Below are 72,089 nucleotides of genomic sequence, written 5' to 3'. Positions count from 1 at the left end.
CCACCATTCATTATTTTTGGAAGGTGATCTTTGGTATTTATTCTCTTAAATTATTAAAATCGTGTGGATCTCAAAGGTTTAAGGATCATATTGCAAATAAGTAAGGGTTTCTAAACAATATTCATATTTGAAAAATGATGTTTATTCCAGTCAGCGTTTTCCCTTCTGTTTTATTATATAGACTAGTATAGTCTGTCGAAACAAGCTAAGAACAGGAAATCTGGCCAAAATTTCCTAAAAATGGTAGATTCTTCGGGACACAAAGAAAATCTGAGGAGAATAAAAGACTTGGTAAGTCAAAGTTGACTTACGGAGCATCTTTAATTTTGATCCAAAAATAAACTTGATTGCATTTCAACCCCTTCTTTCTCTTTCCTCTCTAGAAAAACTAATCTTGAACTCAGATTTGATGGCCATTTCCCACCTCCCACCACTGTTACCACCTTTTGTAGTAATTTCAGTAAAGAGAGAAAGAGAGTAAAAATGTGCAACAACATGTGAGCTTTCTGCACCTTTACAATCCATCTAAATCGCAAAAAATATCATCTATGAGCCGTCACGTTGATCTCTTTTGGAAAATCAGAAAGATTAAAGCTACGAAAGAAGAGGAGAAAAAGATAAATATAGAAGAAGATAGAGAAGAAAGAGAAAATGAAACAAATGAGAAGTTGACGAAGAAGGAGAAAATGAAACAGATTAAAGCCAAAGAAGAAGAGGAAGAAAAAAAACCATTTTATCCCTCATCAAACCATCGTCTTCATCATAAACATCATAATTTTCATCTTCATCATCAACATCAACATCAACATCAACTTCATCTTCTTGTTTCTGCTCCTGAAAACGCTTAATTCTCTTTGGAATATAACATTCTTTCGATCAATCGTGCATTCTTATTTCGAGATAGCCAAAACACAAATCAAATAGTTGGAATTTGAGCTCGAATTGAAAAAAAAAATTAGAAAGAGAAAACTTAAAAAACACGGATCTACTGCCCTGCTTTTTTCCCCTTCGTCTTCACAACATGGAGAGTGTGAGCGAGTAAGAGAAAGAGATGGAGATCGTGACGGAGAGACCGTGAGGGAGAAAGAGACGATACAAGAGAGGGAACAGTGAGGGAGAGAAAGAGAGAGACAAAGAGAGAGCCAGAAAGAGAGAGAGAGAGATAGAGTATTAGAGAGAATAGAGAAATAAAAGAGCTGAGGAGATGAAGATTAGGGGCCAAAAAATAACAAAGTCACTCTTTGGTTTCAAAGTAATGATGTCCATAAGTCGAATGTTGTTGACTAAAGTCTTTATGCCCGGAGATTTTCTTTATTCCCCAAAGTCGCGACCTAAAAAATTTGTGTTTTTGTTAAAAAAGATTCATCAAAATTTTTTACGCTTCAGCTACCTGTGGTATTTTCGCAAATTATCTAGCATGGTGAAAAGACGAGATTGACCCTATTAGCCAAAGAAAGTTAATGCAAGAACGAAGTACTGATATTTTAACAAAATTTCCCTTTTTCGCTCTCTAACCATCTGTCTCTCTCACGATTTCCTTCATCTCTCTCTCTCAAAAGCCATACGAAGCCAATTTTTAATCGTTCTCTTTTCTCCTTCTGTGAGATTCTTTCCTGTTGTCCTTAATCTATTTTTCATCTTCTCAGAGAATTATAACTTCTTTCATTTTATAAGTTATAACTCTTTTTTACTATTCAAAAAGAAAAAAAAAATAGGACTCAACTTGAATGAACCGAGTCAACCGAGATACTTTGTTGACCCATTGAATAAAAAATTTGGCTAAGAATCGGCTCAGGCATTTTTCGAGTGAAAGTCAATTCTTGAGTAACTCACTCAGCTTGTTTGAGACATGCTTCATAGTTATGAACACTAGTTTCATTTGTTTAACCAAACATTAAGTGTAAGGAGAATGTAGAGGTATACAATTTTTTTATTGTGAAATGAATGTGGGCCACATTTTTCGATCTCCCTTTAGGCCTCCAAATTCTCAAGACTGACCCTATAATGACTTGATTTATGGTTGCATACTCAACTAGATATCTTCATACTGGATGCAATTATGAAGTGGTTTCCAATGAGTGCAAACAGTTTGCAGTGCTTTCAAACTAGTTTGCAGTGCTTTGCAACTTAGTTGTAAATTTTATTTGAAAAATAATCACAGCATACTCACATGTTTCTTTGAATCTTTTTCATCTAATTCTACATTATTTAAAACTAAGTATTCTCTTATATTTTAGATAAAAGTTGTGGACGACCTTCTTTATTTGGCTTACAATATCAATAATTCGCGTCTAAAACCTCCTGGAATAATAAAGAGAGTGCAAGTAGATTGCCCACAACAATTAGAAAGTCGTAAGTATAAATTAATCATGCTTATTAACCAATAAGTAAAATATTTTAGATTGTGTTATCAGCTAAATGACTTATTTTTGCAGAGTTGATTGTGTTTATACTTATGTCAATTCATTTCGAATGTCACAAAGAGTCGGGATATTGAAGAAATAGAGGGTGAGCCTAATGAGATGAGGAAACTTAGAGGACATATAGTTGTTGAAATTGTTTCAGATGATAAATACTGTTAGATTAAATAAAAAAAAACCGTTTAAATATAGTTTTTGTTCTGACTATTTTGATGGATGAGTTTGTGAATAGTTTGATGAATGGTTGTGATATGTAAGGTGATATTTTGAAACAATTAATAACATATTTGTTCTGTATATGTTGTTATGGAGACAGATGGTCTATTTCGTTCAATAATTGAAGCACAAACAAATGAGTCTTGTAATTTTCGAGGGGCGAAATGCAAATTAACTTCATTTTTCATTAAGGAAATTTTATAAGCGGGCCTTGCCAAATTTAATTATCACACTCAGCATTCACATTGACTTGGTCAATTTCCCCTGGTCAAACTTAGCTAACACTCATTGCTAAGTCAATGTTGGTAAGCTGATTAAACTAAAATCTTTCACCATTGCCAAAACCAAAGTATTCTTCTATAACAACAATAATTACCCCATCACTTAAAGTTGTTGTGACGGTCAAAACATTCCGAAATTAATAATTATCTTCCTCTAAGATTATATTTAAATTGTTGAAACTTTTTTTTTCGTGTTTCAATGGTGAAAATCATAGAAAAATGAATAACTTCACATTCTTATTTTGATCCAAATAAAACTATAAAGACTGAAGAAATATTTAGAAAATGTATAGAAACATCTAGTTAATCTTCGTTTTAAGTTTTGCTTTCAGTGAAAGTGGTCTTATCTTGAAAAGCAAAAAAAAGTTATGAAGTTAACCTATTGGAGTTACAAGTCCTACGGATTGCATTATTGGTCGACACAAAAGTTATCGATACCTTATGTTACACGTCAGTTTGAGTACAAAATCGATTTCATCATACCAATGGAAAACTTATAAAAATTCTCTTTAACTGTTGCTCTTTGTTATCTGTTAGTAGGGTTCTGCCGATGCCTTATGTTACACACCAGTTTCGTTTCGGACAGTTTGTGTATAACATCAGTTTCATCTTACCAGCGAATAAGCTATCAAAATTCTTTAAATGTCGCTCAGGAAGAGGGGCAGAGATGAAAATAAAACACCTAAACTTGAGAATGAGAGACAAGAAATAGAGATCGAGAGGGAAAGCTCACTTAACAGCGCCATCAAGCGTTCGTCGAGTTCTCATGAGTGCTCCTCTCTCTACCGATCTCTGTAGCAAGTACAACGTTAGATCAGTCCCTGTTCGCAAAGACGACGAAGTTCAAGTCGCTCGTGGAACTTTCAAATGAAGAGGAGGAAAAGTTGTTCAAGTTTACCGTCGCAAATAGGTAATCCACATTGAAAGAATAACTAGAGAGAAAGTTAATGGATCTACTGTCAATGTCGTCATTAATCCTTCCAAAGTCGTGGTTACCAAACTGAGACTTGACAAAGATCGTAAGGCATTACTTGAACGCAAAGCAAAGGGACGAGCAGCTGCTGATAAAGATAAGGGGACTAAGTTCACTGCTGAATATATCATGCAAAATGTTGATTAATCCATGAGTTTATCTCTTACCCTTTGAATAATTGAATCTTAGTAAGAGAAAGTTTAATTTTTGATGAAACTTAAACTTTAGTCAGCGAAAAGAGGTAAGAAAGAGCAATTAGGGAAGTTAAATGGTGCCTCTAAAGTTGCCACGCCATTTTTATACTCGTGGCTCTCATTCATTCTTTGCACTTCTCGTAGGATTCGGTCTGTTCAGTCCGATGGCACTTGAGCTTGCCTCAGTACGTGCTGCTCAAGTCCAGCACCGGATTAGGCCCATTTCGAGTGCCCTCGGTCTTGATTAGTCCGTGAGGTGTTAAGTGAGAAAGCGGACTTGAGTAAAAAGAGGGGTGCCGACGGACACTCCCAAAGACAAATAGGAGAGGAGGTAGTACGAAAGTACACGAAAAGGAAAAGGATGGAGTACAGTTTATTCTTTCTTTGGAAGTAACACCCAACGTTGGAGTCGCAGTCTTAATTCTTTACTTGAGCAGCCGTGTTATGACCAACCTTATACTATTCCTCTCTAAACCCCTCTCTCATTTCCTCTTATTTATAGAGAAAAAAGAATAGAGCTTGGAATAGAGAGAGAGGGATATGGCTATGGGGACGATGATCAATTGTTGCCTGAATCTAAACTCATCATCTACTTCTCCTCCTCCTCCTCCACCATCACTTAACTCATCCAAGAACAATCTCAATCTTGTTTCATGGAAGAGGATAGAAACAGATGGAATAAGTAAACCATGGATGAAGAATAATCATCATCAATGTATTATGATTGGAATTGCAAGCGTGATCATCGTAATAACGGGAAGTGGTGATACGAAACCATGGTTGATGGGTACAAATAATTACAGTACTAGAATTGGTAATCATGATGAATCAAGAATGTTGTTGGAACAAGGAGTATTATTAGTGGAAAGAAATGAAAAGAAAATAGGAGGAATGAAATGGAGTGAGAAAAGGGGTTGTCCATCATGGAAGATTAATTCATTTGAAACTATTGTCCCTGAGAATCTACCTAGACCTTCTTCTCGCAGGAAATCTGAATCAATCACTCTCCCCTCTACTACTACAAATATTTCTCCATCACGAAAAACGTCGACCCTTCATACGATTCAGTCTGATTGCTTTTACATGTAAATATGACAAATTAAAATAGTATGGATTAATTAGTTACTAATCTTCTTGATGTGTTTATAAATAAAATTCAATTTCTTTCTCTCATTCTAAGATATTTTTTTGGGAGTTTGTCTTTTTATTGGATATTTGTTGTAGTACATGGGAGTAAGAATGATGTACTACACATTCATTCAATGATAGTATAGATGAGACTAGACTTGGCTCAATTCATAGTATTTGGGGTGGGTTTATAGGCGCTCCCAAATTTGAATAGGATAGGACGGCCCCTCTCCTAGCGGTCCGTGGGCTGCAGACTCATATTAAGGTGTGTGTATTAGGTGAACCTATGGCAATTTTCCGCAACGTCTATATACCCTCTCCCTATACCCCATCAGTTCTAGCGTAATATAGCCACGGTTTTGTGGGACGCTTACTTTCTGTGAACAGTGGGACAACGGTGTAAATGGCGACGGTTTTGGGCACAGTTTAGTCGGAGTATGTATTATTATCAGACACTTGTGTGGCGTTTATTGGTAACCTTCTTGAGAGTTTGTTAGGGCTAGTTATGTCAATTAATTGGATATAATTTTGTGGCCAAGATTAATATAGGATTATAGCTGGCTTAGGACACCAGTTTTCCATAGGGGCAATGGTTTGGGGAGCATGATTGGTTTGAAATGTAGACCGTAATTGGTGACAGTGTTAGAACCTAATAGGCAACAATATTGGGACTACAATAGCGACGATCATCGGACCATAATTGGTGATGGTTTGTGGAAACAGTTTAGGACCATAATTAACTGGAGGCTATTTAGCCTAGTTGACAAGAATTTCGTTTTTTTTTGAGAAATCAACTATGGTCAACGTTAGTCGTTACAAGACATTGATACATCATGAAAATGTGATGAACACGATCTACGTTAGTCGTTACAAGACATTGATACATCATGAAAATGTGATGAACACGATAACCACCTATATTAAACCATGATGAAAGAGGTGTAAAGCCCGACAACATGAAAGAGGCGTAAAGCCCGATAACGTGAAAGAGGCGTAAAGGCCGACAACATGAAAGAGGCCTAACGCCAGACAAATTTATTACATTATTTACTTTATATATTGCCTAAATTACACGGGATAAGTCTTAATGGCAAACTGCTTCCACCGAAACTCGATCCCACGACCTCATGGGCTCAAGAGGGGTCACCAACCGTTGCACCAAAGGGTGGTAGACTGACAAGAATTTCGTTATGATCATTGGCACAGTATCCGAACCATCATTCAGGCCGGTTGTGGGGCCACAGTTTGCTACACTATTGGACCACAATCGACGGTTGACAACAGTTCGTCAACATAGTTAGAGTTCAGCAATACGAAAGCAAAACTTTTTCCGTGGATTAAAAGTCGCGAATACTGTTACTCCTACTGTTGTGAGTTCTTTAACCCCCGACGTCTTCAGTTTACCGTACTACTCTTTTTATGGCTTACTCAATAACCCGACCTAGATTTGCAGAGAGAAATGGGAATGAACGGATGGATACGTATAACGGTCTTCACAAAAGAAAGGCTTCAGACTGGTTTTGCAACGGAATGTCATATGTTTATTTTTTATTTAGAGCTTATGTTTGTCTTTTGCGATAAGGGTTTCATGGAATTGAACATATGAAGCTCGATGTAGGGCAACACTTAAGAAAGAACGAGAGTGAGACGACAACAGGAGCTATTCAAATATTTAGATCGTGCAAATTTTGGTTGGCAACATCATATAATTCAACTATTTTAAGATATAACTCAAATGAAAGAGTATAGTCTTTTTTAAGCATGCTTCTGACATGATATACTTGAGGTGATATATAAGTATTCTTCATTATCACCAAACCTAGTTTCAATGTGATGCTCATTCAAATATATGTTTTTAAAAATTCTTCCGAGATCTGATTGAGTATAAAGGGTAGTCAATTAGTACCACGAACTAATATTAAAGCAGTTGTGCCGGAACCTTCTATTAGGCTTCATGAGCCGACGATGGTATTCGCATTTCTTTCACATAATTTTAAGATCGAAAAATATTTTGTATTTTGAAGTATCGAATTTGTAGTTCCGATGTCTGCTAATCAAATGTCTTCATCACTTTTAGATATGTTTCTCTCATAAACATACCTTTCACAGATATTAACGTCGCAAAACGACAGTTTTACAACTTAGTTTATTAGATGTAGATAGGCGACCAAAAAAATAACGATCTCCTCTGCTAGTTATACATTCGTACTAATAAAGAGTCAAAATGAAATTACAGAGGTGAAGAGAAAAGATTGAAACACCATTACTGCTAATATAATCCTAATAATAATTCTCTCTCAAAGCTATGTAAAAAGGGTTTGATTAAAGTGTAATTACATTTGGAATGAAGATGTAGATAGAGTAATGGAGAACTAGAGGAGGTGGTGAAATGTGAGGAGGTGCCTTCAGCCGTCAATCCCCGTTCCCCCATACCGCGAATTTCAAGACTTGCCCGAAGTTTGGATCCCATCGGACCCTTAGAGCATCTCCAATGCAAAACTCAACCTTAGAAACTCGGAGTGCCACATAGGATTTTTTGAGTTTTTCTTAAAAAATCATCTCCAATGCAAAACTTAACAAAGATCTCAAAGATGATGTGTCGAGAGTGGAATAGAGATGTCTCAAGAGGACACTCTATTTTCCGAGTGTCCTCTTGAGATATCTCTAATTCTCCAACTCATCAATATTTAAATTTCAACCAATAGAAATCAAGTCTTCGTATATTTCCAAAATAACTAATTATTTTTTTACAAAAATAACCATGACACGTAAGTAAAATAAAAGAGTTTAGAGTGTTGCATTGGAGACATACAAGAATTGAGGATCTCTATTTTCGACACCTAGGAGTGAGAATCTCAATTGGAACTTGACAAATAGGACGAATAGAGATTTTTTTGAGTTTTGCATTGGAGATGCTCTTATCCTCCCATTCCAATTGGCTATAGATAAGGCTATGGTTGTTGGTTATTGCCAAGTAAGTAAATCTAACGGCACCTACACATAGATTAAGACCACCAAAAACATTTTTTGGGCAGCCACATATATAAAACCGTACTTAAAGTCTGATCTGAAACCAGGGTTGAAAGCTAAATAAACTCAGACTCAGATTTTGGTCTTTGTTTTGGTCCACGGCCCTACGCGATGGTGTCTGATTGACCTACACGGCAACTTGGATCGAATTTTGGGTCCATTTCGTTTTCTTTGTCCATCCCGTGATGTTTGATGTGTCCAAGTGAATACCTTAGGTTAATTACGGACGGATCCACAAGTGCACCACGTCATCCGAAAAAGAAACACGTGTTAGGTTAATCAAGCCACACGTGAGGGGGCGTTTGAGATTAGTCTCACATGAGAGAAGGAGTACCTAGCAACCGAGAATATAACGTCTAGATCATCTCCACTCATTGTCAATTAGTTTTGAGTTGGATGACCACGAACTTAAGATGGTATCAGAACTAAGACCACACGTGGTAGACTTAAAAGCCACACGTGTTCCGTGTCACTGGAGAAAAAAAAACAGGTGTTAAACTTACCACACCATCCAAGAGTATAATGTATAGATCTTCTCCCCGCCCATTAATTTTGAATTGAATGACCAAACTTTACACTTTTGAACCGGATGATTTGGATTCATTCAAACCAAATTCACACACTAAGAAGAAAAAACATCTAGCAAGCCATTAACAACAACTGACAGAATTATTACATATACTTCATTCACAAAATCACTAGTTAAAACACCAATTTTACAACGCTAGCTAGTATACAATTAGTTACAACCCATTAGAGAGAGAGAGAGAGAGAGAGAGAGAGAGAGAGAGAGAGAGAGAGAGAGAGAGAGAGAGAGAGAGAGAGAGAGAGAGAGAGAGAGAGAGAGAGAGAGAGAGAGAGAGAGAGAGAGTGATGATATATGATTGATTATTAATTGATCATTCCTTCTTTCCAACTCCATGAGACATGTTATAGATCCCTCGCACCTGGATATAATTAATTAATGAGAAATGGGTCAGAAAACCATTAGTATTAGAGTAGTAAATTAATCTATATAATACAAGACAGAGAGAAACTAACAATTAGAGAAGAGGAAGTAATGGCTAGGGCAAGAGGGATAGCAATAGAGGTGATTTTATCGTAGGGGCCTTTTAGGTAAGTTGGTTTATGAATACTTTGAAAGTATTTTTGCTTCTCTATTAGCTTCTCCCTTGATCTAAACGGCCCTTCTCCTCCTCCAGTACCCATCTTTAATTTGCTCATCCAACAAAATCCAAAATCAATTAATTAGGAAAACTTATCTTCTTCATCTATTTATCAACCAATGTTTTTGGACACTAGAAATTTCCTTAATTCGTGAGAGAAAGAGAGAGACATCTACGAGTTTCCGGATGGGCCTAGAGTCTTCTTCCTTATTGTTTTTGGTGTTCCATTTTGGCCCAGTAAAGTGAACAAGTCACTAAGATGACCCCTTTAAGATCACCAACTTCCAAAATAGTCCTATAAATCGATTTTTGGTTAGATTTTCTAATGACCATGTATGTTAGATGATGGGTTCGTTAGAACTCAATTATTTGTCGTCAATTTACGTTTGTTAGTCGTTGATTTTGATAAACTAATGAAATTAATTGAGTTTTTCAGGAACAACCCAAAAACAAAAGAAGAAGAGCATAAAGGGAGGTTGATGCATGATTTGGTACCAAGTGAATTAATTCAGGCAACAAAAGTTAGTTTTGGAACTATGTTGCAGTAGAGATATCTCATAGGGGTGAATTGTAGTCATGACCATCTTTCAGGGACTTGAAATGAAAATATCAAAGTTATCCCAACCTACTCACGTGCATGTATGGTGATTTACCCTTTCTGTTGAAAACAAAGGGTCCCACCATCCATCACATTGTTTATTCTTATTCATCCAACTTATTTAAGGGACCCAATCACCATCTCCAACGAGATTCTTGGAGGGGTTTGTTGGTGAAATTTTAAACCCTAATGTAACCGACCAAGCGGGAGATAAAAAGGAAATTGGGAAGCAAGAAAAAGGGGTCTTTCCGTGGTTGGAAACAGAGAAGGAGTGGGAGATAGTTTCTCTCGAGTTGGAAACAGGAGGCAGACTTGGAGAGCTAATAGAGAGCAAGGTCAGGAGATTTTATGCAAAAAGGGAGAAGGAGGTGAAGCATTTTTGGGTGATTTCTTCTCTAATCTTTAATTCTTTTTCTATTTTGTATTTAATCTTCTCATGATAATCATTATAAACATGAGTTTCTAATCCTCCATCTAGAGAGGATGATGAAATCCATGAGATTGCTTTTAGAGATACAATAATAAATTAATCCGATGCTCTATCGTTCTTCATGTATCGACTTCCACTTGGTATTTATTATTTAAATTAATTTTTCATTGCTCATACTTTTAGATTTGATATATCATGCTTAGATTAAGTCTTTGATGGTGTATTCTTATTTGTTTGATGAGTAATAGTTAAATTGTTTTAAATGTTAAAACAATAGTGGATATATATATATATATATATATATATATATATATATATATATATATATATAAAAACTAAGACTGTTTTAAAGAAAATATTTTCCGGACTTTAGATGTTTCATATCTTAAAGTCTGAGTGATAAAAAGTGTTCGATTAATTTGTTAGATGTTTTTTTAAAATATTTCGAGGGTGGATTCAAAATCTCTAGGTTTTTCTCTCATTGTTTCCTTTCAATCATTTATTATTTTCGATAGTTATTTAATTTTATCATCAAAATTGAATCTCAAAGTTATTTATTCACTGGTTTATGATTAAAATATAGTTTCAACTTGTCTTCGTGGGATCGACCCGTACTTGCTAGGTCTACACTACATAGACCCGTGCACTTGCGGATTTTATTATAAAATACGGGTTTATTTTAGCCTATTATTTAGGTTAGTTTAAATACGCATCATTAGATTTCAAATTTGCCCTTTGTTTTCTTTTGTCATAATTTTTTTTCGTTAGATTCCAAGTTCCAACCATTTAAAGGTTGTATCTTACTTGTGGTTCCACCCACGGGCGGAGCCAGGATCCCAACCTAGGCCTGGCTAGCCAAGGTAAAAATAAAAGAAAAATAATGGGGTTAGGAGAATTCGAACTTGGGACCTAGGACGCACACAACCAAAGTCATGATCAACTGAGCCAACACACTTTCTTTGAGAACTGGTGCCTTGGAATCGACATATTCGACAACTAACCCTGGCTGTTTCTTTGACAAACAATACGTTCTAATATAGATATTCGGAAACTAACCCTGGCTGCAGCCATGGTTAGTCTCCATGTAGCTCCGCCCATGGTTCCACCTATATTTTTATGTCTTCATCTATAACTTACTTGTGGTTTTGCCCATGGTTTGTCTCTCCGCTCTTCTCACATTTTCTCTAATTAAGATCATATTCTTATTAGCTTGGTGACGATTGTCTTCCTGTTCTTTTTTGGAAAAATCGACTAATTCCAACCAACGAGATAATCAATCTGATTCCAACCGATGAGAAAATTATCTTGAATGACATATTGGTAACAAATCTTAATTGTTGATATAGATTTATAGAAGAACTTCAGAGAAACCTCTTCATTTCCTTTTCCAGATGTTGGAGGAGAAATTTTAGTTTAGAAATTTGTCTTTTGATCAAGATGGCAATGCAATAAATTTGTTGGATAAGACAAATGATGAAGATCATCAAGTCCAGCGTTTTAGGGATCGTAGTGTTTAGCTTGAAACCAACTATGATATGCGACTCACTCGGATGGCTAACAGTTAACGAAGACTAGATCCTACAATGTGTTACACAAAAGAGTGTCGACTTGATCAAAAGATCTGATTAGAAAGGATGATATAAACGACACAGATTGGGTCCGACCAAAATAAATCCAAAGGACCCGGCTTAGAGCCAAGCGCCAGAGCCAAGGATGGCCGAGCTCATGACCTAAACCCCAAACTCTAAATCCGACCATGCTAAGGTTGGCCTCATAAAGTCGGGCCAAAGCATGGGGTCGGCCCAGCCGAGTACCATTGATAATGGGACTCCTGGCCAACCACACCTATAAGGAATCTTAGATGGGATTAACTCCCATCTAGGGATCTTGTCCAATTTTGGTTTTCTATTTTATTCTTTTTAGAAATCAAATTTCGAACAGGACTCTGGTTTTGGAAGTCTCTATAAAAGGACATTGTCCAAATAGAAAGATAGTGGAAAATTCTCATGAGTTTTCTTTCGCTCCAGCTACATGAAGCAGAAGATAGAAAAGAAAAAAATTCCTAAGCTACTTATCTAGTCTAAAGAAGAACTTCTTCATCTTTGTCGCTAAAGAAGGATCCTAAAGGGTTCAGTTCTAGCTAGCCTAAAGGGCGAAGATCAAGTCGATTGCTCGAGTGTCTCAAGTAGAGGAGTTGCACAAGTAGAGCTCTTGATCTTCGAAAAAAACAATCAATTAGTCCAAGAGGAAACAAATTAAGGTAATTTTATTGTTTATCTAGTTCATTATTAGTTTTGCCATGAGATCTGGCCAACCCTGTGTTAGATGTTGTACATCTGACATTCCTCTTAGAACGTCAGGTGACACCCCCAAACAAAATCATGTCCAAATCATTATCTAAAATGACCTTAAGGTTGACGTGGCATGTTCATTTTCTAGTCCAGCATGCCACGTCAGAAGTTGGGCTATACTAGGGTCGGTCCGAGTACCATTTTTCTTTCGGAAGTATTCAGAACCTACTACTACTCCTTAACAACTTCCATTGTTTGATGATCTTCCCATTGTAATATATAAGAGTCCCGGCCATGCAAGCTACTGTATTAAAGTTTAGTTAGAATTCCAAACTACCAAATACTGGGATGCATATATAGGAGATGTCAAAAAGACCATGAAACTTTCATATATGATACTCCATATGCCAAGAAATTATCTTGGTCACCGCTAAAGGCGCCTCATCTTTTTTTGCTCTTAGACCATCTTTCTCTGGGCCCTTTTTTTCGGCCTCGGACTATTCTGAGTCCTTGTTGTCCAAGTCCAATACATACTAGACCCAGTCTAAGTGTCCTCCGACAACCACCGCCTTTTGTAGGGACACAAATAAAGAAGCTTGCCGAGAGTAACTTTGAGAGCGCCTATAGAACTCCCGACTATCTTTACTTTATTTATTGGTTCTAACCACACATCTTTACATGGGCCAAGACATGGAAGAGGTAATTTAGTGGAACCTTGGGCCGAATGGACCAAGCTAAAAGTTTGTGCCAGCAGCCAAATTTATCCGACAGATGAGCTTGGTATAAAAAATTAAACGTGATTATGTTAGTCCTTGTAGGCAACCCAAACGAAATATGATTATGTGAAGTCTACGTTAGTTGAAATTCAGTAGATAGACTAGAATTTGAATCTTACAGTTTCTCAAAAAGTACTGACAACTCTACAACGGGAGGTCAACAAATTATGATAATTCGGATTAGATTTCTTTATAGCGGATCAGGCTAGTCTAAGCTAATTTAATGGACATATTGGGCTTGGTATTTAGGTTGCCTTCAAGATCTAAGTACGACCAACATAAATCCATTAACATACTTCTGCTTCAGGCTCCGCTATCACATTTGGTCTCTACGGATATTAAGCTTCCCCATCACTTTGCCATTCCTAAACTTGATGAACCTCAGAAAAATTGTGGAGTAGTAGAATAAGAGCCTAGCTAGTACAAAAAGAAAAGCGATCAGAGGAGCCTATACCTCAATAATTAGAAAAAGGAAATATAAATAAGTAATAGGCGGCTGAAATTTGAATGTGGAGTGGTGGACCTGTCCTCAACTTTTGTTATGGCTCAGTTTTGCTGCTTGCCATCCCTTTTTCTAGTACTTGGTAATCAATTATGTGGTCATGTGGGATACTTTTGTATATTCTCATTCCATAAAAGTCATCTTCCCATCATTATGTTTCCCTCAATTATATGTATACTGTTAAAAACACTTTATCATGTCACTTGGTGTGTTGTTTTTTAGTATAAATTAGGGTTCCCAATGTGTTGGATACTATATATTTATGATGTATTATTTGTCTTATCAACTATTCTTAGTCCAACAAGATATGTTGGAAGATTTTAGAATATGACATGATAGGAAAGCAAAATTTATGGATCCTTGATATTATTTTCCAAATATTCTAACAAAATCACATTAGATATGATAAGTAATCATCCCCAAGTGCAATTTCATGATAATTACATATATACTTCCCAACTTTTATGATACTCTTCTTAGCATCATCTATATAGGTATAAGTCTTCGTGTGTTGATTGGATAGTGTTAGAGTTCATTGGATCACTCTCTTTGACAAACAAGCGGCAAATATAATTCTTTTACAAATTATATACTTTACGAATTCTAATTCTTAAACAATGTACGTGGAATGTTACTAATAGTGGTTGGACGACTAATTCTACAACATTCTGGTCTAACTTATAAGTTTATCATTTATATAATCATTAAAAGCGCAATAAGATTGCGAAGAATCAATGCTAGATATTTATCACTTTGTCAGTGAGGTGGGTAACAAGTTGAAAAGATTGGACAAGCAAAGTTGGCAAATGGAGGAAGGAAACTAGGAAACAGGAGCGCATAATAAACTAGCTAGAGCTATGAAAAGAACAAATAGTGATGAGTGCAATAAGAAATAAGTCATATAGGCATGGTGATGGTGGGTCTTGTTCAAGTTGTTCAATAGTTTGGCTGCAGACTTACTAACATCCACAAATTCCTATTTCTAATATTTGTTTTATGACAAGATCACTCTCCACTATCACCAATGAATTTCTCTCTAAATCATAATAACAGAAATACTATGCCCAACCACTCTCCCAAGTGAATCCTGGATGAGACGACGAGTGACGTGACCGGGTGACTTCTCTCTCAAATTAAATCTCGCCCGGCCACGTCATCCGGCCGGTATTCACCCGGGACAGTGGCCGGGCATAGTCTCATTATTCAAAAAAAAAACATGTATAAGAGCACTCTCTCCACTACTAGCAACTTCCAACTTTATATCACTAAGAACATGACAGGTATAATTGCATGGAGCTGCTAGGAAAGAAAGCTATTCAAATATCCAGACAAGTTTTTGTGAAGATAAATGGTCCAAGATGTTTTGAATGAAACATCAATGGTGGCCCCCAACCCTAGCTAATGTATATTCACTGACACACCTTGTGATTCTTTAAATATTTTGTAGTACCAAGTGGTAGCAGTGATTCAATTCTGCATTTTCTTCAATTCTTATTGTATCATTCCAACTTATAGGTTGTTTTATGTGGGTTAGTGTTTTCATGGACCAACATCAACTATATGGCTCCGTACCAACATGTGGGAATATAGTTCGTCTACTAGTACATACAACACATATAGTCATGTACATACATATACATATATGTATTTGTGTTTGTGTTAGTCAAGGGCAATGACACCAGACCCGCTAAATGGCAAATTCGTCACAAACAATTATATGAAGTAAGTTGTAGCTTAGTTGATAGTCACCTTCTTTTGCAAGTGTGAGATCATGAGTTCAAATTCTCCCAGGGCCGTGTCTGGGAATTATGGGGCCATGTGCGAAATTTGAATATGGGCCCTTCGTGCAATAATAAGTTATAAAAAAACGAATAAAATGCAAGATAATTTATCACTCGGTAGATGAAACCATAAATGAATACAATAGTACTTTAAATAAAGTAGTCTTAGGAAAAAAAATTATTTTGAAAAATTATTTTAAATTTCATTTTTATCAAAAATCTAATTTAAGATCTCACAATCACCGGTAAACAAAAATTTTTATTTATTCTATCTTTAAGACTTCAATTATAATTTTATAACTACAAAAAACATAGTGAAATGTTAAACCTTAATCGATTGTCTGGATCTTAATATTATATCATATTGAATATTTAGTTTCTCATTCATCAAACAGACTAGGGGGAGAACAAAAACTCTAATGAGCATGCCTAGCCTAAAATGATAGAGAGAAAACAAAATTCATTGTACAACGTATAGTTTAAATATCTATTTCTTAAAGACACTTCAAAAGATGAATCAAACGCAACCAAAATAACAAAATGCTTAAGAAAAAGTGTAGCGGGGGAGAAATAAATATTGGTTCGTGGAGGAGGAAAGAACAATAGAAACTCTAAAAGCATCTCATATAGTCGTTTTAGGCGTCTAATTACCTTTAGAATTTTGTACTTTAAGAAGCGCCAAACACAATAGCTAGGGCGTCCATCCATATAGTCGTTTTAGGCGTCTAATTCCCATTAGAATTTTGTACTTCAAGAGGACGCAATAGCTAGGGCGTCCATCCGTAGGTCCCAGCCAAAAAAATCAAAAATTGTGGGAGTTAAACCTCCGTCAATCGGATGGAACTCACGTCCCTATACCAGCTCGGCTATTTTTCTACTTTAAATAATTTTCAATATCTATTATATATAATGGATAGACTAACAGAATACTATAAGAAATAGGCCCCATGTGTTTGGAGGCCCAGTGCGGGCTCCCTGCCCGCACTGCCCCAAGCACGGCCCTGAATTCTCCTTTTCATTTTTATTGGCATAGTCAATTAGGAGTACCTTAGTATGTATATGTCTAGGCTAGTGATTAAAGAATTTCTACAGTAATGCTGCATCTTTCTCATTTTTTGTTGTGTTTTGATATCTAAGTGCATGTCTCTAGAAGTAGATTTTTTTTTTTTAGCAAAGGATTGTAATTTGGCTCATAATTTATTTATTTATGGCCTAAGTAGTTTGAAGCACTATATACATAGTTACCATGTCCATTTCAATTTATGAATGATAGAAAAATTTTATCAAATTTGAATCATTTGAAATTCTTTTGTGTACTACTTAAATATGTATTTAAATCAACGCACTAACATAAATAGGCTCGGAGAGAAGTGCTTTAGGGCCCGAATTTTGTTCTGATTACAGGCCGAAAAATGATGTGGGTGGTCCCAATTAGTCAGACAGTTTCTCTCTTGTCACGGCCTGACCAATAAGGGTCGGCTACGTCACCTTTCAGGCCAATTGACTTTTTTCCAGCTCCAATCTAACAAAAGAATCTACATTGTACATGCATAAATGAGTGAAATTAGTGAATTTAATGGAACAAGTACTGTGGCATGATAAGATATATGGGCCAGTGGGGTTGAAGCAGAAAAGTACAGTAAGATTTAATCTAGGAACCATTACAACCCTCAAAATTCAACCACTATTTCTAACCAATGGGTAAGGGCTTTTGGAAATTGGGGGTTAAACGACTAAATGTTAATCACACTGCTGCTCCAAAAGATATTGTTGACGGAACTCAAGAGGAATACTTGTTACTCGTGGCCCTCCGTCTCTCTTGCACTATTGGAGTAGTCTGAGGGCGCTCTGACTAAGTCTATTCCGTGTTCGATTTGAACAACACGAATTAGACCAATCTGAATGCATTCGGACTATCCTGATTTCTAGACCTCGAACCGCTATATTAGTAATCGTAAAGATGTATGGAATGAGGGGACAGGGTTAAAAGTGCCAAAAGAGGGATAGGGTGTCTCTAGAGGCACCCATTGAACTCCTCTATTAGCAATGAGTCAACAGGGACGGAACCAGAAATTTTGTTAGGGTGGGGCCGAACCATTCTAACAATGAACTTTTGAAAAATTTATATAAAAATAAATCATAGACACAAATATCAATTCTAATACATTCAAAACTACCACTTAAAAAAGTATCAATCCCATTCAAAATTATCACTGAAAAAATATCAATTAAGCCACAAGGATTAACAAAAATAAAATAAAATAATGAGATACTACTATACGTGCTAGTTTTTTCTTTGATGTATTAAAATGGAGTCGTCGCTCCTTCAAATCTCTGATAAATTTATCTTCTTTCGAATTACGAATCGAGAGACAGTCGATTTTAGATAATGAGAGGTTAAAGTTTAGATTACTTGAATTGATCTATCTTTACAATTGGAATCAATACAAATTAACGACTAAAAAACAATTGAAACTTGAAATAATGGCAACTTAAAATAATATTAAAATAACAGAAAGTTGGAATAAAAACAATTGAAATTTCAAATATAGAAACTTAAACTCTTCGACAGTGGAATTAAGGGAGTAATATTAGGTCATTAGATGGTAGGGGTTTAAATTGGTAGATAGAGATTTAAATTGGGCTTTAAGTTTTAGACTGAATTTGGGTTGGGATAGTTGGGTTAAGGCTTAAGAGGGGAGGGGCCAATAAAGTAAAAGATAGATTTATCATGGAGGTTGAACGTGGCAGTTGTGGGGAGGTTTATGGGTGAGGGGGGCCAGGGCCTCAAGTAGGTAGATACGTCCCTGTGAGTCAACACGAAATGGTTTAAAAATCATAAAGTCAACATTCCTTTTAAATATATTCTAATTGAAATGGAGAAACAATCAAATGTGAAAGGTAATCAAATTCAAATTTCTATAATTGGTGAAAACCTTAAATGAATCTACAAGTCTTTACTCTTTCCTCTAACCAAATTACGTACAAAAAATCAGTAATAGTAATAAATTGTTGATTAGATAATTTTGCATGGGTAGTTGTGATAAAATGACAATAATAACCTTCCACCATCAAATCATTTAAAGTATCAAAACAATGACCTCACTTAAAACCCTAAACCCTCCTATAATTAGGTAACTACCCCAAACCCTATTTTGACTCTCTCTCTCTCTCTATAAACTTCTTGATGCCTAATAATCTAGGGCAATACGAAGTTGTTTAGGTTTACGTGTTGTTTAGAAATGAAAGAAAGAAATTCTCTCTTTCTTTCTCTCTCTAGAAAAAACTCTTAGGTCATACTACCTGTTGAGAGTGACTTCATATTGAATGATAGTATTAAAGTATTTATACAAACAAATCAGCAGATTCGATTTTCACGTCAGTGGCACGTGACTTTCAGTAGTGATGTCACGTGACATCAGTCTTGACGTCCTTTATAGGAAAGTAAGTGCCTGACGTCAAAAACTTCCCAATCTGTCTCTCTCTGACTCTCTATTTTACTTTCTTTTGCCAGTGAAAGTCTTCTTTCTTTCTTTATTAAAAAAAAAGTTTAGAGAGAGAAAGTGACCGTACTAATGTAGCAGAAAGAACCAAATACATTATATTTCGATCAATCACTCTCTTCTCTCTTCTCTTATGAAAGGGTAGAATCGATAATTTTGAAATGAATTTCCATAACTTGGGAAGAAAGAGAAAGAAAGTGGGGGGTAATCTCGTGAGTGAGTGAGGGTTGTCAACTAAAATTGGGAGTAGAAAGGGATGAGTGAAAAAGGGAAAGCTCGAATTACGAAAAGATCTTTTGGGTTTGGGGTAGAAAGATTTTCATGGCAGATACAGCCAGCATTTAATCTGCTAGCTACCTATCTGTAATTTAGATATAGAGAGAGAGAGAGAGAGAATGAAGAGATGAAGAGAATTAGTAAAGTTATACTACTTACTACAAATTCATCATCATTTGTACAGAACGGAACAGGATTGTACCTATTATGGGTAATTCCTCTACAGACAGAATTTTATTTTGTTAATTCTTTATCCATTTTTGGATTGTAACCGTTTTTTATTATTACTTTATAGATTCCTTTATTATTACTTATCATATTTTTTGGTTTATTTTATACTATTTAATATTCAAATTACAAGTATAAGCAACTCTAATAGGTGAAAATATGTCTACTAGAGACTGGTGCAGTGTTCGGACACCACTCTTAAGTCCATGAGATCGTAGAATCGAATTTCGGTGGAAACAGTTTGTTATCAAGATTTATTCCATGTAATTTACGCTAAGTAAATAATGTCATAAATTTGTCGAGCTTTTAGGACTTAGGAGGCCTCTTTCATGTTGTCGGGCTTTTAGGAGGCCTCTTTCATGTTGTCGGGCTTTAAGCCTCGTCCATTCATGATTTAAACTAGACGTCCAGACGGTTATCGTGCTCGTCACATCTTCATTATATATCAATGTCTTGTAACGACTAACGTAGATCGCAGTCGAATTCTCATACAGAAAAACAATTAATTGAAAATATATTGTAAAGGAAATGACAATATATCTTAGAAGAAAATGTTGACCCAAACAAATAGTATTAAATAGATAGTTTTAAAATTGAAAAAAAAAAAAATCAATCCTTTCAACTATAGTAAAAGGGTAATCTTACATTGTAAATTGAGTAGACTACTACGTAAAGACCTGAGACTTCCAAAATGTGAATCGTGTCTAGGACTCCATCTCTTTTGAAAATCGAACTTGGGACCTCCAAAATTTTAAAATTTATGTCAATATTGTCAACCACTTGGTCAAGCAAGTGTTTTTTTTTTATGAAAAGTCAAGCAAGTGTTGATATTAGTTCTTAAAATAAATAAATAAAACATATATACGAAGATGTATGACTTGAAGTTAGAAGGAGAAGGGTCCTACAAATTGAACTCCAAGAATGGTGTAATATTCTACTACTACTACCACCATAGGTTATTGAATTTAAGTGAGGTGGAACAAGGTTTTTTTTTTTTTTTTTGTTGAAATAGAACAAGGTTGTTAAAGAAGATGAGAGAGGGGACCCTCCTACAAAATGGAAAATCCCCACCCACTATAAGAGAATGAAGTCATTTTCAAATGAAAATTGACACTACGACTCTCTCTTCACTATTCATGAACTCTCTCTCTCTCTCTCTCTCTCTCTCTCTCTCTCTCTCTCTGTCTCTCTCTCTCTCTCTCTCTCTCTCTCTCTCTCTCTCTCTCTCTCTCTCTCTCTCTCATAAAAAACGGTCTGACCAAAACACGCCCAACTTGTTGTCATTGGGATGACCCCAGCTTGCACGCGCACTTGGAAGGAAGACCTTCCTTTTTACTTTCTCTCTATTCCCATTCACGGGAAGATGGTTAGTTAAATGGACCCTCTTTTTTTGGGGCGGTCGGTCATATTATGTCATATATACATCTTTCTACTCTACTAGTATTTTTTTTTGGAAACCATTCTACTCTACTATTGTGGCCTCCAAATTCTACAAATTTTCAATTAGGTGTCACAACTTAGACATGCTAATAATGCTCCTCGCGGTATATTTATTAATAATGTATTGCGTATGGTAAGAACAAATATATGTGTGGGTTCTTTGCATCTAAGATGACCCTCTAGGATCCATGGGTAGTGGGTATCGTGATTTATATGCTCATCCAGTGCTCATGTTATATTTATAATAGTGTATCATCATAATGTAATCAACATCATGTGATGACTATTTAGGAACCAGTGTAGATTTTTTATCGAAGCCGTGTTGTATGAGAAACAAGAATGTTAAAAGAAAATCGCACGCGAGGCAATACATTTTTTTGACGTAGTTCAACCATGAAAAATATATTAAATCACAGAAAGAATCCAAAGTCATTGTTTTATACTATTTCATGAGTGGCTTAATGTTTTTCCGTATAAACCATTTGATTTTAGAGGTTTTCGTTGCATGTTTGAGAATTTAAGTAAATGATCGTAAAAGTAAGATCTGAAACGAGAATCAAATATTTTGGTTTTATGTGCTCTTATTGGAAGAACTGAATGAAAAATAAATATTTAAGCTCTCTCTTTCTGTGAGAATAGTCCCACATGGGAGAATGGGATTCTAGTAACCAAGAATATAAGGTCAAAGTCATCTCCACTCATTGGCAATTGGTTTTGAGTTGGATGGCCACAAACTTAACATGGTATCAGAGCTAGGCCCACACGTGATAGCTAAAAAGCCACACGTGCTCCACGTCGCCCGAAGAAATGGGAGATAGAGAGAGAAGATAGTAGAGAAGCGATTTAAATATACTCCGTATTAAGTATTAGGGTTCTAATAAAACAAGAAAAAACAATAAAGACAAAGAGATGAATCAAACCTTGTACCATTCACTCAAAATCCAAATAGTATACCTACTATGCCAATACAATGAAGATATCAAATTTTTTTTTTTTTCTCCGTATTAACACTGTTTTAGACTAAAAATGAAACACCGAAAGCAAGAGGAAAGGTGAGCCCTTTGTGGTAGGGGTCCTGCTTGGGCGCACGACTCGCCCTAGCACACGACTTCGTTTGCTCGACGCAAATTGTTATTTGTTATAAACAGTTGGGTGTTGGGTTAATAGGACAAAATGTTACCCGCAAAAACTGAAAAGATAAAGCAAAAAATCAATGAAAAAAACTGTTTGTTCAAGACAAATAACAATTTATTGAAGACAACAATCACTTTGATTAAGGCTAACAGTAGATTGTTTAAGGCAAACTCAGAAACTCTAGTTTGGAAGACAAACAAGAAGTATCTTTTTTTCCGACATGGAAGACAAAAATAAATTTCTGTGACAAAACGAAAAACAATTTGGAAAAGATCACTTTTTGTTGAAAAATAATTTCGGGCAAAAAAAACGCCGAAAGAAAATGATTAAAGAAATATTAAAAACGACAAAATATACAGAAAGTGAAAGTAATTGCTGTTAAAAAATGATTGAAAAAGACCAATAAATAAGTGAAAAATGATTAGAAAAAAATGTAAAAACGGTCGTAATAACATTTCAAAACAGAAAAAGATGAAGTAACAGTAAAAAACTTTAAAAGATGGTGAAACCAATTAAAAACTATTCTCATAAAAAAAAAAAACTTTGGACTAAGCATTTAACATGGTGTCAATAGAAATAAGACTAAAATATAAATGTTATGCGTTCTTTTGTTTTTGTTGTTTTGGTAATTTCACACCTAGTGGCTTAAACAACCATTAAGATGTGTTTTTTTTCCATTACAAACTTCTTTTTGATAAATTTGCAACCACCGTAATAATGTAATGACTCAGTGAAGAACTTTTGTAATAAAATTAAGAAGGATGCTACTATATGCAACTTCAGTTTTGCTAAAGACAACTATTAGACAAAAATAACTAAATAAAACTAACAAAAATACTAAATTGCTAAAAAACACCAACACCAAAAATCAAGTTTAACCGAAATTTCTCCTCCATTCTATACACAACTCTACAAAAATTATCAAACAAAATAACTAAATAAAATTAGTTGAATTTCGTCTTAAATTGGTAAACCCAACACTACAAGAAAAAAAATCAAATATAATCGAATTTTTTCTCCAAATTCAAATTTCTATTACCATAATTAATTATTCATAAATAAAATATATTCGAACATTAAACTAAGAAGTTAACCAAATATTAACAAATAACAAAAAAAAACAAATATATATTTTCAAAAAAAAATAATCCAACGGATATTGTTCAACAAAAAAAAAATCCAACGGTTATATTTTCAACAAAAAAAAAATCCTATGAAATATTCATAAAACCATACTACATAAAATCACTATGTATATTTTTAAGCTTAGTTTAAACTTTAATAATGTATATTTCATAAAATCATGCTACTAAAAAATAATGTATATTTTTTTTAAAATCTATAACACAATTTTTTTTAGATAATACTAATAGAACTAATTTTATTTTTGTTTAATAATTTAATAAAGGAAAAAATTGTGTCTATTAAATAATTTTGGGAAGTTAACATAGTTGTATTTAGCAATCTAAGATTCAAAAAATTATTTGCTAGATAAAACCAATAAATCGATCTCTGGTGTTGTTTAGCAATTAATAAAAAATATATGGTTGTGTCTAGCAAATAGCTTTATGAAGTAATTATGCAGCTTCATTTAGCATTTGTCATTAAGAAGAAAGTTCAAAAATAATGACCTAGGATAACTGGAGTTCCAACTCCCAACACTCCATTGTTTGAGAATCTATATAATAAAGGATTCCATGACTTTTGTAAAACAAAATAAAAAAAGTTCAAAAATAATTGCTTGGATAAATAGAGTACAAATACTCTATTTCAAGAGTGTCTTATTGAGAATTTATATAAGGGGCGTCAATTTGTCAGTTCTTGTTCGAGTATCTCGCTACCCAGAACCTAAATAAGTTCGAAACTTATAAAAAAGCAAAAAACCTTCGAATATCTAGTAATTTTCGATTCTTTTTATTTGATATTTAATTATTTTTTCCACGAACTAAGAAGGTTATACTCCACTGAGAATCAAATTATTTTCTTATGACATCATTAATAATAGATAGTTAGAGTTATTAAAAGTAAATTAAATTTTGTTGTGTGATGTATAAAGGTTGCCATAAGATTTGTTATTATGTATATTTTGATTAATAATTAATGTTTATAACAAGTGAGAAACTTAAGTGTCAAGAAAAAAAAAACTTAAATGAGGTATTTAAACCACAATTAGGATTAAATAAGCCATTGTTATTATTTAGTCATCTATTAAAGTTGGGTATCAGGTACACGATGGCTTGCAATCTTAATCAGCCGGGTACTAAATCCTGATGGGGTATGAATATAAGAATCCAATATCGCCATATCGGCCCATACAGTTCAAGTTATAATTAGGTTCTGAGTAAATGAGAACATATTAGTACTCCTAAATATTCCTAATCTATATATTAACCACCTTCCTGTCATCATGGATTTCCAAATTAAATCTCGAATTAAAGACATTTAGTTAAGAAAAATTATATATATATATATATATATATATATATATAGGATTCAAAAAAAAAATATATATATATGGAAAAGAAAATTCTGTGTAGCAAAACTCAAAGTTTTAGAGATTGAGTGCATTGCAAAATTATAGCTTATAAAATATTAAAGAAGATGTATTACAAGTTTACAACCTTGTGAAAGAAGAGAAAGAAGAAAAACTGGAAGAAAGAAACGAAAAAGACGTTGAGCTAAAATGAACATGCAAATTAGTTATTAGATTTGAATGATTTGGAATATTTGGTCGATTATGGAAACGACCAAATTATAGGGATATTTGATACAGAAATAATTGAATGGAATTCAGGGGAGAGTGGTAGTAAGAAATTATTGGAGGATATTGGCGATTCACCAAAAAATTGGGCAGATTTGTTTGTTTTAAAGGAACTCTTTTGGAAATATAAGAAATGATTTTAATAAAATTAAGAATTATTTCCTTTTTAACCCCTTACTTCGTGACCAGTTTCCTTCTTGGTCCCTTATTTTTCATAAATTCAAATATGACCCCTTTTTAATGAAAATGTTATCACTACGAATTCACTCAAAAATTAAACCCTCTCAATGAGATCAATTAATTTTTTTTGCTAATGGAGAGTAGCATCATTTAACTATTCTCAATACGATTACAAGTGTGAGATGCGGTTTTGTGAGGCGATTTTGTGAGGTCAGTTAATGCTTTCAAAATGGGTCGGTTTAAGTTGGCTTTCACAATAGGGTCGGTTAATGCTTTCCTTATTATGGGGCTTGGATATAATATATATATATATATATATATAGAGAGAGAGAGAGAGGTTTGAGTGCTTATACACAACACAACACAACACACAACAACTCAAGAACAACTATTCAATAGGGAGCTAGAGAGAGAGAAAGAAAGCAATTCTGAGAGAAATTTTATTTATTGTTTCTGAGCGGTGTTTAATTTCTCGGTCGTCGAAGATCTAGTATAGAAGGTTAAATTTCTATACGATACCATCTTGCGACGAACTTGCGGGTTGTGTGAGTCGTCTTCATCTATCCTTCAATAAAGTTTTCTTGTTCCCGAAGACGTAGGCTTTAAAGTCGAACCTCGTTAATTCTGTTCGCATATTTAGATTTTTCCTTAGCTTTCCAATTAATTTTCATAATCAGATCAATTTCTAGAATAGGTTCGATAGCTTCCGCGTACTTTTAGTACTAACAAACAAGGCATGTAGTTTTGTTGAGAAAAACTGCGCCCTAATAAACTAAAAAAGACATGTTAGGGAGCAAGGTCTAATAAACAACATTCCTTCCTTACTAATTAGACCAGGGATATGTAAGATATACTTTAAGGACACAATAACGTCACGTTAACCGACTGTACCCACAAACACAGTTATTGAGAGCCAATAATGTGAAAATATGGTTCAAGTCAACCTTATTTCTAATCAACTTCGCTCTCGTGGTACACCAAACTTTACTTTTCCATTTCAACAAAAAAAACAAGCTTTACTTTCCACAAGCCTTAAAAGAATGCGTAAAGAAGACAGTGTTGAAGTACTAAGGATCACAAGCTTACTTATGTGACTTGAGGGTATTGGGATTCTTTACCATAACATGAAATAATTCCTCAACTCTTGGTATTTCAAGTTGCATTTTTCATCAACAAGTTAAAACGGTCTAGTTTTTTTGATTTTGAACAAACCATAACTAAATAAGATCTGTAGTTCAAAAAGAAATAATACTTTAGCAAATTATGTGCCACACGATGCATAAGATACATCAGAATAGAACTGCTCCACCACACACTTTGATGATTAGTGTCAATGAATACTTTTATTTTGATTACTTAAACAGACTGACGAAAACTCGCTAAACAAGAGTTTCCTTGTATTTAGCTCGAAAGAGAGTTTGTATAGTAAAAGATTTAGATGAAATGCATAAAAATAAAATTGCTCCACCTCACACTTTGACGGTTGAAAAAAGTGTCAATCAACTTTTATTTTAATTACTTAGACGGACGAAAATTCACTAAACGAGAGTTTACTTGTGTTTAGTTGAAAAGAAAGTTTGTGAAGTAAAATATTCAAATGCATTTTTGAAATGTTGTCTTAGGTACGATGCACCATAAAATAGTTTTTCCTACATTAGACTTTATTTGCAAAACATGAAAAACAAAACAATTATAATAATTTCGTTTGGCCCCCAATTTGTGACCAACTTACAGTTGTTTAGTCCCCGGAAGTGTCTAGCAGTTCGATTTGGTCCAAAGAGCAAAAAAGAAGATCAATTTTTTCTAGAATTACCACTAAAGGCCAAAATGAAATTAATTCTCAAAATTTTTTAAAATATCAACGGCCACATCATCTCAATTCCTAATAGCTTTCTCTCACGCTAAAAACACATAATATAGAGATATACAAAGAGGGAATAGTGGGTAGTTGTCACTAGAAGTTGCTCTATCGTATAAGTTGGAGTTATTTGGAGATTGTGTTAAACTAGTGGAAAAAACCATGTGGTGAAAACTTAAAGATCATTCTTGAAGGATGAGATTTACAATTGTAAGTTATGACATGACAAAAAGTTAGTTACTAAATTTTTATATGGGTGGTCATCGATTCTCCTGAGAGGCCACAGTTACCGCGAGAAAACATATCAATGGCGAATAACGCATTTTTGCTGTGCTACTAATACTTGTACTTGCTTTGCTATTCAATTCAAACCCGACTGAGGAAGAGTTGCGGGGAGTATATGTTGATTCGGACCGGGCATACTATATTTCATGATGGAAACATTCGCGAGAAATAATAAATAAAAAGAAAAATTAAGATCATTCCATTTCGACAAATTAAAGACCCTCATCCAGGTTCCATAGCTTTGGGTCTACTATCCCGATCATTATTTTCCTACCACTAGAGGTAAAGTAAATGTCCTTCCCTTTTGAGCCGGTTGTGGGCGAGGAGGGATTTGAACCTACGATCTCGTGGTGTATAGCCATGTACTCTAATCCTCTGAGCTACATGCCCCACCCCGTCTCCACTAGATCTGGTCCCGGGAGTACTCTCAAAAAGGAACTTTTCCTCTCCTCGACCATAAATAACTGACTGATCATGTTTTTATATGTAAGATTTTTCATAATTATTTTTAAGTTTTACATATACTAATATCTTAATGGTGCTATGTTGCTTTTGTAGCAGCTAATACAAATTTAAACACCAAGTGTAGCTTCAATTGTCCCATGGTTATGTCATAGAACTTTCAATGCCCTTGTCATGTTGAGCTTATAATCTTATCCCATAAAATGATTTTCAAATCCAAATGAGAACTATGATATGCCTCAAAAAAAAAAAAAAATGAGAACTATGATATGTTCAACAAAAAGAAAAATGAGAACTATGATATATAATTTTAAAATATTTGACAACAATCAGATTCTTTTTTGGCGATGCAATCTTAGGTTGATAGTTTTTGTAGGCTGTGGTTTTCAGTAATAGAGAAAAATCTTTTGTGCATAAACTTCGGTCAACCAAAGTTGACCAAGAGGTCATTATTCATTTTGAGTCCAAAAACGGTCTTTTTTAATTTCTATCCCAATCTTCATCTCCTTCTCTTCCTCTCTTTCATGCTCATTCTCATTCCTGGCCGCTTATAACTTTTTAAGTGCTACATGTAATAAAAAAACAGATTGTTATTTCAAAATCAGGGTGTACGGATGTGAAGCGCACATTTTCCTTATTATACTGGGATTTCCGAACTAAACTTCAGTATAATGTCTACAAAGAGAACGAATAGGGGGGTTCTCTCTCCTATTGAGGTGACTGACGAAGAAGTCAACCTAACAACATATTGGCTTTTGGTTTTTGTTTCCCATTCCACCGTTGCATAAATAAAAAAACGGTTGCCCTAATATCTCTCTCTCTCTCTCTCTCTCTCTCTATCTCTCTATCTCTCCCTCTCTCTATAAAGTGTTCACCAGTTACTTTCATAATCATCCATCCATTGAAAAAACATTTGCTTTCATCGTCATGTTTTTCACGCTTCTGCAACAACACTCTCAGCAACATCTGAACCTTTATATTATCCATGCTTCTGTTAAAGACTCATCGGATCAACCCCACATAAATTTTTTTGTACTTACTGAGATCGAGATCTACAACGAGAGAGAGAGAGAGAGAGAGAGAGGTGGTCGGAAATGGTGGTGGTCAAAAGTTGTGGTAGTGAAAGAGAAGTGAAGATGAAGATTAGGGAGCTAAAAACAATCAAGTGTGTTTTTGGGCTAAAAAAATAAGTATATCTCCTAAGTCAATCTTGATTGACTAAGGTGCTGTTTGTTTTTTCAAAATTTTCAGATCTGAAATCTGAATTGGGATCAATTCAGATTTCAGACGTTTGTTTTTCGTATTTAAGAAAATCTGAAACATTGTCTGAATCGAGTCATGGTCTGAATTGACTGAAAAATAGGCCACATTTTTCAGACTTCAAAACAAGTCTGAAAAGAGATCCTATGGCTGAAATGTGTAAAATACCAATTATACCCTATGAATTATAAATATTTCTTGTCAAATTTTTTTAAGGAGCAACACCAGCGCCACCGTCCAAACCACCTTCCCGACCACCACTAACACCACCCAGTCCACGACTACCACCACCACCCAGTCAACGATCACCACCACCCAGTCAACGATCACCACCACCATCCAGACTCTGATCACCACCACCAAAACCAACACCACTCAGATCACCACCACCAAAACCAACACCACTCAGACCACCACCACCTAGACCACTATCACCACCACCAAACACCACTCAAGATCACCACCATCATCACAAGTAAAAACCCCCACCACCACAAGAACCAAATGCCACCTCCACCAAAAACTAACCCTTAGCCATCACCAAAAACCAACCTTTCGCCACAAAATACCACCACTACACGTCACCGATGAGAGTGAGGGACCGAGAGAGAGAGAGAGAGCCTACCTTCTCCAATCTAGTAGAGAGATAGAAGGACGGAGAGGGACAGACGGAACCCTCGCCGGCTCTGGCGAGGGTTTCAGTTCAAAAATCTGTTCGAGAGAGAAATAGGGACTGAGAGAGATGGACTGAGAGATGGAGAAAAAGGGATAGACCCTGGATGCACCTCCATTGCCGAGCTTCATTCCCGAACTTCATTCTGTTAGAGATGGAGGGTTGGAGAGAGAAGGGAACGGCAGAATTAGATATGAGAGCATTTCAGGGTTTGGTTTTCTATTTATTTTAGATGTGAGAGGTGAAAATTAGGGTTTAGGGTGTGTTTGTCTAAATTATAAAAGAAGGGTAAAAATGTCAAAATTGTAATTCAGATCTGTTAATTCAGATTGAGAAAACAAACATCCAACTCCCAAACTTATTCAGGCAATTCAGATTCAGCAAACAAATTCAGATTCAGCAAATTCAGATTCAGACATAGAAAAAAAAACAAACAGCACCTAAGTCATTATTCCCCAACATTTTTCTTTATACCCAAAAAAAATTCACCTTTAAGTAGTGGCCTTTTGAATTACAAATGGATGCACCTTACTATGACTTTAAACGTATATAGTAACTTCACATCACAAGTCTGTGCAATCACTAACATATCTAAGTTTATCAATACCAATTATGCTCGCATACCACGATTGCCTAACGTTTTGGTGTTCTTCGTCAACTTTACACTATAATTTTTCATCCTTGTAACTTCATTGCTGCTATCTAATACTGTTATGCTTGTACAATAAATCTAATATAATCTTCCAAAATAATCAAAGCATATGAATTGGACCAAAGTCTTTTGCTACACGTGCTTTCTTATTTTTTTCATAATTGTATTTTAGTGTCCCTAAGATCATTGTCACTAGGTCTTATAGTTCGTACAATTGTAGGTTGAGAAGTATTAGGGGTAAAATAGGATTTTGTCTTCATATAAATAAAGATAAATAGATTCAATAACATTATTTTTCATGTAAAAAAAAAGTTACATGTTTAACCGTTGCTGTCATAATCAATAGAAACATATTCGTATACTCTTCTTCTCAATTTTCGAATTGTTATCGTGTAGAATATGGACGTACCCTAAAGAACCCCCAATCTTAAATAAAGACACTTGGATTTCTATTTCGTCACAGTTTATTGGAGAAACTTTACTCTTGAAATTATGAATTTTATTCATAACATAATTAACAGCCTATAAAACTTCTCCCCACCAATATTGTGAGAAAACACATGAATTTATTAAAATAGCAACCATAAATTCTATAATATTTCATAAGAATTTAGATAATTCTCCTATATCTATTAACTTCTATACAATCATTAGAGTTAAGTTCAGTACCTCTATCTTTTTTTTTTGTTGTTGAAATTAGTTCAGTACCTCTATCAATATGAAACCTTTTTATTTGCATGTGTCAAGTTCTTCTGAGTTTTTTTTTTTTTTTGAAAGCTTAGATTACAAGAAAGAATATTATTTAGCTTCCAACAATAGAGTACAACCCTCAAATTCGAAAAGCTTGTTGCTCAATCCACGTTAGCATACTTATTTTAATCCCTATAACATAACAATATCGTCTTAAAATAAGCCATAAACTAAACTAAATCTCTTTCAACAAAAAAACAAAAAAATAAATCTTTTTGGGGAGTTCTATAAACGCCCCGCGTTATTGCAGTAGGCGCCTCATTTTCACATACAATTTTCACCAAGTTTGCTTGCGTAAGGCCGCCAATAACACATATGTGGGGCGTTCGTAGAACTTCTTAATTTCTTTTGTATGAATTTACATGTTAATGTGAGACAAGTTTAAGATAAGTTGAACTCGAAAACACAATTAGGAGGATTGAACTCGTGACCTGTAAGTAAGGTACAAATCTCTGAACCATTTCAGCTGCCTCTCTATTAGATAGTATTTCCTCACAGTTCTTTTTAAATTGCTTTATATTCTTTTTATAGCTCAAATAGAAGTGAAAGAAAATGAGGCCCGCCTGTAAATGCACGGTCAAATGAGCCGCTTTCACTGCTTTTAACCTTAACACACTCTGAACGCGAGTCGTCTTTAGGAAAATGATATTATTTGCGACTAACTTGAAATGAATCTTATCTCACTAGATTGTTACTTTGTTTTATCGTTCGTAATATATTTCTATTTGTTCTTTTAAGTAAAGAGTAAAAACGAATATCTATAAACAAAAGGATTATAAAGGTAAAAGTATGTGGTAAATCATTAGTATAAGAAATACTTTTTTTTTGTTGAAAATATTATAACAAACACTTGGTTGAACGACATTAAATTTAAAACAATGCCAAGGTTGAATGTTATTCCCAAAAACTACTATCCCTTGCAAAGAAGTTTAACCATTATTTTTCACACCTATATTGAGTCACATTCAAAATGTCCCTAATTACTTCAAAACTCTAAGAATTCTTGTAGACACTTTTTTTTTTTTTTTTGTTGAAATTGTAGACAATCTAATGTCCCAAAAATATTTTTTTCATCCCTCTAGGGGAAATCTTTTCTTTTTGCTCTCTTGGACTATCATATTAGTTGTATGCCACTAAATGGAGGTTGATGAAAACACCTTTGGATCTCTAATGGGGGATGAACATAGATGGATGAATGGGAAGGAATGCCTATCTCCATCTCCATCTCCATCTCCATCTCCTATTTGGATGGCATGTTTCCTACCAAGCAACACAAACCACTCACAACTTCAAAATCTTACCTGTCATCCTACGTGGCACTTTGCATTACCTCCACTTTTTGACTTTTGTGGGACTTGGGTTGACTTATGTTGACTATACTATCCTCATTGTGTGATAAATGTATTTATAGCTCTCATATCTTCATGTCTACATCCCCCAACTTCTGCAGTTGCTGATATAGAGAAAGAGCCTTGAGAAGGAGAACCGAATCCTTTCCTTAACCTTCACGCCTCCCTCTCCCCCCCTCCCCCCCATTCTCTCTCTAGATTTCTCTCACTTCTCATAAAAACTTCTCTGCTCCAAGCTCTGTATTCTATACAACAAATCAAAAATTTACTCCATTAATCCTTCTCTCTTCTATGTGTTCTTAAATTTTACTGACAACCCTTTTAAATTCTTCAACAAAATCAACCATCTTTAAAATCCCAACCTTTACCCAATACAATTCTTCTAAGAAAACCCCAAAATTTTCTAGTAAAAACTAAAAACAGAGTGTTTGGGTTTTCTCATCTGATCTATTTCTTTAATGGGTTCTTGCAAAGAAGATGAAACAGAGTTAAAATGCATTTGGGTTCATGGTCCTATCATTGTTGGTGCTGGTCCTTCTGGATTAGCTGTTGCTGCTTGTCTTACTGATAATGGTGTTCCTTCTTTACTTCTTGAAAAAAGTAACTGTATTGCTTCTCTTTGGCAATATAGAACTTATGATCGATTAAATCTTCATCTTCCTAAACAATTTTGTCAACTTCCAATAATGGGGTTTCCTGAAAATTTCCCTAAATATCCAACTAAACATCAGTTCATATCTTATATGGAATCTTATGCTTCAAATTTCTCAATCAAACCCAAGTTCAAACAATCTGTTCAAAGTGCTAACTTTGATTCTGGTTCTGGGGTTTGGAGAGTTAGAACTCAAGATACAGAATATATATCTAGATGGCTCATTGGTGCTACTGGAGAAAATGCAGAACCTGTAATTCCTGAAATTTCAGGGATTGAAAATTTTCAAGGTCCAGTTATTCATACAAGTGGGTATAAATCTGGTGCTGATTTTAAAAACCAGAAGGTTTTGATTGTGGGTTGTGGTAATTCTGGTATGGAAGTAAGCTTAGATCTTTGTAGTCATAATGCAAATCCTCACATGGTGGTTAGAAATACAGTAAGTTAAACTCAAAATCATTAACAACCCTTTATTTATTTTCAACTTTTTGATCGATTTCTTCATCTGGGTATCTCTAATTTCATCAAAATTTTGATTTTTTAGGTGCATGTTCTACCAAGAGAAATATTAGGGTTTTCAACATTTGGTATAGCCATGGCTCTTCTCAAATGGTTTCCATTAAGACTTGTTGACAGGATTTTACTTCTGGTTTCTCACTTCAGTTTAGGAAATACAGAAAAATTAGGTCTTCGTCGACCTAAAACTGGTCCACTTGAACTCAAAAATTCAACTGGTAAAACCCCTGTTCTTGATGTTGGAGCTCTAGCCAAAATCAAATCCGGCAAAATTAAGGTAATTAATTTAAAATTATAAATTAATTTTTTTTTTTTTGAATATTTGGTTGAGATTAGATTTTGAAGCTAAAGAGGGATTAAGAAAAAGTAGCTTTTTAAAAACAATTCTTTTGGGCTTTTTAAAGAAGTCATTTTCCACTTTATGGGCTTTTTGGCTTAGAGATTTTATAAAAACTTTCTATCATTTTAGATGAATAAGATGAAAAATAACTTTTTCTTGAGAATAAAATTGTAACTTATTTTTGTCAACATTTGCTTTTTGGTAAATCATTTTTTTTTGCAGGTAATGGAAGGAGTTAGAGAAATAACAAGAAGAGGAGCAAAATTTGTTGATGGACAAGAAAAGGATTTTGATTCAATTATTTTAGCTACTGGTTATAAAAGCAATATCCCTTCTTGGCTTAAGGTTAGTAACCTCCACTTATAACACTACCCTTCCTACTTCAATGTTGTATGTTTTTAGAAATATCTCCTTTGACTTGTAAGTCAAAGTTTGACCCTCTATAATAAATGGGTAGTCAATATATTTGATCATTTCATATTCAAGTTGCTATAGTTTCATAATTTTAGGGTGAGTTGTTTATTAAGTTAGAATGCTAATCCAAAGTCATAAGTAAAACTATCACAAGAGTTCCACCTCTACTTGTATTGAACCCTACTACTATTTTAACACTTCCTTAACACTTCATTCAAACCCTACAAAAGAGTTACTTCTCTCTCTCTCTAAAAAAGACAAAGTGGATTCTTGGATCTTGTTTCATGAGGCTGTGGCCAGTGACTGAAATTTTTTGTAATTATATGTATGATATGTTACTATCATGATACTATTGGATTTTAAGAAGGGTATATTTTGTAAATTTCTAATACACAAATTTTGGAGTTTACAACTTTATAACTACACATATAGTAAGTAAGATGGAATAAGAGAAAGAAGTGAAGCAAGATAGCTCTTTTCGGGTTAAATTTCGACGTATCCGTAATGGGTGTGTTTGTAAAGTTTCATCCATATTAGGGATGATTACAAAATACAAAAATTTATGAGGGGTTTATATGAGAATATTAAAATTCATTTTTGGTATGCAGAATTGTGATCATTTTACAAAAGAAGGCATGCCAAAGACGCCGTATCCTAACGGTTGGAAATTAGGAGATAAGGGTTTGTATAGTGTGGGGTTCACAAGGAGAGGACTACTTGGAACGTCATCTGACGCCGTTAAAATTGCTAAAGATATTGCTGAACAATGGAGGACAATGAAGGACCCAAAGAATTCATATAATTCCCAAATTATCCTACGCAGAAGTTCTTGAATTGTAAAATTTGATAATAATAATATTAATAATTACCCATTAGAAACCCTAGTTTGTTTGAATGTGTTTGACCAAGTCAACAAAAGTCTTTGATGTTTGGATAGATGTTAGAGGAGGAGCCTTAGTCTGTTGTTTTTTCTGTAAATATCCCAATTTTGTATGGGGCTTGTCCTCTAAATTCACCTATATTTCCTATAAACCTTATCATTTTCGAGTTATGTATATGATTTCAGTCTAGATAAAGAAAATTGAGAAAGGAAAAACGAAAATATGTTTGGATTTGCAATTTCTTTTTGTTCTCATATTGGGTGATGGGTATTATCTTTTTGGGTTGTTTTCCAATTGCCCCCCTAAAGTATGGCGGACTTCCTGAGTAGTGTCCTAATTTAAATTTTTTGAAATTCTTTTGTCTTTAATTCTTTATTTTTAGTTTCTTTTATTTTCATTCTTGATCTCTTTCATTAGAGAAATCTTTAAAAATTTCACCATTTTTATCCTTCATCTTCTATTTCTACATAAAAGATTAATATTTTACCTCCATCTCCTATTTCCTCTCTCTCTGACCTCCTCCATTAATGGGGAGACCCCGTATAAAACTATTTTTTTGCTTGAAATGATTGTCTTCTTCGTGAAGAAAGACCATATCTTCTTCGTGAACAAATTTGATTTTCTTCTTCATGAAAAAGAAGGTTGGCTATTAGCCTTCTTCTTCTGGCCAGATTTTGTTTTCTTCACTAAGAAGACGACCAACTTGGTTTAATAATCTCTAGAAAAGATTTAGAGTACATCTATTAGTAGAGGTTCTAAACGAGAGAGATAGGGGAAAAGATAAAGAAAATAAAGGAGATAGAGAAAAAAGAAAAGAAAAAAGAAAAAAGAACCCTTATCTTTTTCAAAATAAAAAAGTTAATCTTTTATTGAACAATAGAAGATAAAAAGAAAAAAGTTCATGTAATTTTAGAAGTGTTTAGCGTAGGAGCTCAAGAATGCAAACAATGAAGATGTAGGAGATAAAAGGCCACTGATAAAGAGCAAAAAACAAAAGAGATGAAAATTGAAATAGAAAAAGAAGAAGAGCAATATTGGAAAAAAATTATTTGTCTTTCGGTCAATGTTAGGAAGTGGCCATCTCAGCATTTTCTCTAATTTAAGGGGCACGTGAGAAGCTAGTCAATGATTAGGGAGCCAATCGGGAAATAAGAATATTGTTGGATAATTTCTAACTGGCTACCAACATTTGATCATTTTGTCTCGATGGTTCCCATAATTTGACCAACATAATCTCTTCCATATTCTTTGATATTTTCATTAGTGGATTGTTCATCTTCTTTTTCTTTGTAATTTTTCTCTTTTGTCACTTTCTAGTTTTTGGAGAGAATATGTTCAAATGGGGGGTACGATGTGCTATATTAGCACCTCAATTGCTTATATAGTAATTTGATCATCATTTATAATACGAAGCCCTTCAAGAGCATCCAAAACTATAGTTTTTGTTTGTATCTTGCATTTTGCACTATTTAACTACTCACAATTTGTCATGAATGTCATGAAGAAGGAAATAGAAAAAATAACCAAAGGTTTTGATTATGACTTCTTTCTCGAAGCTTAGATTCACCTGAATAAGCAAAATAACCCAATAACTTCGAAACAAAAAGCACTCTTAAAAAGGAAAATTAGCTAATTAGAATTTAACAAACGAAAAATCTAGACAATATTCAAATAAGAACTTAATTAAATGATTTGCTTTTAATTCATAGGGATAATTTGAATCTTGAGTTTTGCTAGATTCTCATCAATTTAAACCAATGTAGGATCAATTAAGCTTAATCAAATATCAGTCTCAAGGAAACTAGATAGATTTTTTTAAGTATGAATAGAAAATGAAATGTCAAATAAGATTGAGGAAAAGTAAACCTAAAAATGCTTGAAAAGTGTTGGACTAAAAGAACAAGACTAAAATAGTATATACATAGGGGTAGACTTGTGATAAGGGTTAAATGCGTGTATACGCGTGAGACGAATTAGGTTATGTCCGCGTGAAATGAATTAGGGTCAAAGTTTAATTTAATGCCTCACCAGTCCATTTAATTACTAACAATTACAAGTAGACTCACTTTAACTAGGAGTCATAGTATAGCCCAATCAAGGTCATTACATTTATGAAGGCTCAAATTCATCTCTCATGCATCTATCTATCTTCTCCAATCTAGGCTATTCTACAAGCTAAATTTGTTCTTTGACTAAAGGTTGGTAATTGATTGTTCGACAAATTTGAGTTGTTCTTGAAGTCATCAGATTAAAAGAATCGGAACGAAACATAAAAAATAAGAGTCAAGCAAGACACCATGATTACTCCTTTAACAAGTCACAAATTTGAGAAACAAACAAAATAGGAAAATGTATGGAAAGCATCTAATGGCTTAATTGGTAAGGTGAATGGCCACAATTGAATCATCATATATTCAGAATAAGTTTGTTAGAGATCTTGCCAAGAAATAATCAAACTCAAGATGCTCTAGTATTCTTTCTACAAATATGATTTAAATTTAGTAAACTCCAGTTACATTCTCAACTTGACAAAGTCCAAATCTTTCGTCAGCTCAACCTTATTTTATTTTGGGCCAAAGAAATTAAACAATAATGTCTGTGGAAATGGAAAAATGTAAATTATATAAACAGTGAGGAGAGAAAATTTGTTATATTAGTCCTTAAGAGAGAACAACCTACATATGCCTGGGATATTTATTTGCTAATTATGGCATCCCTGATCACAAAGAAAATTTGAGAACCTAACATCGTTGATCCAAGATTGATCGGTCGCCCACCATAAATCAATAGGCTTAAGTGAGAAGACTAACAGAAGAATTCTGATTTTGCTCCAATTTGCATTTTTAGTACTCTTTTGTTTTATTCAAGTTAAATACACCACACCAAAGAAGCCCTCAAGCCTAACATAAAAAGTGTTTTGGCATGCTGCAATTTTAACTCTTTGATAGGTAGATATAGGAGTTCCCTAATGCTTTAACAAAAAAAGAATAGGAGTTACCTAATTAATATGGGACATTCAACTTCTAAAAGAATTGCAAAAATAATTTAAGCAGCATAAAAGTCTGTTACATATGTGGGTTAATTCCATTTTGGCCCCCTAAAGATGACCAACTCACCAAAATGACCCCCCTAAAGATGACCAGCTTCCAGAATAACCCCCTAAATCATTTTTCCGTCCATTTAACCGTCAATTATTAATGTCTCTTTTTTTCGTTACCATTATTGCCCTCCTGACATTACTTGTCCTACATTTATTATCCCAAAAACAACAATTATAAATCTTATCAATTCATTACTAACTTTTTTGTTTCTCTTAACAATTAATATTCTTTATAATCTAATTAGTTGTCTTCAAATCTTCAATTATCAAGTCTTTATTTCTTGTTTCTCCAAATCTTCAATTATTAAGTCTTCAACATCTTCTACTACATCTTCATCTTCAATATTTACCTCATCTTTAGCATCACCATATTCAACATTTTCTTTTAAACTTTTTTCTCCAAATCACTTTTCTAAATTTATTTTACTTCTTATAAATCACCACTACTTGAAGATGGATCAGATTTGAGTGAAGAAAAGGTAAAAAATTGTTGCTTCAAAACTCTAATCTAAAGGAAAAGTACAAAGAAGTAAAAAACTAATCTAGAGAGAAAATATAAAGAAGCAAATGGAATCATCTTTAGAGATGATGTTGATGAAGATAAAAAATAAATGTTGAAGATGAAGATGATGATAGTCATGATGGTGATGAAGGTATAGGGAGAAATTACAAAGAATCAAAAATAAAACTAATCTAGAGAGTATAGAGAAGCAAATGGGTTCATCTCTAGATATGATGACGATGAAGATATAATTAAATGTTGAAGATGAAGATGATGATGGTGATGAAGGTAGAAAGAGAAAATACAAAGAAGCAAAAAAACATAACTAATCTATAGAGAAAGTACAGAGAAACAAATGGTTCATCTTTTGAGATGATTATGAAGATAAAAATAAATGTTGAAGATGATGATGGTGATGAAGGTAGAGAGAGAAAGTCAGAGAAGCAAAAAAATCCGACTAATTTAGAGAGTGTATAAAGAAGCAAATGAGTTCATCTCTAAAGATAATGATGATGATAATAAAAATAAATGTTGAAGATGATGATGGAGATGAAGGTGATCAGTGGCGTGGCCGAGAATTTGGGGGTCCGGTGCGAAACAAATATTTGGGGCCTTTTCTCCAATGATATCAAAACGTAAACTCTTTTCACACATTATACGTTTAGTAATTATCTCTAAAGAAACTAAGTTCAATAAGAAAAAAAATTTAACTCCTTCCTTGAAGTTGAATACTTATTCTAAGTTGTGTATTTTCTCATTCCAAATACTTCTATGCAAAAACCATACACATTTGACAATACTCCTTCCACGAAAAGATAGAACAAAGTATTCGACTTCATAAACATACAAACTAAACTAATAGTTTATCACTTTATCCATAACTTAATACCATAACTAATAGTTGTTATTTTTTTGCGAAGAAAATAGTTGTTGTTAGAAACAGTTGGAGATATATAATAACGAGTTCATTGTGATTTAATCACTTATGAATGAAATGTTGTTTCGCGTGGTTTCAAAAAAAAAACAAAAAACAAAAAAGTGATTGTTGGGTGGATTAAACCTGGACCTCTTAGTTAACATTCAAGAGGATTACCAATTCAGCTACATCACCATCTTGTGTCATTATGTACTGCTAAATTAATATAACTAATCGGAATTTAGGGGCCCCTATCTCTATGAGAAAATTATGTGGTTTGAGGGGGCCTGGTGCGATGGCACCGGTCGCACCCTCTCAAACACGCCCCTGAAGGTGATGAGAAGATGTTGAAGATAATGGAAGAGATGGAATTAAGAGAAAAAAAAATTGTTGAAGGAAAATAGGAGCTTAATAATGAATGACATGATTTATAATTAATGATCTTGAAAACCATAAATATTGGAAGTAATGTCAGAAGGGTAAAAGTAGTAATGAAAAGAAAAAAAAAAAAATTAATGGAAAAGTGATTTAGGGGACTATTTTAGAAGCTGGTCATCTTTAGGGAGTCATTTTGGTGAGTTGGTCATCTTTAGGGGGCTAAAATAGAATTAACCCTACATATATTTAAGTTTATTTTGTGTTTGGCCCCTAACGTTGACCAATTTTCTAACTGGCCCCTAATTTATGCCATATATTCATATGATGGTTTTTTTTTATATTTTTAATATATGAACTAGAAATTCAACGTTTCAGTGTCACAAATATAATGACAAAAAACTTTGACTTAATTTATGATTTGAAGACCCACCTTCACTAAACGACAAAGAAAGTCAAAGTTTGACTATGATCTTGAATGTTCTTTCACCGAGGCGAGTCATTAAGTCATAAATTAAATCGAGATCTTAAGTACATCTAGCTATTTTGTCATCTTTTTCATATTGCTCTCACCTATTCATTTTTTTCTCTTTCTCTTCTTCATCTTCTACAACCAATCGCACCACTGGGCTCACCCCTAAATACTCGTTAGTAGTATGTTATTGTTCGTACATGTACCATTAACGTTAAGAGTATCTCTAGCTAAATGTAAAACAATAAGACTGATAGTCTGTCTGGGTTTAATCTCAGTTGAATTTCGGCATGGATATGTGGTAGGACAGAATTTGGAGAGTTCTCTCTAAATCTTCTCCCACCACTCATCTCGTCTGGGACTCATCCAGGATTGTGGACGGGATCCCTATGGACCGATATCAAAATAGTTACTTATTTAACATCTAACTTGAATTGTATTTTTTTTTTCACTACGAAATCAAAGGCATAAAGAATAGTAGGACAAGTCACGAGTAAGGGTGACTAAACAAAGAAGAATTCTGTTTGTTTTTCTACATTTTGCATCACAGAATCCACAACTGTTTATGATATAATAATATTATTTACAATAGTTTCTTTCTCTCTCCTACTATATACCCTTTTTTCAGAAAGAAAAGAACAGAGGACGTTATGTATATCACAGAGACAATGATAGGGAAAAGATGAGGAGGACTAGAAGGAGAAGGAGCTATCTGGCTCTGGCTCTGGCTCTGGCTCTGGGTGGAGTTCCATAATTTGTACCTCTCTCTCTCTCTCTCCCTCTTCACAATTAACGGTGAGATGATTGACAGCTCCATCTCCCTACTCCACCCTCACTCACTCTCTCTCTCTCTCTCTGGCTATAGCTAAATGATGATGCAATCAACTCTCTCTCTCTCTCTCTCGAATTCTTGGTGTGTGGGTGGGGGGGCCGCCTTAGAGAGAGAGAGAAGGTTTGGAGAGAGAGAGAGAGGAAGAAATTCCACAGCATGAGTTAAAAAAAGAGGGGCAGTGTGATGATGACACACCATCATCACATGCACGCTTCTTAAGTCCAAATAAAGACTTACGCTAACTTCACGTCATTATTCTGCACCACCCTAGCCAGGCGATGTTCGAGAGACATCTAGTCATGAAACAACAATTTAATTTAGGAAGATTGAGTATTTTATTCCTAGAGGGAGGGCCCTCTCGTAAAAGACTTATTAAGAAATTTGATACATGCAGGCTAGTCTAGTGACCCCGGTCAAAAGGACAAATTCGTCAATAAGCGCCTGGAGTAAAAAAAAAGGAACACATATTCTCTTCTTCTTCCTCCTTTTGAGTTTCTAATTTTCTTCCAAAATTTTCATTGAAACTCTAAGATTTTCTCATGTTTTTTCGAAAGGTATCATCAGCGGAGGCGTGGCTGAGAATTTGAAGGTCCTGGACGAAATTTAATTAATTGTAGGCCTTTCGAACAAAAATAAATTACGCGCAAGAAATTGAACAAAATGTAAGATGATGAAAATCATAGATGATTCACATGTGTATTTATGTATTATTGTTTGTTTTTTGTGAGCAAAACACTTAACTTTCTATTTCTTAAAAAACACTTCAAAAATTAACGAAATACACATAAAATAACAAAATGGTTTAGACAAAGTGTAGTGGAGCAAATATAAAGATCGATTTAGCAATTAGACTCTCATTAAAAAAAACTCAAAATGTGGTACCTAGGATACAAACCCGAATCACTAATCAGTAACATGGACGCCTGTCACACTCACCAGTTGAGCTAATAGCCTTTAGATGATTAAGCGGGTATTGTATATTATATAAAGGTTAACTGTGCCACTTTTATAGGAAGTGGGCCCTTTTGAGGTGGGGGCCTAGGGCGGACGCCCTGCCCGCCCCCCCCCCCCCCCCCCCCCCTCAAACACGACCCTGATCATCGGTGGTAGTTCGTTCTTAAAAAGTGAAATTAAAGAAAGAAAGACTTTCATTCTTCTCTAGAAATACATTCCAAAAATCCTAAATATGTTTGATGACTTTATCCGTTAACATAGTGTTTGAAACGTTTTCAAAGCGTTCAACCCTTAAGAAAATGTTTATCGTTAGTTTTTGGTTGATTTCATGTGGTTCTAGAGTGATTTCTAAGTAGTAATGAAATTTCTCAAATTTGCATAAGTTAGAATGCTTTGAGACTAGTTCAGTCTGAGACCACAAACAAGGTCTCAGACTAAACAGTTCGAGACTTTTCAAACTCCCTTAAAAATGTCAATTAGTTCTTGGTTGATTTCAAGTGGTTTTAGAGTTATTTGTAAATAGTAATGAAGTTTCTCAAATTTACATAAGTTAGAATTCTTCGGGACGAGTCTAGTCTGACACCAAACTCTTATACACGACAATCGAGACCTTTCAGACTCTCTTGTTCAAGAGTTTTGAATCATTCATCATTAAATTTTAATTTAAAAATTATGTGGTTTGTGATCATAATGATGCAAAACGTTAATTCGACACCAAAAAGTTTCTTTACATGTTAGTATTTGCAAATATATATTTGTCCCTTGTCTGTCGTGCGTTAATTACAATATCTTTGAAGTGTAATAACATAGTGGAGGTGTTAAGTATTGGGTAAGTGCAAATAAGATATATAAGAATAAGATTCAAGCATGTATCTATTATAATAAACTATGTCAGTTGATTATGAGGGAGGTAAGTCCGACCGGTGTTTTTATCGGGAGTTAAAGATTAGATCTAATGATGGATGTAAAATCTTCTTCATGTAAATCTACTCAAAACGGCAGGATATTAATGTCAATAATCGGCTATTTCTCATACAACTCACGATCTTTGCCTTATTTTTCTACTATTTTTGATAAAAGAAAGAAAAATGATAGAAAATAGGAAAATCTAGACATACTCTAGACATACATCCTATGTGATTTGCCGTGATTCGTTGTCTAAGAATCATCAAAAATACCAAACAAAATAACATGTAATCTACTAGAGTTAGCCAAGAGGTACAGACGGGATGGAAACCTAGTTTTATACTATAAGTCCAGCAAAAATATGGAATTAGGACATCATAGAATTAGTGGTTCACAACTACATACCAAATATTAAAAGAATAATTGGATATGATCTAATAGCCCCCTTCTGTGAATGATAAGGAAGCATGCATGCATGCAACTCATGCAGCAAAATGGATGGATATATGTAAGTAGGGGCCAAAGAGATTCTAGGTCCATATTTCATTTTCAAAATGTGGGGTTGTGGGATTAATTTGGTTTTTTATATCTTTTGGAATTAACGAATCGGCCCACTGTGTACCTGTTTTGGGCCCATTTGATACAGTTGGACCTGCACTTCTCTGCTCTCTGATTATAACTCTTCACAACCCTTTCCAGTATTATATTCATTTTCTTCTTTCATTAATACATATTATAAATCTGTTTTTCCCCACATTTAATTTTGCTTCTCCTTTTTCTTGCCTCAAATTTTATCATTTGGATTGTATTAAGATATGCTTATATATATATAACAATGATTGATCAATAATAATATTGGAAAGGAAATTTTGTCATATTTTGTGTGTTTTGTGATATACTCTATATATAATACTTTTGAGTTCTTTGATCATGTCGATAAAGCTTCCAATTTACTTCAGGGAATGAAACTTGTTTTTCACTTTTATAATTGTGATGGTTAGATTAAGAAACCCTTATTTTTATCACATCCGTCGGCCCAAAAGAAATCAGGTGATAAGTACATCTAGGTCACTCTTTAGAATATTCATTTTTCGTCTTCGATGTCCTTTTAAAAGCTAAACTGTTTGTATCTAAAATTCTCTCCTTTTTTTTATGAGAATTTTAAAATTCTCTCCTTGTATTTACCATTCAGGCGTCGGACAAAAAGTCTATCTTAAACCCAAAAATGAGTGTGATATCCTCTCTCGACAAAAAATAAACGAGAGGTCAACAGACTGAAACTGATATTTTCGTTCCTCCGCTTTTCCTACATGAAGCACGGGAAAAATACTGTTAGAAAATAACGTGTTACGAACACGTAAATAGTGCGATAGTTCATATTGTGCTATAAAAAATACGGGACATCTAGAGAGAAAGAAAACTCTACAAATGAACATCATCGTTTCGCTTAACAACACAACAAAATTTTGTGAAGCTATATACGAAAAGAGCCTTCAGAAGATTGTCTATGTAATATTATAAATATACAAATGATTTCATCAGGCTAAAAACGGAATCGAATTTGATGGTGTCAGAATTATCGTCTAGAGAGAAAACTACTAACGAAGCTTAATTAGATTACGATACGCTTGACTTGTTTCATGATTTGATCTCTCACCTGCTAAAAATGGCATTATGATGAGCTAATGATAAAATTCCACCTCTAATGGATATTGAAGCGTGAAACACATCAGGTATAAAAAGAAAAATAATGTTGTAGTCAAGTGTAAGAATAGTTTAGGATTTTGTCATAATACATTAGGAGAAAGAAGGTCTGAAACAAGGCAGTCCATAATACTTTTTGAAGAATAATAATTCATTATGGAAATTCAGGGGATTTCACAAAGCAGATGATATTTTGGTCTGAAAAATTCGTTTTTAAACCTCCTATCAGTTATGATTATTTTCCCTAAATAATTTTGCCTAGATCTAGCGTAGTTCACAAAATATTAGACTAATCGTCTATCTTTGACCGAGCCAAGAATTAGTGTTTATTCGTGACATAAAATAGATTTTAGGACAATTTTTTTTTTTACAATTTACTTAACTCTTTTAGAACTCAGTCCATTTCTTTGTAATATCTAAACCTTTCTTAGTATTTCTTTTCCTTCTTATTTTTCTCGTCTATCTCAACATCCCAATGTACCGGTAATGCATCATGCCGAAAAAAATGGTTGTATAATATTAAATCTCTCTTAAAATCAAAGAAGTCATTATTTGGAGAAATACTTTGTTTCCCTCACTTCTTGTTCAGTATTGGACTCAAAGCTAATAGCAAAGCTTTCACCAGACACACTTTCGGATGATTTAGAATTAAAAAAAATACACATTATGTTGTTTTTTTTAAACAAGCGACACAATATTTCATTTATAAGTGATACAATCACAAAGTTACATGGATGATAATTGTTATTTCTCTGAGAGCTACATGAGAGTCACATAAGATAAGATCATATTCCGAATGTAAAAGTGCCTCATGAAGGGAAAGAAATTGACTAGACACAAACTCAAAAAAACCCTAAAGGTCGACAAAGAGATCCTAAAAATCGAGAATTAAAAGACCCTAAAGGTCAACAACATAGAATAATATTATACAAATAAAATTGAAAATTAGTAGTAAGATGATGATACTATTGTATCAATAACAATCCGACGAAGAGATTACTTAGTCAATTCCATTCGTTTGATTTTATTCTTTTAACCCAGATCTTCGGTGGTGTACTGGTGTTCATATACGAACCATATCCGAAGTCCATCTTCTCCTCTCCACGAATCACAACCATGAAAAGATCGACTATGAAACCTTCAAAACCGTCTCTGAATGTTTTAGAGTGAGAAGGTCTCATCAAACCCATCTTTGAATCTTCATCAAAACCGTCTTTGTGCCGTGACGAAACCACCCGACAATGGAATTGTTGTTAATGAAGTCTTCATCTCCCTTGTTTCTTCCTCTCTTACTACTACAGAATTTTCTTATTGTAAATTTAGAAGTAAAAACAAACTAAAAAAACAAGAAAATCGGGAGGGATCCCTCTACACATTATGTTGTTACTATTAGCTTTATGTCTCAAAAAGTTTTAGAGATGGTAAATCATGGGCTGCCCACTTTGACAAGGTTATAGAAAGTGAGTTAATCCTTGAGGGCACTCGAGTACCACACAATTTAACTCCAAAACTTGGGTTGGGGTTGCAGAAGTGTAAAACAGGTGCGCCAATCTTATGGGCAATTACTTTCTTCACTCTCCACAAGCCTCGAAACTATATTGGGGGAGCTCTGTAATCACTTCATATTGTAGATAAAGTACAAAACTAAAATGGCTATAGCCACCTCAAACCTGATTGTTTGGAGGAGTTTTCAAATTTTTACACATTGGCGTTCTACCCCGTTGTTGGATTATTAATCCAAAATTTCAAACTTAAAATAAACTCAAAGTGATATCTATATAATAAAATAGGTGGATGGGTGCTGACTGGGACAAACCCCAGATAAATCCGGTTGTCTATCCCATGTCACCATTCATCTACACCCTTGGATTCACCAAGCTCATCTATTATAATAAAATATAGGTGGATGGGTGCTGACTGGGACAAACCCCAGATAAATCCGACTGTCTGTCCCATGTCACCATTCATCTACACCCTTGGATTCACCAAGGTCATTTGAGGAAAAACATATTTGGAGACAGACATCTGTTGAAATTTTGATTTCTAGAACGACATATCTGTTTCTGGCCGGACACATCTCTTCTAACTCTTCTCTATTAAAACAATGGCCTCTCAAGTTCGAGAATTTTTTGGCTTGATTTCTCAGATTTTGCAGTGCACAGAGAGGCAAGGTCAGTTTGCTTCTGTTTATCAATTTTATTGACAGAAATGATTTGCTTCTGTTTATCAATTTTATTGACAGAAATGAATATGTAGTAGCATTGACTGTATCCATCTATTCATCTTTGCTTCTGTTCATCTATTTTATTGAAATGAAAAATATATGTTTCTATTTTTTCTGAAATCTTCCATGTGAGATGATAGAAATGAATATGTAGTAGCATTGGTTTTATCCAATTTTGGTTTTGATTGTGTTTGAGGTTTGTATTTTCTCCAATTTCGGTTTTGGTTTATGTTACTGTTGTTGGTTAGACTAGAGTTCATATGCTCAAAAAGCGTTTGATAAAATGTCTCAAACACTTTAAAATCCAAGTTATCTTAATTTGCAATCAAGAATGTGAAGATATTCTCATTGTTTGATAAAATGGCTCAATAATTTTAGATAACAAACTTGAAAAATGTCTCATTTATCCAAATGCCATGGCTCTCTTCCCCTCCTCTACAACATCTGCCTACATAGTTACGATGCTAATTGTACTGGAACCATAAGCTGAATGGGAGACAGATATGCAGAAGATAGTTCCTTGACTTATGATATACGAAACAGTTCGAATCACGTAGTATGTGTACACAAAATCCTTTGATTGATTCCAAGCCAATAAACCCGAAAGAAAAACATGTGGTAAAGAAATACCAAAAAAAAGATTACATTTCGAATCTCAAAAAGTAATTTTCTGAAACATCAGTATGTGCACAATAGTAATCTGTGTGATAAAATGTCTCAATAATTATTGAGACAGATATGACTGAAAGCGGTGGAATTTCGATTCTATGCAGGATTGAATTGGGAAGAAAATTATTCATCTCCATTTCTCTTTCTTTTGAGGAGTTTCAATTGAGGTATTTGTTTTATTTTATTTCTGTTTTAGGTTCTTACAAGCCTGAATATAGGTGTTGATTATCATAACATTTAAAGAATAGAATGCAACAGATTGAATAGAAATGCCTCAGATGAAATTGCATCATGGTAGGAAGGTGAAAGGAAATTTGTATCAAAGAAATGTATTAATCATGTTTGTTGTTTTGTTTCAATGAAATCCAAATTTGAACTTATGTTCACAGGATGTTTGTTATTTTGTTTCAACGAAATCCAAATTTTTGGTTCAACAGTTATCGAGACACCGAACTCTTCTACTGCCATGAGGGTTCTTATTTTCTTTTATTCTGGTTCGTCATTAATTGGGAAGTGATGTTTACTGAGAATGATTCATGACTAGGCCACCAAACTCTTCTACCTCCTTTCAGGTATGTTTACTAAGGATGAGTAAATTAACTGTTTTTTAGAATGCTTAAAGAGTCTACTTGGTGGAAGGTTATCTAAGTTGTATCATCTCATGAAATGACCCATGTGTTCTGTTCACTTTCACGCTTTTCCCTTTCATTGTTCTGGTTCAATCATAGAATATATAAGTTATATCATTTTTATATGGCAGAATCAACAATTAGAGAAAGAAGGAAAAGTCAGAAAAAGTTCAATAGTGAGAGTTTGAAGTAACGAGAAACCTCAGCATTTGTCGGGTTCTTATATGATTAATATAATAAGCATAGTATGATTAATATAATAAGCATAGCAGCTACATGGTTTTGTTATGTGAAATTGCTCTAACAGTTTCCTCCCACCCCCAAAACACTGGTAATGAATACCCATAGCCCATCACATATTACCTATGTTTGAGACACTCCCCGAAACGATGTGGGATACTATGATAAATACAGTGCATACTTAAAAGTCCCACAGACACGCACACACATGTATGTATTTGCTTTAGAATGAAGTATTTTGTTTCTATGACAAGATTTGTTTTTCAATCCGTTCTTTGTGCAGACTGGTATAGCACGAGGAAGTTACAATCGTTGGGTGATCTATATGATTTCCAGTCAATTGCTACATTATTCCTCATTGGGGTTGTCTATGTCAGCCCTACACTAATAAACAAGGCTAATTCATGATTGCACCCGTCCACCCTTTCTGCAGAAGCAGAAGAAGATTGCACTTTGTACAGATGGAAAAGAAACATCTAATAAACACCACGTAGGATTAAGTTGTGGGTTTCACTGATAATCTCAGTGAGTGTTTGTACGGGAAGTTTAGGCTTTGAATCAGATTTAACAGTGAAGATCTTCAATACGAACTAAGATTTATTTCATTTCGTGCAGAAGTTCACATTTTCCCTAATATATTTGAATTAACTCATGATTCGATTTCTTCATGAAGTTTAAGTTGGTATTTTTATGGGAGATCGTCTTGCATCAGCTACAAACGTTGTTTCTCTCTCATCTTTCTAATATAAAAACCCTCAGTATAAGAAGATGAGACATCCTTGAATTTAGAAACCTTGATTATTCCTGGATGTACAATGTTTTTTGCTATTTCCATGACCATGTACAACAGTTACAATCAAGTTATTGCTACAAACTATAGACCATGTAACTACAATTCTCTGTATCTGAGATAAGAAACAATAGAAATATATTTTTATTTCACATTGGTTATCTTTTTTACATTGTTTCCACAAACTACAACATTCATTTCATTTACAATGACCTGTTTTTTTGTAGCACACATGTAATTTGAAATACAGTTTATCTATTGCTTATTTGTTTTATGGAGTACAAAATGTGGGTATCGTTAAACTATTCTTGGTTATATATTGTAGATGCCTCTTCTTTCGAAGACCACAACCGGAACATGTAATTATGGACATCCTTATCTCACATTGAAAGAGGTTTTGGGGAGTTTTTTTCTGGGTACGAAGAAATCTTTCCAACACTGAAAATGGGTTTTTTCCAACAGCGAAATTGTTGGCATTCCGTGGAGGAAGGAACATTGAACCTTCTCATTGAATTAATCAATATAGCTTATATGATTAATTTCATTGAAACCTTACTCAAAGTTTGGTTGATTATGGGTTACTTAACACTAACTATAAAGTAATACACATAGTAAAAAAAATAATCAATGATTTACTAAAACAATTGTTGGTACTGGAGTTAACAAAGGTCTTTATTTGTGATTTTGATTATTGTTTAGTTCGTGATTTTGATTATTGTGTAGTTCTTGCTTTTGATTATTGTTTAGTTCAATCTTAGTTTTTGATGAAAAGATTGAGTTGGTAAACTATAATACATAATTCATTATATACCATTCAATTTACATTAAATGTGTTCAAATGCAGAAAGAGATAAAGGTGTTATGTAAAGGATTTCGAATAAATTTTTATCTTATAGCTTCATCTCTAATTCTTTTATGCATTTTCATCTAGAATATGCATTTACCAATCTCACCGTGCCGGAGGCACGGGCTATACACTAGTTTCTTTAAAAACACATTTTATTCTAGAAACTAATTGTTTTAAAATATTTTTTTTGATAAATCGTTTTTTAGAAACCATTTTTTTTCGAATATCGCTTTGAAACAAATGCTTTTATTGTTCAAAAAAAAAAAAACAAATGATTTTATGAAAAAATGGTTTTCGAAAAAACAATTTATGAAAAATAGTTTCTGCGAAAAACGATTCTCGAAAAAAATAGTAACAAATTTTCGAGAAAAAAGAATTTTTACGGATGGCTTAGAAAACAAAAACAGGTCATTCAAAAAATAAATAAATTAAAGAAGCATTAAAAAAAGAGGGGTTGGGCAAAAGGCCCAATCCTTGACCCAAAACAAGTAGCAGGTCCACTGTAGGAAAAGAATAAGAGGCAGCTCCAATGGCAGGAGGTGGGGTGGAATTTCCGAAACACCCTTCTTCTTTTCGAAATTTACGAAACGGTAATCGAAAAATTTCCAGGAAACTCTAAAATTTCTAAGAAATAATCTGACACGCCTCCCATCATACAGTGTACTTTTCATAAATTTACAAAATTGCCACCGAAAAATTCCCGGGAAATGCGAATTTTTTTGAAAAATAGTCTGATGCACCTGACTTTAAACCTTTTACTGTCCACGAATTTACAGAATTGCCATTACAAAATTTACCAACTTGCCATTTTCGTTCTTTTTTCCAGATTTATTTCTTATTTCTTTTTTATTTTCTCCCACACATATTTCTCTCTCCAATCTCAACAAATTTTGTTCTTTTTTCCAGATTTATTTCTTATCTGTTTCCAATCTCAACAAGTTTCTTCATTTTTGATAGTTTTTCTTGAATTTGTACAAGAAAATTTTCTTGTGTACCGGGAATTATTTAGTGTACTGGCCATTTTTTGGATATGTACTATACATTTTTGTACTGGAAATTTTCTTGTGTACCGGGAATTGTTCTGTGTGTTTGCCATTTGGTTATTTACTATACATTTCTGTTCTGAGAATTTTCTTGTGTACAGGGAATTGTTCTGTGTACAAGCCATTTGGTTATGTACTAGACATTTTTGTAGTGGGAATTTTCTTGTCTACCGGGAATTGTTCTGTGTACTCGCCATTCGGCTATGTACTAGACATTTTTGTACTGGGAATTTTCTTGTGCACCGGGAATTGTTCCGTGTACTGGCCATTTGGTTCAGTACTGGATACTTTTGAATTGGGAATTTTCTTCTGTACCGGAAATGGTTCCGTGCACTGGCCATTTGGTTATGTACTTTGATGTTTTTAGAGATAAAGAAGATAAAATGTGAAACAAATAAGAATGATGAAGAAGAAAAATAAGAACATAAAACTTTTAAAGAGAGAAAGACAAAAAACTTTGATGTTTTTAGAGATTGAAAGAGATGAAGAAGCTAAAATGTGAAGCAAAATAAGAATGATGAACATCCAAAAATAAGAACATAAAACTTTTAGAGAGAGAAAGAACATAAAATTTATGTTCTTGGAGATTGAAAGAGATGAAGAAGATAAAATGTGAATGTTTTAAAAAAAAAAAATGAGAGAAAGAACAGAAAATGTAATGGGCGGGATCCAAAAAAATTGCCTGAAATTTCGTTAAAAAATGGCGTCATTTTTGAATTTTCAAAAAATCTGAATGTTTCTCTGACATTACGTCATGTACGGGGAATTAATTGCTTCGCTGTCATCCGTCAGATTGTCAGAAAACACGAAATTTCACGTGAAGGGGTAAAAGAAGGATAAATAAAATAAAAACCAGAAAAGTGTGAGTTGTCCTGACAATTTGGACTGGTTCTCATTTTTGTTTTGGGCTGGGGGTAATGCTTATTTACCCTCCATTTTTTGGGCCTCTCACTCAAAAATCCCTAAAAAAAAGATCAAATAATTATAAATCCTACGATTCTTATTCGTTACCAAACAAAAACAAATTAATGAATCCTTGGAATCATAAATTCGAATGACTTATTAATCCGTGGATTCATGATTCTTTTACCAAAAAACACCTCAATTTGGATCAGATAAAAATGTAAAAAAACATACTGTCATGTGAACCACCCTAGTCTTCCTTGCTCAAGCGCTAATAATAAGAGTGCCAAGAGATGATGAATTGAATACTTATAGGCTTGCTTACACTCGGGAGAAAGTGACTTACAAGGATTAAAACCTGAAAAGAGTTCTTTCTCGGCATCCAGATTCTCGTGATCCCAGAAGTTGACTTCTTTGTTGGGCTACTAGAATAGGCTATGACTCCTAGTCCTTGTTATAAGGTTCACTATGCTCTATAGGGAGAATCCACTTATTATTTGTTTTGAGACTACTTGCCTATAGTCTCTACTCGCATATAGTCAGTTAACTTGTCCTACCAGCGACAAGTGGAATGCAATCATGACTTCTTCTTCATGCAGTGATTGGATGAACACTTAGAGAAGCTGCTGGGTCAAGGGCTTGGCTCCCCCAGCTATTATAGCTGAATCATTATTGTTTCAGTTCATAGACAAAGCTTTTCCATAAGGGGTTTCTAATTTACATAGACCTCAGGCATAGGACCTTACCTCATTATATACATGTAGTAATGTTCTGATTTCAACATTTAAGACATGTTCACATTTACTTAAGTCCGGTTAAGTCATATTATATATTACGTAATAGTCCTCTGGGGAATAAATTCTCTAGGGAATCCATATTTTTTTGTATATTCTCGGGGGAATATTTTATTTTAGTCTAAAAACTCACTTGATCAAACATTGCCCTCTAATCTTCATCCTCTTTATCACCTTCCCACAACAACTTCCCACCACCATCATTCCGCCCACCACCATGCCGACCGCCATTGCCACCTCTTCTCTTTCCTCTATTCTCCTCTCTAACTCACTGTCACTCTTTCTCTCTCATTGGAGATCACTTTCATTATTTCTCTCGTTGCTCTCTCTCTCTCGGTCTGTATAGATCTCTCTAAAGAAATCACAGAGTTTGTGGTCACGAAACATTTTGTGACCACGAAATGGTCATGGCCACCAATGTTTCGTGAACACAAAATGTTTCGTGGCCACGAAATCCTCGAGGAGGGTTTCACCAGAAACCCTCTTGGATGTCAGGTTCCGACGAAGGGAACACTTCTCTTGTCGAAGCGGTGTCTGTGTGAGAGAGGGAGAGAAACAATGAGAGATCGATTGAGAAACAATGAGAGATTGACAGAGAAACAATGATAGATCGAGAGGAATAGATTTTTCCACCCCAAAATTTCTTGTCCCGCAACCGAACTTGTAATGCCACTAAACAACGGCGGAAATTCCAATACAATATTATTTCTTCTTTGGACAGAAATGGAAGTGTTGTCTCACTTTATCCCAAAGCTTGTCCGACTAGATTTTTTCCCCTTTCTTCTTTGTTTCTTGTTTTGTTCTCTCTCTGTGTGAAGGTGGTTTTGTGTTTTTGAGAAAGAACAGTTTTAAGTATTTTTCTTGTTTGAAAATGAAGTAGTCTTGTGTTGTGTGTGTGTTTTGGTGGAGGTAAAATGATATGATGTTCACAGATGGAAAGAAGATCCGACTTCTTAAGAAGGGTAGAGAAGAAAACTTGTTCTTAGTGTGACTGGAGAAGAAAGAGGAGTTCTTGTGAGAAAGAAACTGACATTACTGAAGAAGGAAGAAGAAACCATGTCTCAGACCAACTGGGAAGCTGATAAAATGTGAAGTTCTCTTATTTTCTTTCAGTTTTATGTTCATCTTCCCTCTATTAGCTTTATGGGTTTTGCTCAAAGCTTGGTTTTAAATTTGCTTTTTTTTTTTTGGGTTTTGATTGGATTTCTTCATCTGGGTTTTTGATTTAGGGCACTTCTTCCATTTTCATCATTTTAGGTACTAATTTGTTTTTATTAAGTGATTTCCACTTAGATTTTTTTTTTTTAAATTTTATGGTTTATGTTTTTTTTCCTTTTTGAGGGGGTTTATAATTTTTTTTTATTTGTGAAGTGTAGGTTTGAAATCATTTTGAGTTTTGGAAATTGGAATTTCTTGATTAGAACTACTAGGGTTTATATTATTATTATTTTTTTGCCCTCTTCAGGTTGGATGTGTATATTTATGATTACCTAGTGAAAAGGAACTTGCAAGCTTCAGCCAAGGCCTTTCAAGCAGAAGGGAAAGTTTCTTCTGACCCTGTTGGTAAGATCAAAGTGACCTTTTTGGAGGGTAATAGTCCATGTTTCTTGAAGAGTTAATATGGTTGGTTGATTTTCTTCATATTCTTTTGATTTGTTTGTTTAATAGCCATTGATGCTCCTGGAGGTTTTCTCTTCGAATGGTGGTCAGTCTTTTGGGATATCTTCATTGCTAGGACGAACGAGAAGCATTCTGAAGTTGCTGCCTCATACATTGAGGTTGGAATGTCCTGAACTCTTATGTCGGTTTTCTCACTTGTAATTTTTGTTGGATATAGTCCGATTGATGTTCTGTAATTGTTATTCTGCATGCGGATACGTTTCATAGTGTTGCGAAGAGTGATTGTAAATCGTAGGAAAGATGGGAGAAAATGAAAGAGGAGATCATGTGTTAGGTTGATAACTTGTAACGACATGATTGTATTCGATGCTAAGGAAGCTAAAGCACGTAATATATCTGAATAACATCACACATCTGTTAGAACACTATACTCACCAATCGTCGATATATTAAGTCTTATTGGTGTTTCATTAAATTTCATTGGACTATAGCACGTAATCCGGGCATTGTGAAGCCCACTTTGGCTGGGTGGTAACATGTTTGTCTCTCCACTACTTAAGAGCAGGGTTTTGGACCTTGCTGTTTGAAAAAAGGTCGCGCGGTTGTTGTGACGTCCCTTTGGGTGGATGACATATATGTGTCTCTACTTTAAAAAAAAAACACATATGTGTCTCTCCACTGCGGGAAGTAGGGTTGAAATCTGCCATCAGAAAAAGAGGGAAATTTGTGCGTTATGAAGCCCATTTTGGTTGGGTGGTTACATTTTTGTCTTTCCGTTGCTGAAAGTAGGGTTCACATCTTGGTGCTAAAAAAAAGTGTAGGAGGTGTCATTAAATATTCAGCTTTGACATTGCAGACTCAACTGATCAAAGCGCGAGAGCAGCAGATGCAACAAAAACCCCAAAACCAACAACAACAAATGCAGATGCAACAACTGATACTTCAGAGGCACGCACAGCAGCAACAGCAGCAGCAACAGCAGCAGCAGCAGCAACAACAACAACAACAACAACAGCAGCAGCAGCAGCAGCAGCAGCAGCAACAACAACAACAACAACATCAACAACAGCAACAACAGCAACAACAACATCAACAACAGCAACAACGAAGAGAGGGAACCAACCTTCTTAATGGAAATGCTAATGGGCTTGTTGGACCTGACCCAATGATGAGGCAGAACCCGGGAACTGCAAACGCCTTGGCTACAAAAATGTACGAGGAGAGGTTAAAGCTGCCACATCAAAGAGATGGTTTGGATGATTCTGTTATAAAGGTGCCTAACCCGGTAACTTGTTTTGAACGCATTTTACTATATTAGTACTTTCTAGTTTCTACCTATTATACATAGTTCAATCATCACCAGAAAAATCTCGTACAGCAACGGTTTAGCGACAATGTGAGTCAACTTTTGGATACGAACCACACTTCAATGTTGAAGTCAGGATCAGCTGGCCAGTCTTCCGGGTATCTTACCGTTGCTTATAATCATGAATTTCAGTTTATTAGTCTTCTGGTTGAAGTATATAATATGTTGATCACATTCTTCCCAGGCAAGTATTGCAGGGGACAGCTGGTGGTATGTCAGGAGCTCTTCAGCAAGCCCTAAACCAACCTCTTCCAGGATCTTCTCAGGTACAATTTTTATATTAGAAAGGGTGGGGTGGGTATTAGTTTTTCTTTTGTGACTTTGTCTTAGTTTTGAGTTGTTGAAACAGGAAATAAAGAGGGAGAGGAGCCCTGTATTAAACCCTAGAGCTGCTGGTCCTGATACTTCTTTAATTGGAGTTCCTGGTACTATTTCTTCAGTATAATTATTCTTTTAACCTTGCAATATTTGGCATAGTAAGATTCACACTTTTACGATTTTGAAAAAGTTTATGAAGAACTATTATTTAGGACCAAGGAATGAAACTTCGAAAAATTTCGGCCGACATTTTTCGGTTTTTCACCCTAACGAAACGAAGTAAAAATACACATACATGTTTTTCGTGTCAAATTTCGGTGGAAATCTGACCGAAATTTCGAAAATAGTAGAAATCTCAAAAGCCCTAGTAGATCTGACTATTGGGGGAACAGCCAAGAGATAAGATTCGAAATTATTTTGTCTGGGTTGATGATTGAGTTCTATTTATAAAAACTAACAGATTAGAAGTTCTTTTAAATCAACCTATACCTTGTTTTTCCTTTTTCATCTTCTCTAGTTTTTATTTGTTCTTGAGTTCTTCATTTATTTCTTCAACAAAATAGTCCATTTGAATGTTAGTTTGGAGGAAAATATAGAGAGAGGAAAGAGGTTTGGTTGAAGGAAAATCTAGAGAGAGAGGAAAGAGATTTGGTTGAAGAAAAGTCTAGAGAGAGAGAGAATTCGGTTTACACAGAAGAAATAGGGAAGAAGACGATAGAATATAGGATTTAAGGGGATCTGATTTTTTATTGTTGAACAGGTATATCAAAATTGATGTTTGATTTATTTTGACCCCCCTGATTTTATAGTTTGTTAGATTTTTAATCCCTGAAATAACTGACATTATTGCAGATTAGTCCTTAAATTAACAGTTTATTGTAGATTAACCCTATCATTGCAGATTAACCCTCTAACTAACCGACTATATTACAGATTAGCCCTCTAACTAACATAATCTATTGCCAATTAGCCCTATTATTGACATTTTTTGTTATTTCTTTTTGTAAAATTTCCACACAGCCCGAAACGTTTCCACGAAACGTTTCCACTTTTGGACCCACCGAAACTTCCACCGAAACCGAAGTTTCATTCCTTGTTTAGGACCAATTGGCCATTTCATTGTCCTGAACTGTAAGTCTGTAACTACTCATGTAAGTAAAAAGAATTGCGCATTCTAGACAGCATCAGTAGTTCAGTTAGTTATTTAATGATCCTGACAGACATGGACGTAATTGAAACACTTTCGCTGATGATATATGTATTGTTGGTTCAGGGTCAAATCAAGGGGGCAACAGTTTGACTTTGAAAGGATGGCCGCTAACTGTAAGTTGTTCATTGCCTATAAGTAACTACCAACTTATACTTAAGTTGTCTGAGGCGCGCCTGGACGATACCTTAGCGAGCAAGGCGCAAGGTGAGCAAGGGGGGTCGACTTGGATCAAGTCGATTTCCCCTTGTTTCCCCAGGTCTGGGCTTGGTGCGCCAAGTGATCTACTCGGCCAGGGGAAAGCCTTAGTCAAGGTCAAATGAAGAAGAAACCAGACAAGAAAAACAAAATGTAAAGCGATTTATATATATATATATATATATATATATATTTTGTTCTTTCTTTCTTGTCGCTCAAGAATATCAAGTGTGTGGCTACTTTTGACTTTTCATCTGCTACGGATGTGAAAATCTTGCAGTTTGAATTTCTTTTATGATAATGCCATGATCTTACCAGTTTTACATCAATAAAAAATACTCACGATTTTCAAGTTGATTACTGTGGGACGAACTAACGAAGTGTATACCGATTTTAAAATTGGGAGTTAAAAAAGTATATGGTGGAAACAAATCAATACTTTTTTTTTGAATTGTCAGCGTGCCTCGAATCCTTGACCTCTAAGGTGGAAGATTGAACCTCTTACCAACAAATCAATACTAGTTATGCTGAAGAAAAAGATAAATTCTGTGTAACCTCGCCTCATATTTGTTTCCAATGAATAATTTGCTCTACTGCCAATTGCATGTGTCGAAAATATCCTTTCTATGCAAGAAAATGTTTAGCAATATCAAGCATCTCAAATCATCAGAGCTAAGTTTATCTGAAGTAGATTTCACAAAGCATTTACCCACCATACGGATGTTCTTGGAAATACAAAAATCAAAAAGTAATAATATATACTAGTAATATAATTGAAAATATTATCGGTATATCTGATATATTTGTTTAATAGAATTAAGCTGAATATCAGCTTTAACTGTGAGTACAATTTTGAAGTTCAGTAAACATACTTCTATTCAACAGGGCCTGGATCAGCTTCGATCAGGACTCCTTCAGCCTCAGAAGTCATTTATACAGTCTACTCCACCATTTCAACTTCCAATGTTGACTCCACAGCAACAACAACTACTGATTCAGGCACAGAATTTAAATTCGCCATCCACCAGTGACATTGACAGCAGAAGATTGAGAATGTTTCTAAACAATCGGAATATTGGTTTAACCAAGGATGGTCAGTCCAGTTCTCTCGGTGATGTAGGTCAAAATGTTGGATCTCTAATGCAAGCTCCAGGCTCTGTTTTGCCCCGAGATTCAGATTTGTTATTAATCAAGGTGCTTTCTCCTCTGCCCTTGGATCATAAACTTTGCAACATAAAAAAGTACTCCTGGGTCTGACGACTTTTTTTATTTGTAGTAGAAATTAGCTCAGTTACAATCACAACAACCGAATAGCAATCAACAACACCAACTTCCGCAGCACATGCTTTCAAGTCAACAGTCTCAAATTTCAAATCATCACCTTCACCAGCAAGACAAAGTACGGGGTTTGATAGTGGATGGTAGCATGCCAAATTCTTTCCGAGGAAATGACCAGGTCTGTCTTTCTTGGGTCTATTATTTAATGTTGCAATCTGGTAAATTAAGAATTATTTGGTGACCCAGATTAATTTTGTTTGTATTTTGGTTCCTAATTATGATTTTTCAATGTATTTGTAAGACTTCAAAAAACCAGACTGGAAGAAAGAGGAAACAGCCATTGTCATCGTCTGGCCCCGCTAACAGTTCAGGAACTGCAAATACAACTGGACCTTCTCCCAGTTCAGCACCCTCTACACCCTCAACTCATACACCAGGAGATGTGATCTCAATGCCTACCTTGCCGCCCACTGGTACTTCGTCGAAGGCTTTAACTATGTTTGGTCCCGAGGGAACTGGAACTCTGGAATCACCATCAAATCAACTGGTGAGCAAAATCTGTTCTTTGTCTGGTTTGCATCACCTTTGTTGTGGGGATAGTAACCGTCTTGACTTGCAGGCTGATTTTGCGGAGGATGGATCTCTTGATGATAATGTTGAGTCATTTCTACGTGACGATAACGATCCAAGGGACACACTGGGACAAGGTATGGATATGACCGATTTTCACTTACGAGTTCTTATTTTTATTTTTCAAGAAATCTTCACATGAACTTACTACTTCGAACCTGTCATGAAGTGAAATATCTAATTATTGATGATTTCTTATTTCACATTTCTTCATCCTCTATTGTGAACTTAATGTGCTAATGTGCTGTTTCTGTTTTATTACAGGGTTCACTTTTACAGAGATTGGGTTTTTTCGAGCAAGTACCAGTAAAGTAATCTGTAGTCATTTCTCATCAGATGGGAAACTACTTGCTACTGGTGGGCATGATAAAAAGGTAAAGGCTGTAGTAAGGATGTCCTTGTGGAGTCTTTGACAGCGTACTAGGATGTCTTTTGGACTTCTATATTGCTTCAAATGAAATAAATAAAACCTGCATTGAGGTGAATTTAATGTGGGATGAAATGGAAATGAAGACTAATGTGGTATTTGTTCGTCTAATTTGCTTCAGGCTGTACTTTGGTATACGGATTCGCTTAAGCCAAAAACTACCCTAGAAGAGCATACCTTGCTGATTACTGATGTTCGCTTCAGTCCAAGCATGCCACGCCTCGCCACTTCCTCTTTTGACCATACTGTCAGGGTCTGGGATGCTGACAATGTTAGTAAAAGATGATATTTCTTTTTCATTTTCAATCTTTGGAGTTTTTTTTTCTTTGCATTGGAAGTACTCCTTATGAAGGTTTCATCATTTCTGAATCCCCTCATTTGCAGAATCTTTATTTCATGTGGATTACATTATATTATATATCATCATCATTTGGTTGTGATGTCTTAGACACACAGACCTACTTCGTGTCTTCGCTAACTTAATTGTGATTCTATTGTTCAGCCTGGCTACTCACTCCGTACATTTACGGGGCATTCTGCTCAAGTCATGTCACTGGACTTCCACCCAATCAAAGATGATCTGTTATGCTCATGCGATTCCGAGAGTGAAATTCGGTACTGGAGTGTCACCAATGGTAGCTGTGCTGGAGTATTCAAGGTATAACCATTGCTAGTTCGTGTCTTTATGAATTGTACTATCTCCTATTGAAATTTAATGCTCTAAATTCCTCGTTTCATTTTCTCTGTTAAGTTTGTTAAATCAACTGAGCGTGGATACTACTGTCTAGTTTAGTTTGGATATGATAACATTGGTTCTTAATTTTCACTCGTTTAATGCAGGGAGGAACGACCCAGATGAGATTTCAACCCCGCCATGGGAGGTATCTAGCGGCTGCTGCTGAAAATGTAATTTCTGTCTTTGATGTGGAGACCCAAGCTTGCCGGCATTCATTACAGGTCAGTGTCTACGTTGGCTATTAATTGAAGGACTGGTAAATCATTTCTTCGTTTGGGTTGGTTGCTTTTTGACTCTTGTGAGAATAGTACCTCATGGATAAAGGGAAGTCTCGTGACCTACAATTTATATTCTAGGATATCCTGCTCATTGTTAATTGGTTTTGAGAAGGATGTCCACCAACATGGTATCAAAGCTAGGCCTCCACGTAATAGGTAAATGTCACCTACAAAAAGAGACATAATAGGCTTAAAGAGAGCCACGAATGAGAGGGTGTGTGAGAATAGTCCCACATAACTATTTGAATGTCTCATGACCAGCAATATAATCTCACTGCCAATGGTTTCACTTCGATGTCCACAAACTTACCAACTTTACTCCACATCCACATACTATCTCGAATCTTCCAGTGAAAGTTGATTCACTTCTTATCCCAACTTGAGGATTGTCCTTTCACTGGTTCTATCTGATCCAAGGGACATGGCTCTGGCTCCACAAATGCTTACTTTTATGTCTCTCGCTCGTCAGACACGGGCTTAAATGGTCTATCATTAATTTATTCTATGTTTTTTAGAATGTATTCATGAATTCTTGTGTTGCTTGTGTTTTATCCCTACGGTTTTCTTTGATGTTGCAGTACTGACCGTGTTTCTTTTATGACTTAACTTGTAGGGACATACGAAACCAGTTCATTCTGTGTGTTGGGATCGTACTGGTGACTACTTAGCGTCCGTTAGTGAAGATTCAGTCAAAGTCTGGACATTTGGCTCCGGTAATGCGGGCGAGTGTGTCCAAGAGTTGAGTTGCAATGGCAACAAATTTCATTCATGTGTTTTCCATCCTTCATTTCCTTCTTTGTTGTTGGTCATCGGCTGTTACCAGGTAAGTCTTTTTTTTGGTATTTCAGTTATCTAATAACCTGTTGCCTGAATTAGCTCTGAACTCATAACCAGTGTTTGAGAGAACAACCGATATAACAGAGATAGTAGCTGACTTTAGTGTAACAGTCTCCCATCACTTCCCTTTTCTCTGTTTTTTCAAAAAATTTCCCACGCGACTGTTATAGCAATTATAACAACTATCTTTCGCTTCGTTTTTGCTGAACTAATTCTTATACCTCATTTTTATGAAAACTGTTGGAACTGTTGTTTTTTCTTGACGTAACGAGAATGGCTGTACTCATTAAGCAACCACTTATCATTTCTCAAATAGTGGGTCTAATCCAATTTGACCGAACTTCCAAAAGCACTCCCATATGAATGATCCTGCAAGCAGAAATATGGATAATCAAAATCATATCCTAACAAAACGTACAATTGGTGATTTCTAAACAGTCTTTGGAATTATGGAACATGGCGGAGAGCAAGACAATGACTCTGGCAGCACACGAAGGGCTGATTGCATCTCTTGCAGTGTCGAATGTGACGGGTTTGGTAGCTTCTGCAAGTCATGACAAGTTTGTGAAGCTTTGGAAGTGATTCTCTCATACTCGTGACTCTTAACGACCTCTCTCTCTCTATATATAAATGAGTAAAGATATCTGGAACATCTTGTATATGCATATAGCCTCAGCAGATCTAACATCTAGATTTAGTGTTCATTTTCATCATCATTGCAGTGTGGTTTTCTTCTAAATGTGAAAAGAAACCCGACCAAGTCTGTCGTTGGTGATAGGTCAGAATTCACCACCTATATATATCTAACAACATAAATCTTTTGTTTCATTGGTAAGTTCTTAGTTGTGTTGTAATGGAAGATACAGTTGGGTATAATATTATCTTTTGGTAAGTTCTTTTGTTTCATAGGATCTGTCAAGACGATTGCCGTTTTTGTGGGTTCAACAATGTGTTCGTTATAGGGACCTGTCTCTAGTGTATTGGCACCCGATTGGTAAAGGCACATTGGTGCTTTTAGTAAACAAGGCCGCATGGTGTAGTGTGCGGGCTGTGCCCCCGCACTGGCGCACCACCACAAGGACCTATTATTGAGTTTATTTTTTGTTAAAATTTTGTGTTTGCACACCTAACTTATAAGAAACGTTAAAAATTTCAACAAAAAAAGAAATGCTAGAAAACTAGACAATAGAGTTTTAGAAGCATAGTTGGTAGATATTGTGTACTATGCCCAAATAGTAAAGGGTTTGAATCCCCTTGGTAGATTATAAACCTATTCTTTTGTGAGAGCTTAAATTCTCTATACATGTTAGGTTTATTTGTCTAAGAATGTTAGGTCAATTTTTGGATATTCCGGAATAAAATCGAAGAACTAATCAAGAAAGGATATCTAAATCAGCAATTGGAAAATCCCCAAACAAGATAAATAATTTCTAGAAACCCTAATTTAACTTATAGAACACAATAAAGAAGAGAGCAATGGAAAACCTAATTTAACTTACAAAAATACTGAGAGAGAAAGATTCGGGTATACCTCATTTTCGATTCAACAATTATAGTGACGAGAGGGAAGAAGGAGAAGGAAGAGGGAGAGAGAGAGAAAGAGGGGAACAAGAGAGAAAGGTGGTCGGTGGCAGAAAATGGTGGGTGGTGGTCGGAAGTTTGAGATGGTGGAGGAAAGGTGAAGATAAGATTAGAGGGCTACAAACAATCAAGTGATTGTTTTTGGCTAAAAAATAAATATGTCTCAAGTCAATCTTGATTTACTTTAATCTCTCCTGATTTTTATTTATGCCCCGAAGAATCCATCAACATAAAAATGACACAACTTGGGGTTTTATTTGCCTGCTGTGCCACCATATAGGCTCATGGAATTTTTAATTGTCAGCGTGCCTCGAAACTTTGACTTCTTGGTGGAAGACTAAACTTATTACCACTCCAACCAAGGGTTGTTGGAGAAGAGATCTATGTTGCCACTAGGTAGAGAGAAGTCCACCTGTTTGAGAACTTGGATCATGCCCCTCAAGAGCCAGGGCCTGCCAAAATTTATAACTCAGAAGAAGAAATATAATTTTAGGCTTAATCATGAAAGTGTCAAGGCCCAATGGATAAGCTATAATTACCCAAAAAACAAATTAACCAGAAGCTTAAAGATGTGGAGAGATCATCAAATAAGGAATCTCCAATCCAAATGGAAGTTTATCTGAAATGCAATGAAACCCAAATCTAGCGTTTTGGTGATTGGTGGAAGAGGTGATAATTACCTCTGTTAGGTTATGATTGTTAGGAGATTTATCAATGCCCTAGGGTTTATAGCTAGGATGTAATGGATTTTAGAGGATTTTATTTCATCAATTCATAACGTATAATTCGTTACTTTCATAATATGTGGGTGGACTATTAAATCAGAACTCATGAAGGTTCGAAATAAAAAGAAAACAAACTAACGAAGGTCTAACATCAAAAGATGAGAAACTGACGGAGAAGACTCGCTAACGAAGAAGACGTACTGATAAAAATCAATCTGATGAATAACAAGTCATACTGTAATAAGATTTTGCATATTGTCTTATGACGAGTCATAATGTAAGATATCATTATATAATGTAATCTGACTGCACACATTGTATTATGATTTTACGTACTGTAATATGAAGTTTCACATTGTAATATGAATGAATTATTCGCTGTAATGATTACGTGTGGACCGATAATTTTGAGATGTTTGTTTCTTCATCTAATAAGTGAAAATCACTTTTAAGTGGTGGCAGACCAAGTGCAAAACCGTAAGCTCCCATTGGAAACTTATTTTTTCCACTTACTTTATAAGTGTTAAAAATACACAATAGTCCTTCACCTAATTTAACAATGACCATTATGATCCTAACTAAAAACTATAAGATACATACAAATTTTTATGGCTTTAGCGAAAACTTCCCCTGACCGTCATTCCTTCACCTAAGCCCTTTTCATGATCTCATACAAATTTTTATGGCTTTAGCGAAAACTTCCCACATCCATCATTCCTTCACTTAAGCCCTTTTCATGATCTCTTTTCCTATGCACACTTTCAATAACACAAAATATTCATAAATTCTAACTCTATTTCAGCTAGAATTGTGCATTTAATGGATTAGTACGAGATAATTGTTCATTTTCAATAGCACTTGCAAGTGACCATTTAAAATGCAAACATCATGCACTTAAAAGTGATGAAAAAAAAAAAAAACACTATCCCACTTACAAGTATTATTTAGAGAGAAAAAGATAAAAATACAATCTCCGTATTGGATCATCAAATTGTCATATTTGATTTGTGTATTTGACTTGTTTCGTATTTGGCTCATATCATTATGAATCTGTGCAACAATGAATTCTTATTTGGTTTTTTATTTGTTTTATTTTATCTTTTTTATATCTGGTGCATAGCATTATGGATTTGTGTTTAGCAATTAATATTCTGGTTCTAATTACCAACTTACCTGATTTGGTTTATGTATTTGATCAATCTCATCTCTCTATTTTACATCAAGTTCCATATATCATCGCAGATCTTTGTTGCAATAGAGTTGCTAGAGTTGCACCGTGGTTGCGCATCAATGTGGGTATATTAGTCAATTTAGAAAAAAATATATAAATTGCCATAAATTAGGGCTTCTACCCAATTTCATATTATGATAATTAATTGCTCTACAATACCAAGAAACACTAGACCACAATGGTGTAAAACAGTAAAAGTGAGTTCTATATAATTACATATATTTTTTTGTTTTATAATGTTATTTGATAAGTTAACTTTATTATTAATTAATTAATTTTGTTTTATACCCAAAATTAACTAATCCAATAATACCAATCCAAGACATAACTCCTTGCAAAAGCTGACCGTCCATCTCTTAAAATTATAATTTCTCTTTTCTTTCTCGGCGATTATTATAATCTTGTAAATTTTTATTGGGGATTTGATTCTAATCTTATCTTGAAATGTTTATGTCTTTTTAAGTGCATACTTTTAATGCTACACTTTCATTTTTTTGTAAAAATTAGATTCTGGGTCGATTAATTACTTCCCCACAATCTCCCACGTACCAAATCATGAAAAACAATTATATATTTATAAATGTGAGTGGTGGATTAAATTATTTCTAAAAAATAAACACGAAGAAAATTTAGATATAAAACAGTTCTTGATTCTATTATGCTGTCAAAATTTCTCTATTATAATGCAATTTGATAGAAGATGCGCTTTCAAACCCGAGGCAATTTTTAATTCTTCTGACTAAGAGATAAAAAATTAAACTGATAATTTTCAAAACGCGGGCTTTGTTCACACGAAAATTATCTTTAAGAAAAAAAAAATAAATGTTGGTTGCAACAAAAAAAAAAGAGAAAGAAAAATGTTGGACACTAATCCAACACTAGTACCCCTGCTAAGCTACTAGACATCCACCATGTTATTTTTTCACAATAAAGTTCACCTATGGCATATCTGCTTCAATATCAGTAATATGATACATTTGTTTGTGTCCTAAGGTGATGTTTTCTTCATAGGTCCAAATCTGATTTGTGGGAGATAAATGGATCCAGAATCAAATAAAATTATCTGAAAAAACAAACAACCTAAAATCTGACTTGAACCAATAAAGACTTCGAATCAGATTTCAGATCTGGCTTAACAATAAAAGAAACGAAAACTACCTTGAATTAAAATATGGCCAATCAAACTACATATGTCTCCCTTCAACAGAAAAAAAAAGAAAAAAAAGAACTACATATGTCTCTTTGTCTCAAGGTGATGCAGAGACATTGACAAACAAATACATGAAAGAAATTGATGCGGCCAAATATAGAAGTGACAGACTGAAACGGTCAAAACGACTCAAAACCGAAATTACGCTGTCGAAATTGGACGAAATCTTGAGAGTTGGTGCGAAATACTGTTGCACACATTAGTTGTCGCTTTGGCCACATAGGTGCACTTTGAAGGTCAAATTTTATTGTTTAAGTCCTCAAAACGGACTTTTAGTAGTTATAATACTATTTTTAGTAAGTGTTCCTTAGTTTAGGTAGTTTCAAGAAAATATGTTAGCGTCACTTTGGCCCCCCTCAATGATTATTTACCAAGTGAAATGGTTCATGGCGAGGCCGTTTAACATAATTGGGGAGGCCCTATAAAACTTCCCTTAAATTTTTCGGAAGTTAATTATTTGGAATTTGATTAGGTTTAGGATACTCTATAGCTATATAAAAGGGATCCAGTAGTTGTTTAATTCATCCAGTTTTGTCAATAAAATTAAGTATTTAGTTTAATCTTGTGAATTTCAGTTCTATAAGTCTCAAGACGAAGATCTAAAAGTTTTTATGAGTTTTCCGCTGCGTCACAAAAGTAGAAATTCCAGTTCGAGTATTAAAATTTAGAAAGAAATATATAAAACCAAGCTCTGTCTACACATTAGTCTACCTTTGCGTTGGTATAAATTAAAAATATCATTTTCAACCGTTCATAATACGCACCAGCGTTTAGAGTCGGAGGTTTTTGCGGTCACACTCCATTGTCTTAATGTTAGTTTGGATAGAATAATATTTTTTTTTTGTTAAAGAGTTTGGATAGAATAATATAACAGGAAAATACTATTTAGCCCGTCAATGATGACCCAACAAGGCCAAATTTGTGATTGCACGACGACATCATGTGCAAATTTGGTCTTTTCCCGTATACAAACTATTTTTTGTTGGGACAAGTAGCATTGTTGATTCTAACAAAAATGTACAAATGAGATTTAGGTGAAATGAATACTTAATACTCATGAGCTTCATATTCTCAACCCCAATTGTGTGAGGCATCTAGTCACACCATCTCACCACTCCCCAAATAATTTATATCACCATTTTGTAGTGACATTAAAGTATTAAACTATATAGTATAAGTATTATTAAACTATTGCACAAATATGCTTCCTCATCCCCATGCTAATTCATCTATAAATGGTAACTATACAAAGTTAACAAAACCTTAAATCTCATACCTTTCTTCACCATGAAATCACTTTCAGATGCTTATAAAGACCACCCCATAAACCTTAGAAATATAATCCCCCTAGACTTTGACAAAGTCCATGACTTACCTGATTCTCATGCTTGGCCAGACCTAGATCAAGATTCATTATTTCATGTAAATAGAGGTGATGAAGATTATGATCAAACAATACCAGTTATTGACATGGCTGAAAACCAAGATATATCGAAGATTTTACGTAGTTCTTGTGAAGGATGGGGCGCGTTTCAAATCGTAAACCATGGGATTCCTATTAGTTTTCTCGACGAGGTTGAGTTTGAGAGCAGACATCTCTTTTCTCTTCCCACTCAACAAAAACTCAAAGCTCTCCGCTCATCGGATGGTGTAGGTGGGTATGGTCGTCCTCGAATGACACCTTTCTTCCCCAAGTTCTTATGGCATGAAGGTTTTACCATTGTTGATTCAGTTTCTTCTGTTGAAAATGCTTCTAAACTTTGGGCTCATGGTTATCACACTCAATTTTGGTAAGTTATTTAGCCTAAATATGTGCTTGCTTTTGGGTTTTTAGCCTCCATATGATACTCTAGTAGAAAAAAACCATTGAGATCTATTTAAAAAAACAATGATGCTACTTCAACTCCTTCTCCATTAACTCTATTATTGTTTAACATGATATCAGAGCTTCAAATATTTAAATAACATGTTGTCACATCATGTTCGTCGAACTCATAGTCTGACTCTTTTATGTGATCCCCAATTTACTAGTATTTCATGGAAGGTACTAACTTTTTTGTTTCAATTCAATGTAGTAATGTAATGGAAGAGTATCAAAAGAAGCTAAAAGAGCTTGCTAGTCGTTTGATGAGTTTAATCCTTGATTCATTGGGCATTACAAAAGAAGATCTAGGGTTAGCATTAGACTCACAATCAACAATAATTGGTAATGAACCTGAAGGTGCACACACTGCACTGCAATTGAACTCATACCCAGCTTGCCCAGACCCTAATAGAGCCATGGGTTTAGCAGCTCATACAGATACTTCTCTATTCACTATTCTATACCAAAGTAGCACTAGAGGGCTCCAAATCCACCGGGCCGGCTTGGGTTGGGCAACGGTTGTTCCATTAGCCGGAGCGCTTATCGTTAATATCGGCGATCTTCTTCATATCCTCACCAACGGGCGGTTTGTGTCGGCTCTCCACCGTGCCCTAGTGAATGAGACAGATCATAGACTATCGGTGGTGTATTTTTATGGGCCACCATGTAATTCTAAAATCAAGCCGATCTCTAAACTTGTTGATTGTAATTATCCTCTTAGATATCGATCTACAACATGGAAGGAGTATATTGGTATCAAGGCTAAGCATTTTGACAAATCTCTCTCTTTTGTTGCTGCTAATCCTTCAACATAATTGTTCCTTCAATGTCATGTTGGTAAATTACTTGTAGTCATTGATCCTAATAAAAAGATGTTTTACGAGCATTCCGCATAAGCTTCATGTTTACGCCCATTACAAAATTTCCATATATTTATATAAGCACCCGGGGCTCCCGAGCCCACGGGCCACGACCCAAAGGCCCAAGTAGCCCAAGTGTCCAAAGGGCCAAATAGTCCAAGTGTTCAGAAACTCAAATAGCCCAAGTCTCCAAAAGCCCAATCGCCTCACATGCGTGTGCGCGCGTGTAGGAGCCTTCTCTACTCCATCAAGAGTTTTAAAATGAATTGTCAAGCAACTTATTATAAAGGCTCTCTAGTTTCACTAGTTGGAAGATGTGAGATAATTGTCTAGAGAAAGAAAGCTTTGAATGCCATCTTCTCTCTACCGATGGACCCTGCCCATATGCTAGCTAGAAGACAAGATAGTCTTGACTAGTAGTAAGTGGGTGAGCCTCACTCTCAATTAATTTCACGATGGGAATGGGCCCAACATGAAATTAACTCAACAATATAAGCCCAACATGAAATAAACCCAACATGATGTTTATATTATCACTTTCAATAATAATGCAATTATAATCATGTTCTATCGCCCATTCTAGGCCGGCCAGGATAGCCAGAGATTCTCCTTCTTCACTATTTCTACTTCTCTTAACGTTCGTATGAGCTTCAATAAATTTAGAATCAGAGTCGTGGATAATAAGACTAATACCTGTAATTTCATTCACATTGGTAAAAGAAGCATCAACATTAATTTTCAGCCAATTAGGTTCCGGCGGGTTCCATTTACCTTGCAATTGCTTAGCAATTTTAGGATTGGTAGTCGTTTCTTTTGGAAAAGCTAAAATCATCTTGATAATAATAGGAAGAGAATTGACTTCGTATTGAAAACAGTGGTCACATCTAATTTTCCAGATAATCCATAAAATAGTTGCTAGCAGAGTTTGATACGACTGTTCTTCGAAAGAGGGGGTGTTCTCCCAAGAGAAAATCCATTCTGCAACATTCGTAATATTCGTAGAAATAATATTAAAGTAGAACCATATATTCCTCGCAAGGGTACAGTGGAGGAGGGCATGCTCGATGGTTTCAATTTCATTGCAATTAGGACAGATCAAACTATTATTAATATATTTCCCGATTCTCTCTCTCACTGGGAGAGATTTTGTACAGATTTTCCAAATAAAGTTTTTGATTCTGGGAATAGTAGGGAGAGACCAGATAAATTTCCAGTTAGGGTTAGGTGGATGGGGGGAGTTCATACTAGTGCAAAGGATTTTATACATGGATTTAACTGTAAATTTTCCTGAATTTGTAGGAGTCCAAATTCTTTGGTCCATCCCCGCCGCATCAATGGGAATAGATTTAATAAGGTTTTTAGTGTTGGGATCAAAATAGTTGTCAAGGGCTTCTTCATTCCACTCGTTATTACTAATCAGATGTGCCACCTTAGACACCGGAGGGTCAAAATTAGGAGTAGGAGGGGTGTGGATTTCGGGAATCCATCTATCAGTCCAAATATTGATGTTATCTCCATTGTGAACCTCCCAAGCGATGTAATCTTCTATTTGATGTAGTTGCTTCCTGATATTCTTCCACATCCAAGAGTGATGTGGTTTTACCGGACCTGGGTTCTCATTATTAGGGAAATATTTGGCTTTAAGGAATCTAACCCAAAAGGCATTGGGCTCCGCTTTCATCCTCCAAGCTAGCTTACTGAGCATAGCTTTATTGTCGAGTTCCGGATTATGAATACCCAAACCTCCCAGAGCTTTCGGCTTACATATGGAGGACCAAGGTATAGTACAAATTCCTTTGGACTTACCCCACCAGAACGACTTCTGCATAGTCGAAATGCTTTTGCATATGCCTTTAGGAATGGCAAAGCATTACATTTGGTATCGGGGTACAGCCGCAACGATTGTTGAGATAACGATCGTGCGCCCAGCTTGAGAGAGGAACGAGTTATTCCACTTCTCTAATTTGGACTTGATCTGAATAAGAATATCATTGAATGCTCTAGTCTTATTTGCTCCTATGAACAACTGCGCCCCTAAATATTTATCCGACGCTGAAGCATATTTAACCTTGAGCGAGCGCATAATAATACGCTTAAATTTCGGGTGAGAATTATTGGAGAAGAAAATATTGGATTTCTTATAGTTGATCATTTGGCCTGAAGACTCACTAAAAATATTAAGAATATTTTTGAGGATATGAATATTATCTATAGAGTTACGGCAAAAAATAATACAGTCATCTGCAAAGAGGAGATGCGAGATGGTTAGACTAGAATTGTTAGCCGAAAAACCCATAAAGGAATCCGCTCCGGCGTCTGCTATGATCAGTCTACTAAGGCCCTCCATGGCCAGAGTGAAGAGAAAAGGGGAGAGGGGATCACCCTGCCTGATGCCCCTGGAAGGGTTGAAAATAGGTCCAGGG

The 72,089-nt window shown here is 34.9% G+C and overlaps 4 protein-coding genes and 1 long non-coding RNA gene across 13 annotated transcripts; 4 read left to right on the top strand and 1 right to left on the bottom strand.

Annotated features, from left to right (window-relative positions):
- Positions 1-8,767: 8,767 nt before the first annotated feature.
- On the bottom strand, positions 8,768-9,556 carry LOC147539733 (uncharacterized). Its single transcript, XM_086642929.1, has 3 exons — positions 9,284-9,556; positions 9,114-9,189; positions 8,768-9,019 (listed from the first exon to the last, which is right to left on the bottom strand). Exons 1-2 carry the CDS (start codon positions 9,464-9,466, stop codon positions 9,142-9,144), a joined length of 231 nt encoding a protein of 76 aa, XP_086499055.1. The 5' UTR covers positions 9,467-9,556; the 3' UTR covers positions 8,768-9,019; positions 9,114-9,141.
- Positions 9,557-32,427: 22,871 nt separating this feature from the next.
- On the top strand, positions 32,428-35,638 carry LOC147539732 (putative indole-3-pyruvate monooxygenase YUCCA4). The gene is made up of 4 exons (XM_086644330.1): positions 32,428-33,688; positions 33,794-34,042; positions 34,328-34,450; positions 35,128-35,638. The coding sequence occupies exons 1-4, from the start codon at positions 33,056-33,058 to the stop codon at positions 35,350-35,352; spliced, it is 1,230 nt and encodes a 409-aa protein (XP_086500456.1). The 5' UTR covers positions 32,428-33,055; the 3' UTR covers positions 35,353-35,638.
- An 11,550-nt stretch (positions 35,639-47,188) lies between these two features.
- On the top strand, positions 47,189-49,868 carry LOC147539731 (uncharacterized). The gene is made up of 5 exons (XR_015225699.1): positions 47,189-47,332; positions 48,159-48,221; positions 48,492-48,626; positions 48,815-48,872; positions 49,207-49,868. It is a non-coding gene; the product is annotated as an uncharacterized LOC147539731 (long non-coding RNA).
- A 3,806-nt stretch (positions 49,869-53,674) lies between these two features.
- LUG (transcriptional corepressor LEUNIG) lies at positions 53,675-63,087 on the top strand. Of its 9 annotated transcripts, none has more exons than XM_086644285.1 (18): positions 53,675-54,388; positions 54,766-54,863; positions 54,969-55,078; positions 55,777-56,193; positions 56,299-56,384; positions 56,471-56,552; positions 56,636-56,711; positions 57,878-57,927; positions 58,895-59,203; positions 59,289-59,465; positions 59,589-59,834; positions 59,907-59,994; positions 60,182-60,291; positions 60,466-60,615; positions 60,847-61,002; positions 61,185-61,301; positions 61,972-62,181; positions 62,634-63,087. In XM_086644285.1, the coding sequence occupies exons 1-18, from the start codon at positions 54,357-54,359 to the stop codon at positions 62,775-62,777; spliced, it is 2,658 nt and encodes an 885-aa protein (XP_086500411.1). In that variant the 5' UTR covers positions 53,675-54,356; the 3' UTR covers positions 62,778-63,087. The 9 variants fall into 9 exon arrangements, with proteins under 9 accessions (XP_086500411.1, XP_086500414.1, XP_086500409.1 ...); XM_086644288.1 differs by having other exon boundaries at positions 53,745-54,388; positions 59,604-59,834; XM_086644283.1 differs by having other exon boundaries at positions 53,806-54,388; positions 55,777-56,205.
- A 4,932-nt stretch (positions 63,088-68,019) lies between these two features.
- On the top strand, positions 68,020-69,699 carry LOC147539729 (gibberellin 3-beta-dioxygenase 1-like). The gene is made up of 2 exons (XM_086644292.1): positions 68,020-68,732; positions 69,018-69,699. The coding sequence occupies exons 1-2, from the start codon at positions 68,230-68,232 to the stop codon at positions 69,619-69,621; spliced, it is 1,107 nt and encodes a 368-aa protein (XP_086500418.1). The 5' UTR covers positions 68,020-68,229; the 3' UTR covers positions 69,622-69,699.
- Positions 69,700-72,089: the final 2,390 nt, after the last annotated feature.

Source organism: Eschscholzia californica, unplaced genomic scaffold (assembly GCF_041429995.1).
Source record: "Eschscholzia californica isolate CP2 unplaced genomic scaffold, dmEscCali1.0.p SCAF_5, whole genome shotgun sequence".
NCBI lineage: Eukaryota > Viridiplantae > Streptophyta > Magnoliopsida > Ranunculales > Papaveraceae > Eschscholzia > Eschscholzia californica.
This window is presented reverse-complemented; position numbering and strand designations above follow the sequence as displayed.

Excerpts from the sequence above, each read along its gene's own strand:
- LOC147539733 (XM_086642929.1), bottom strand. The coding sequence starts at position 9,466 with ATGAGCAAATTAAAGATGGGTACTGGAGGAGGAGAAGGGCCGTTTAGA. Across the intron at positions 9,190-9,283 it reads TTACTTCCTCTTCTCTAATT|GTGCGAGGGATCTATAACAT; the intron begins GTTAGTTTCTCT and ends AATTATATCCAG.
- LOC147539732 (XM_086644330.1), top strand. The coding sequence starts at position 33,056 with ATGGGTTCTTGCAAAGAAGATGAAACAGAGTTAAAATGCATTTGGGTT. Across the intron at positions 34,043-34,327 it reads TCAAATCCGGCAAAATTAAG|GTAATGGAAGGAGTTAGAGA; the intron begins GTAATTAATTTA and ends TTTTTTTTGCAG. Across the intron at positions 34,451-35,127 it reads ATATCCCTTCTTGGCTTAAG|AATTGTGATCATTTTACAAA; the intron begins GTTAGTAACCTC and ends TTTGGTATGCAG.
- LUG (XM_086644280.1), top strand. The coding sequence starts at position 54,357 with ATGTCTCAGACCAACTGGGAAGCTGATAAAAT. Across the intron at positions 54,864-54,968 it reads AGTTTCTTCTGACCCTGTTG|CCATTGATGCTCCTGGAGGT; the intron begins GTAAGATCAAAG and ends TTTGTTTAATAG. Across the intron at positions 60,616-60,846 it reads GGGTCTGGGATGCTGACAAT|CCTGGCTACTCACTCCGTAC; the intron begins GTTAGTAAAAGA and ends TCTATTGTTCAG.
- LOC147539729 (XM_086644292.1), top strand. The coding sequence starts at position 68,230 with ATGAAATCACTTTCAGATGCTTATAAAGACCACCCCATAAACCTTAGA. Across the intron at positions 68,733-69,017 it reads GGTTATCACACTCAATTTTG|TAATGTAATGGAAGAGTATC; the intron begins GTAAGTTATTTA and ends AATTCAATGTAG.